This window comes from Pan paniscus, chromosome 10, assembly GCF_029289425.2.
Source record: "Pan paniscus chromosome 10, NHGRI_mPanPan1-v2.0_pri, whole genome shotgun sequence".
In the NCBI taxonomy this organism is placed as follows: Eukaryota; Metazoa; Chordata; class Mammalia; order Primates; family Hominidae; genus Pan; species Pan paniscus.
This window is the reverse complement of record NC_073259.2, coordinates 31,149,880-31,220,975: the sequence shown is the minus strand read 5'-3', so window position 1 is coordinate 31,220,975 and position 71,096 is coordinate 31,149,880. Positions and strand designations below refer to the sequence as shown.

The window sequence follows — 71,096 nt, the reverse complement described above, 5'->3', positions numbered from 1 at the left end:
CTGTGGATCTTGTTAAAATGTAGATTTTGCATATCTAACAGGTGTCTAAGTGGTGCCCATGCTGCCCACAGAGAGAATGCTGCATAGCAATGCACTTGCATAAGTATCTGTAAAGATCATTACAAGCCTAAAATGGACCATCATGGGGATTGTGGTAAAAAGGAGACCAGTTAGAAAGCCACTTGTGAGTTAGGAATGCAAACAAGGTTGAGAAATGGCAGGAGGTACTGGAATAAACTGACGTCCAGATATAGAAGCTGTATGATAAAGATCTTGTTATTTTCCACATCAATTGAGTCTTTAATGGGCTTTTTTTTCAAGCATCTTGCTTTTTAATGTATTATGTTTCTTGTTATGAAATCTATTGCATATAATGTGTGTGACAGACATAGAAAGTATACAGAAGAAAACAACAAATGTGGCCTGATTTAAAAAATTACTTTCACCTAGAATTTAAAAGGTCTTAAAAACAGGTGAAAATGTCATCATGTTTTAGTAGTTGAGAAGCTTCACTAGCAGAAAACTATTCCTAACACACTCAAAACTTGCTCTGATGCCCAGGATGCCATTAAAGATCCATTTCTTTGGGTTGAGAAATGTTAACATCAAGATCCTCTGGAAAGGTCATTGCTATTACTTGATTTGTGCTCTGAAGCAGAGGGCAGGCCAGAAGAAGATTTTTGGAAAATATACATGTCTTGGCCCTATCCTTAGAGATTCAGATATAATCGATTTGATAGGCCTTTAATTTATATTTTATAATCTCCCAGTGATTCTCATGTATCCCCTCAGTTGAGATCCATTGCCTTGTGGGACTTAGGTGATCAGATTCTTTCTGCTGAGAATAGCATGAAACAGAATGAGGCCAGGTGGAGCAGGAGGCAGAGGAAAGCACGACATGCAGTATTAAAAGGTTTTGGATTGAGCCTTGGTTTTGCTCCTAATGTACGATCTAGGGTTGTCTCTATTTCTATAAAATGGGTATTATAAATAAATGCCTTATAATGTTATTCTCAGGGCTGAGCTATCATGTGAAAACATCTTGTAAATTTCTAAAGCATTACACAATTATCATTATTGTATAATTGAACTGTACAAAAATTAGGTACTAATGGGGGAGAGAGGACAGGTATGCTGTTAATTTTTTTTTCCATGAGCTATTCAAACATATATTTAAGAACAGATTTAAGGAAAATAGGTATTAGCCTCTAGAAATAGGGTTTCTTAACCTCAGCACTACTGACCTTTTGTGCTGGCTAATTCTTTCTTATGGGAGAGAGGAGGTACTGGCTGGTGCATTGTAGGATATTTTGCAGCATCCTTGGCCACTACTCACTAGATGCCAGAAGAACCCTCTCCCACTCCCTGGTTATGATAACCAAAAATCTTTCTGGAAGTACTAAAAGTCTCTTGGGAGGGGCAAAACTGCACTCCCCATTGAAAATTACTGCTGTAAAGCCAGTTAACAGTCTTCAATTATGTGATTGAAAAAACAAATTATTTACATCACGAATACCTGTTTTTCAACCCTACTCCCTGAAACAATAGAAAACGCTATTCAGGATATTAGGAAGGAGATAACAGCCACATATTGAATACTTGGGATAGTTTATCAAATGTAGCCCTTTGAACAATGTGTCCTGGTTTGCCAGGATGTTAGCATTGAAAGTTTTACAACCTGAGAAACCCCTTCCTACTCTTTATTCTCATTCTCTATGGAACTCAGAGGAGGGGGATCATTCCACATTTGTTGGCAATGAAGGCAACTAACATCGGTTGGGGGCCTGTTATATATCAGATGTCTTACCTGTTTACATCACTTCATCCTCACAGTAGCCATCTAGGTAGGTGCTTCCATATTACAAATGAAGAAGCTGAAACTCTAATGCAGAACCTTGCCCCGTACACATAGCTGGCAAGAGGTAGAGCAAGGTTCTGCTCCAAGTGTTTCTCAATCTCAAGTCTGTGTTCATTCTGCCACATCACTCCGCTAGTAGGCTTGATAATTTCTGAAACCTTAAGTCACTATTTGATTTTCTAGGGTCTTTGAAAAGTGTTTTTAAAAAAGAGACATGGGAAAGTAACTTCTAGTCCAACATTCTTTTGCATTTGAGCTCTGGTTAGTGAGTGTCGAAGATTAGAGTCATTTGGAGTAAACTCTCTTTACCCTCTTGCTTGTCTCCCTGTACAGGATGAGAACCTACCAAACACTAGAGCATCTTATCCTGTAACTAGAATCAAACTCAGTGCTACCATGAGAATCTATGTTCACTGGGGACCAAAGGACTACAGCTGGAATGCCATTAGATTCCATTAAATTCAAATAACCTCCTGCAATTCCATCTAACTCTCCAGGTAAGAGAGTAATATTTATGCTTTTCAATGTGTCTTGGTTAATTATATTGCACAGTGGTCCATCTGTTGTAAAAGATACATTGATGAACAGCAAAATTATATTAGGCATGTCTCATTAGGTTAGGAATGCTATTATCTGTCTCAGTTCAGTGTAATAGAACAGAACACAGTAGCTTAAAATTGTTCTTCAGTCATAGGAGAACCTCAGGGGAGAGAAGTTCAGAAGAATAACATAAATGGGGAAGTAAATCACTGAATGTAGCTATAGGGTCTGGAATGCTACTAAAAATAGGTTGAATGTTTCCAAAGACTGGGTCTGAAATCAAGGCAATCACAGGGTTATATAATGCTTTTTTCAGAAATGGCACTTGTACATATAAATGCCAATGAGAAAATGAAAGGTATACTAAATTTGATGGTTGTCACTTATTAATTGGACAAAGAAACAAATTTTCTTAATAAACAAACTTGTTAAAGTAGCACATTTGCTTTAAAAAATTTAGTTATTGGCTGGGCATGGTGGCTCACACCTGTAATCCCAGCACTTTGGGAGGCTGAGGCAGGTGGATCACCTGAGGTTGGGAGTTCGAGACCAGCCTGACCAACATGGAGAAACCCCATCTCTACTAAAAATACAAAAATCAGCCGGACATGGTGGCACATGCCTGTAATCCCAGCTACTCGGGAGGCTGAGGAAGGAGAATCGCTTGAACCCGCGAGGCGGAGTGGGTGGTGAGCCGAGATGGTGCCATTACACTCCAGGCTAAGCAACAAGAGTGAAACTCCATCTCAAAAAAATAAATAAATACATAAATAAAATAAAAATTTAGTTATTTGAGAATAACTTTATATCTCTCCAAAGTTTAGAGAGACCTATCCAGTATAAAAATAATAAAAGTGAGATTAATAGAACTTAATAATGTGTGGCGTACTCTTCATATAATGAGAATACTTTTCAGCATGTGGAACTCATTTCATTTATTGGTCTTTTAAAGAAGAATAATTCTCAATGTTGCCATATGTGTTCCAATGACAAAGTAGCATGTTGGCAGATTCCTGCTGCACTAACCTTTTGTTCCTAGTCTCATAGCTAGGTTTTTAAAAACAAACAAGCGATTTGTGGATTATTAATCTTCAGTAGAGGCCATCGATGTTCTAAGGAACTCAAAAACCACATCATGGGAAGGAGAGTTACAAGACACTCTTTAGTGGATTTGGTCTAAAGGGATGATTCTCATGTTCCCTGAGAATGTCAAGGAATGGCAATTGAGGGAACATGAGAATCATCTTCAAACACTTGAAGAAGTTGCAGGTGGAAGACGGATTGGATTTTTATAAGTAGCAAAGAAGTACATAACAGATCTTGGGTGGAAATTACAGGAAGACACATTTCAACTTCTATAAGGCACAATATTTTGTTAGACTGTTCCAAAATGTAATGGGCTGCATGGTGCGATAGTAAGTTTTCAGGCACAGCAAGTTTATATGTGTTCATTCATTCATCGTTCATTCACTCAATAAATAATTACTAGTGCCTACTGTATGCCAGGCATTGTTCTAAATTCTGGGAAGATAGCTATAGATAAGAAAGACAAGGTCCCTGATCTTATATCACTTATATTCTAGAGTAGGAGTTGATAAACTTTATCTGTAAAGGACCAGATAGCAAATATTTCAGGCTTTGCAAGCCATGTGGCCTCTGTTGTGACTACTAAACCCTGCCATTGCAGTACAAAAGCAGCCATGACCAAGGGCTGGCAAACTATGGCCTGCAGGCCAAACCCTGCTTACTATCTTCTTTTCTAAATTAAACTCTGTTGGAACACACTCACAATCAATTGGTTCCCTATTGCCTGTGGCTAACTTTGTGCTTTACAAGCAGAGTTGAATAGTTGTGACAGAGATGGTATGCCCTGTAAAGCCTAAACTATTTACTTTTATTCTTTACAGAAAAAAAGTTTGCTGATCCTTCCCATAGTAAGTACATGAACAAAGAATTGTGACTGTTTTCCAATACAACTTTAATTATAGATACTGAAATCTGAATTTTATCTAATGTTCATGTGTCAGAAATATTCATTTTGATTTTTCTCAATTATTTAAAAATGTAAAAACTATTCTTAGCTCATAGGACAAACTAAAACATGGATGAGCTAGATTTGGCTTGTGCATCATAGTTTGCCAATTCCTGTTCTAAAGTATGTTAACAAATCCACATATCTTGAATATTACTATTTTTCATAATAGGTGAGAGGCTATTTTTAACTCCCGTTATGCTGATAAATAAGCTACTGATTTCACCATTATGTTAATTAACAAAATATCTATTGTCAATCAGAAGAAAAGGTCACCAATATTCTTATAGTAGTCATCTCTGGTGGGTGGGGCTTTTCTGATAAAATTCTAGCTGCTTCCCCATTCCCTTCTACCACTCTGGGTGAAGTCCTAATTAGAACATTGAAATGCACCAGGCTTGTATTTTAGCCTAACTTATACATAATATCACACTATCTATGTGGACATATTATGGATTACAGACATCATAACACTTTAATACGCGGAGACATTCAACTCTTCTTTGCTCAGCAATCCCTTCTTACCCTTTGAGGCATACTTTGCATAATTAAAAGGGCCTATGAATTTCCCAAACAAAAACGCCATCCATCTGGGATACTATATTTAGAGGCTGGCTGTAATTCCCGACCCCACATAGCAATTTTTCTATCATAGTGCACATCAAAACAAACTACTCATGGTCAAATAGAAAAAACAGTAAAAGTATTCAACTAGGTGTTTGACTGAAGTGATTAAGAAGTTTAATTTTAAATAATCGATCTAATAACTACTTCTAGGTACCATCTGAATTTTTTTGTGAAATAATTTCTTTTCTTAGCATAAATTTTTGTTTTAGGCAGATGTGCTACCTCTATATGAAATTTTATCAGTTAAAGTTTATTTGTATAGTTACACACATAAAGATGACACACAAGTTCAGAGCTCAATGCTAACACTAATGATTCTTCTTCTCCACTTCCTACCAAAAGGGGTATTTAATTTTGAAACTAGAAGGTTGAATTCTGTTTAGAGGGTATAGACATAAATCTGACATTGGTTGATTCTGGGGCATGGACAAATGCAAGGTCAGTGATGTCATAATTTGTAAATAATGATTATAATTATTACATTCATTATAATCTGTTATGTACAGCCTCAATTCCTTTGACCCACTATTGCAAGGCTATAAATTTGGGCAATATCCAAACCCCTGTTAAATCCAACTCTCTTCTAACTCTGCCTGCCCTCAAGCAGTGGACTGTGGGTAGGAAAAAGCACATAACCATGAGAATTGGTGTTACTTTTCTTTCACTGCACTAGCTTCAAGTCAGCCCTTAGTACTGTCAGGCAGTACTCCCTCCCTCTCTCCCTCCCTCCCTCCCTCCCTCCTTCCCTCCTTCCTTCCTTCCTTCCTTTCTCTCTTCCTTCCTTCTTTTCTTTTCTTTCTTTTTTTTCTGGCACTACAAGATGCTCAAGGATCAACTTCTATATTTTTGTGCCCCAGTCTTTGGAATCAGACATTTCTCCAAGGAGCCTTAGTTAATTTTGTTTTGCGTTTTGGAGAATGGTCTGGATGCCAGGCATGCTTGTTGCCTCTGAGGTGTCTTTGCTTCTAGGCCCTCTCAACTGACAGACCAAGAAAATATTGTACATATATGTATACCAGCACATGTATACTCACGTATCTAGAAATATTTCCATATGTAAATATCTCTATCTATATTATACTGAACATGAGTTCATACTGATGTCTCCAACTCTAATCCATTGCCACACAGATCATCCTAACCACCTTTACTTGCTTTTCTGTAAATTCCAACTCCAATAGTGAAATACTTGGCTCCCACCATCCATTTACTTAGCCGTTCAATCTCAGAATACATGTATAGCAGTATCAGAATTGTTAAACCTTACTCCTATGGTAAACAGCTTCATCAACTAAAGCACACTGCTTCTGTGTACTTTCTTTTGCTTTCAGTATTACAGACTTCATTAATCTCTAAAGTTACTTAGGTTGGCACCTTTTTCCCCAACCCCCTCAGGGAAGTTGTTTCATACATTTATAATATGATTAGATTGCTTTGTCACATTCTGCATTCCATACTGGGATTCCCAGATGGAATCCTGCGAAATAATTTTTTAAGTTGAAAACTAAGGTTCGATTTTTATGTTATTATGCTACAGGTTTTGACAAATGTATAATTTCACACATCCAATGTTATAATATTATACAGAATAGTTTACTCCCCTAAAAAAAAAATCCCATGTGCTTCACCTATCAAGCCTTCTCCTTTCCCCTAAATCCCTGGCAACTCCTGATCTTTTTACCATTGCTACAGTTTCGCCTTTTCTAGAATGTCATATAATTTGAATTATATAGTATGCCCCTTTTCCAATTGACTTTTTTCATGTCGCAATGTGCATTTCAGATTTATCCATACATTTCTGATACTTGTGGGTTTGTTAATTAGTGTTGAAAGATTGTAAATAATTTTCCATTGATGAAATGAGTGCTCTACAAGATATGTGGCTGTCTAGAAAACTTATATGCATTCCCCCCTCACCCTTTACCTATGAGCCTGCATAAGGAGAGGACTGGGAAAAGGAGAGGAGAATATAATAACTTTTTAGCCTTATAGAAAGAATACTTCGTTAGGATTTTATCAGTTGTGTTCATTATTATATTCACAGTGTTTAGAACGATGCCTACCATATAGTCGAACTCAATATTTGTTTGTTGAATGAGTATTAAAACCCCACTGACTTGAGATGTTAGAAGAATAAATAAATGTGATGTTATTTTTATTGGTTCCTGCTTCTTTTCATTCCAATCAAATGCTGGACTGAGAGAGTGAATTTGCAGGATATTCACCAATTGGATAGACTTGATAAATATTCTTGATAATATTGAGCTTTCTGTGGCCATGCACAGCTTTAAACATTTTTTCTCTGATATTGTCTTCCCCCTCATTACTAAACTATGTCAACATTCTCTGAAAAATTTAGGTTTCTCAATCATATAAATTTGAGAATTGCTATGTAGCTGGATAATGTTTGGAAGTGCATATTAATTTATGTTGTTGTCCTTCCTATCTTTCTCCCTTCCCTTGTTTCTTCCACAAACTAAAACAATATTGAGATGTGTCCCATCAATACCTAATTTATTGAGAGGTTTTAGCATGAAGGATTGTTGAATTTTGTCAGGAGGCCTTTTCTGCATCTATTGAGATAATCATGTTGTTTTTGTCGTTGGTTCTGTTTATATGCTGGATTACATTTATTGATTTGCGTATATTGAACCAGCCTTGCATCCCAGGGATGAAACCCACTTGATCACGGTGGATAGGCATGGACAAGGACTTCATGTCTAAAACACCAAAAGCAATGGCAACAGAATTCAAAATTGACAAATGAGACCTAATTAAACAAAAGAGCTTCTGCACAGCAAAAGAAACTACCATCACCGTGAACAGGCAACCTACAGAATGGGAGAAAATTTTTGCAATCTACTCATCTGACAAAGGGCTAATATCCAGAATCTACAATGAACTCAAACAAATTTACAAGAAAAAAACAAACAACCCCATCAAAAAGTGGGCAAAGCATATGAACAGACACTTCTCGAAGACATTTATGCAGCCAAAAGACACAAGAAAAAATGCTCATCATCACTGGCCATCAGAGAAATGCAAATCAAAACCACAATGAGATACCATCTCACACCAGTTAGAATGGCGATCATTAAAAAGTCAGGAAACAACAGGTGCTGAGAAGATGTGGAGTAATAGGAACACTTTTACACTGTTGGTGGGACTGTAAACTAGTTCAACCATTGTGGAAGTCAGTATGGCGATTCCTCAGGGATGTAGAACTGGAAATACCATTTGACCCAGCCATCCCATTACTGAGTATATACCCAAAGGATTATAAAACATGCTGCTATAAAGACACATGCACACGTATGTTTATTGCAGCACTATTCACAATAGCAAAGACTTGGAACCAACCCAATTGTCCAACAATGATAGACTGGATTAAGAAAATGTGGCACATATACACCATGGAATACTATGCAGCCATAAAAAATGATGAGTTCATGTCCTTTGTAGGGACATGGATGAAATTGGAAACCATCATTCTCAGCAAACTATCGCAAGGACAAAAAACCAAACACCTCATGTTCTCACTCATAGGTGGGAATTGAACAATGAGAACACATGGACACAGGGAGGGGAACATCACACACCGGGGCCTATTGTGGGGTGGGGGGAAGGGGGAGGGATAGCATTGGGAGATATACCTAATGTTAAATGATGAGTTAATGGGTGCAGCACACCAACATGGCACATGTATACATATGTAACAAACCTGCACGTTGTGCACATGTAACCTAAAACTTAAAGTATAATAAAAAAAAAAAATCTAAGGATAGGCACAGGATTTGCACACTGAATGAGATGAGGCTAAAACTACTTTACTTGAAAATTAAAGGAAAGAGTGAGCACAGAGAGGTACAGTTTAGGGACATTCTTCCAGGCTGTAGCTACTTACGTGACACAAACTTATGGGATGGGGATGCGGTAAAAACATGGATACTTTGGTGAACCATAAAAGCTGGATTTTTTGGCAGGGGTTGGGGGGTTATAGACATATACTTTAAGTTCTGCTGAAGTCCCACTGTGTCGTGCCTAAGGACTAGCGTCCATTACTCTGGTGGTGACAAAGCCTTTCTACTAGAATTATTTTAAGTTTGGGCTTGAATCTCTAAATCCTTTTTTTTTTCAACCAAGATGTTTTTTTTTTTTTTTTTTCCTGAGATGGAGTCTTGCCCTGTCACCCAGGCTGGAGTGTAGTGGTGTGATCTCGGCTCACTGCAACCTCTGCCTCCTGGGTTCAAGCAATTCTCCTGCCTCAGCCTCCCAAGTAGCTGAGACTACAGGCGCCGGCCACCACACCCGGCTAATTCTTGTATTTTTAGTAGAGACGGTGTTTCACCATGTTGGCCAGGCTGGTCTCGAACTCCTGACCTCATGGTCTGCCCGCCTCGGCCTACCAAAGTGCCCAGATGCATTAAAGTGAACTTCCTACTATCATTTGCCTATAGATGGTGGAAATACCAGAGCTCCTGATTCTCTCCTGTAGTACTTTTGTCACCGTACATTACTGCTTCTTGTAATTAAAGCTTTTTATTGTAAACATTCACAATATTTTATAATACCACATATGGATTACTATATACATATGTGTATATATATATGGATTTAGAATATCTATATTAATTCCATTAATTGAACATTTTTTATATGACTGGCACTAAAAACGTTCCTTTATGAATTTCTTTATGAGTCTCTTCTGGTGTACAATGAAACCATTATTTTAGTTTTACCTGATCCACAGGACTTTGTGAAAATGTCTTTGGTACAAATATTGTTTATTTTTAGGCACTTATAAATCTTTTGAAATACCAGTGGTATTTTAAAATAGATACTTCAAATTCTCTTTCTTCCATTCTGGGCATTCCCTGCATCTATGGTTTAAGCCAAACCCAAAATAAATATTTTAATTTGTTCTATTAAGATTCGACTTGTAAAAGAAAAAAAAAGTTAGACAATATAAATTATACAGTTAATATAATTTAAACTTATTAGTCTACTGGGAAAAAATTCTAATTTTGAAGACTATTAAATGGGAACATTTTTAATCTTTAGGCCCCAGAAGTCAGTCTTACCGACATTAAGAAATAAATGCACATAGATGATGTTTTTTAGGGCTGAATGACAAACATGACGTCAGCTAACCTCGATCATTTTGGTTGTCTAAATACAGACTATAACAAAATTGATTTGATTCCTTAATTATAACTTATTGAAAGGGCAGTTACAAATTTCACTTATTCTTGCTATGGTCACTAAAGCACAAACATTTTTGTGCTCAAATATCAACCTATCAATAGCTACCAACTGTAAAACCAGTCTTTAGTTTTTCAAAGTCAAAATAATTAACTTGAAATATATTTCATTGTCAAATAAGTTGTAAAAGAATTATTTCAAACAAATCCAAAACTTATTTTTGTTTATAGAAACAAGACAACACACAGTAAAATTGAGGAAATACAATAGTTTTTTCAATATAGTACGACAAGCCATTTTTTCTGTAAAGGACCAAATATTAGATACTATCACAAAACATTTTATCACTCATTCAAAAAAAGAATCATTCAGTTGCCCCAGGAAAAAACACACTGAAATTATTTTAGATAGCATAATAAGCTAGAGGATATAGAACATTTGAAAAACAGTTCCAAAAAATGGAATACTAAAGATGCAACATTAATTCTTAGTACATTTGTTATGGTAATGAATTAAAGCATTATAGAATATATTCAAGTCAGAAATCCTGTAGTATGAAGACATACCTTCATATGTGAACATATTATTTTATATTAATAATAATTATTCTGGTATTTATATCAGATTTATCATCAGATTTTCTTTCCTGAATTTACTAATAATTTGACCATGGAACACAAAAATATTTCATTCATTCTATAGTACTTTGTTTTAATTATTATTTAGAACATAAATCAATGTAAAAATGTGGGTATATACATACAAAAATACATAAAACTAAAAAGCAAAAAAATGGCATTTAACATTTAGCCATAATAATATATGACATACTACAGGTCACATGTACATTTTCATTCATGATAACTTAGTATGCCTAATAATTATGTTAAAACAATATTCTTAAAATGCTTATTTATACAATGGAATCTTAAAATGTGTGTGATTTGAACCATTTACACTGTCTTAAGCACTCAAAAGAAAGAAACTTTCTTCTGAATAGTTCCTAAATTTTGGCTCAAATCGGCTGAGGTCCAATTCTAACGGAGAATCATTCTCTAATACTTACTGTCCTATGTTACTTATGATTCCAAATGTTGTCAACAATACTGAGTAGTACCAAAAGGGCTGGATGGAGGGGGTGGGCAGGGATACAGCAGCTGCTTCTGCATTTCCAGAACTAGCATCCCAGACGGCCCTGTCCTGGGCTTACTCTAAATAAAGCTATTGCCTCCAATATGAATATCCATAAGGCTCCAATTAACATGGGTTTGTCTAACCTCTGATATTTGGGGTGAAGGATTAGGTTTAATTTCTCCCTGGTTGGCATCTAACTAAATTTTAGGTAGAGTCAAACTCTGAAGCCATAATTTAACACTCCGAAAGTCCAATTAAGTTACAAAAACATAGGCTTTAGAGTCTGAAAACATCAAACTTTAACCTAATTGGGTTTCTTGTGTAATAACAGCTGAAAGTTGTTTCTTAATCATTAGTAGTTGTCCATTCTAGAAACTGTAATAAGCTTGGCAGGGTCCTGTGTATTATTAAGACTGCTTAGTATTTTTTCTCTAAAACCATACCCTTCCCGAAATCATGGCATAAGACTTCTTTGATGATGATAGAAATTCTATATGTAAAACAAGTATATAATTAACCCAAGAATTTCACTGATTTCCTTCACAATTGTGTTCCAAATGAAATTTCAAAATAAAAGCCAAGTAGTTTTACACTTTAGAATACATGCTCCAAAGTTAACCCATTAAGCACTTAATAATGCACTCTAAATTGTTTCTTTACCATTATCAGTTAATATTCATCAAATGCCCAACTGATTAGTTTCTCCCTATTGGACATTTTTTATATATCACATTCCTAATACCCACATAGAGGCATTAAAATTGTGTACTTGCCGGATCTTCCCACTGTTAACGATGAAAAATAAAATAAGGTGCTGCAACACATTTTTTTCTTGACTGTAAGCTGTTATTTGGCATAATATCTCAGGTCTTCTCTTTAGTCAAGAAAAGGAAAACTTCCCTTCCTGGAATACTTTTTCAGTTTTTCTTCTTCTGAAACAGACAGGCAGGTAGATTCCTTCCAATCTGATATATTGTTTTGAGATATGTAACTTCCATTTCTGGGTACATAACATTGAGAAAATTTAGCAACCAGACAGATGAAACTTCTCAGCCTAAACCGCAGAGAATAAGACCATGTATTTGCCTAGTGCAGAACTAGCACCCAGATCTCATGTTTCCCCAGCCCATTTTCTACTGTCTCATCTCCCAATACATTTAAAAGGAGAAAATACGACTGGGTAGGGTGATATGCACTTTTTTTGTGAGCTGTTCTCAGAAATAACATTCAAATTGAATTGTTTTGCTTAGGGGTACATATCAACATTTTGAAGCAAGATCTATAGGTTCTGAGGTTCTTACTTTGGAAATGGATTTAGAAAAAAATGGGTTCATCTTAGTTCCAAACCAAAAAGCTTTAGTTTTTGAACTATCAAAGAGTTGTTAAAAGGACTGACAGTCTTCGAGTGCCGGGTTACTGAGATGCTACTCTAACTCAAATAATGAATTAATTAATTTAGTTATGGCTTATATTGGACAGTACCCTTTAAGAGACATATTTGTTATTTTTAGAAAGAAGAATTTGAAAACCTAGGGAGCCCCTAGGTTTATAATCTCTATAAAGCATTTGGAAACATGTTTTTAGGCCTATCAATACAAGGAGCCTAAGGGCTGAGAATTTCAAAAGGCAGAAGAATGAAGAGGAGTGAAGTTATCGCTTCCGGGTTCTCACAGTGCTATCCAGTTCTCATTTTCTTATCTACAAAGGTAAAAAAAGAAACTCAATAATACTATTAAAACCATGCTGGCCAACATGGTGAAACCCCGTCTCTACTAAAAATATAAAAATTAGCTGGGTGTGGTGGCACATGCATATAGTCCCAGCTACTTGGGAGGCTGAGGCAGGAGAATCGCTTGAACCCGAGAGGCGGAGGTTGGAGTGAGCCGAGATCACGCCACTGCACTCCAGCCTGGCAAAAGAGCAAGACTCTGTTTCAAAAAAAAAAAAAAAAAAAAGCAACTATTACTTCCTCTTAAGGATGCAAAATATTTATGATGTATCCTCAAATCATTGCATGATCTCTAAGAAGAAGAAGCAGCCAGACAAAATAGCTAGGAAAAAAATCACTGAGTTCCATTAATGAAAAATGTAATAACAACAGCAAAGTAGTGTAATTGGTCTCCGTTTGAAAATGGAAAAAACTGATGCTTGTGGGTGGCTTTGATCTACCTGCATTCAAAGAAAAGCAAGTTCTGTCTTTAAATTGGAAAACTTTAGTCAGGCAGGAGAAGTCAAGCTGAGCGGTCACTGGAAATGTTGTCCAATGAATCAGCGATCTATATTTAAATTTTTGGATTTTATATCCCAGCCATGAAATGAACCAATTCTAGTTAATGAAAAATAAACTGGAAAACATCTGTGCAATTTTGGAGATCCCAAGGCTATAATAAAAGCAACTGCTAGCATGTGTATAGTACTTTACTATTTCTGAAGCTCTTTTAACATATTTGATTTCATTTAGTCCTTACAACAACTCTGTGAGGTAAGTGTTATCAACCCCACGGTAAGTCAAGGAAACAGAGGCTTTATACGTGTTTAAGAAACTTGCCTAAAGTTGTGGATTTAATAATGAAGGAAGCCAGTCTGGGCACAGAGCAGTTCTCTTTCCATCTGTCACCCATGTCCCAACCCTGTCTCATCTCTGCTTTGCAATTGTTAGATGAGTGAGAGATTGGAAAGACAAAGCTATTTTTAATTAAACATGTTGGGACACTTTATATCCTGAGTCACTCTTTAGGATACTCATATTATGAATCTGAATTCCCCAAACATGAAGATAATGATCTTGTTAATATCCAGCATAGCACAGGATACCCTTGTAACACTGATCAAAATACGTTTACAATGTCCAAGAGAAAGTCCAGAGTACCTTAAGCAATCCTTTTCTACTCTTTTAATAAAATTTGGCTTTCCTTATACAAATCTGACTTTAAAACAACCTCGCAGTGGGGGAAAAAAGATATTTTTGGCCAGTCAACATTTCCTCTCACCTTCAGCATCTCAGTTTTCATGCTTTTCTTGACCAATAATATGTGAGGAACCAAAAGGAGGCCACTGCCAGTTGTAAAGTTACCGTTTTGAAATGCAAGGTGATTGATAGCTTCTAATAGAACTCTAAACTGGCCACAATGAGCAGGAGCTCATTACACCCCAGGCACTTGTACTCCTAGGAGGTACCATCCCATCTCCTGGACACTGTTTAAGGCTGCATTTTCTGATGCACAAATTAATTTTAATGGATGAAAACATAATTTCTCTGAAGTTTTCTCTGAATATTAAGACTGATGATGAGCTCTCTTTGTTCAGAAATAGTGCCACATTTTATGTGACTTTTAAACCAATCAAGTCTTACTTATGTTAGAAATGAAAATAAAAGAAACCAACAACAAAATATAAAGCTAGGGTGGTTATGATTTTTCCTTTAAAAATATAACTTCTGTTGTATTTCTGGGAATCAGACCTGCATATTTTAGTACAGCATGTTTCCATTAATATTCCATACAAAATAATGTCTAGTTTTTGGTAGCAATATGAAAATGCAACTAGAAACACAGTCTCATACCCAATGAATTGATTTATGGTTATATTAATAAAGTGTATTTGTTCTTGTGATTTCTAGCTCAATTCAGCTAATGAGCCAAAAAGTCAATCACAAGAATCAAGTTGCATGAACGCAAGGCTCAAGTTGAAACAGGAATGAATTTGATGGACTTGGAAGATTTAGGCGAGTCCTTCCACATACCCGTGCTGTTTGTTGGGCTTCGATTGTTAGAATAAAAAGTCTGTCTTCTGCTCATACTGTCAGTATCTTCTTTGTTGAATTTTTCCTTCATGTTTTGGCAGCATGGGAAGCTTTGAACACAGTCCTGAAGGAGATGGCCACTAAAAAACATGTATATCCAGGGATTACAGCAGCTGTTCAAGGAACCCAGTAATGCAGTGATGGTGATGGTAGGGTTTTCCGATTCTGCATGAAAAATATAAAGGGAAATCATGTAATGTAAGTGAACCATGGATAAACTCATTTTTCTATTAACTAATTAAGAAGGCATAACCTTCTGGATTATCATAGAAAATGAACTATTTTGTTTATCAATCAGGGAAATGGGGAGTGTTTGAAAATTGCTTGACTATAAAATATTTTTGTAAGCAAGATGTCTTAAAATTAATTCAAGTATTTTTAAAACACTATCAAAATATTTAAATAGAATTGAGTGGGAATTTTATGAGGTTAAGACTATTAAATAATTGATTTAAAAAATCTCTATCTTCTATACTCGAACTAGCATGTGCTAATGACACAGCAGTTACAGAATGGCTACAATTGTAATGAAATTTTAAGATAATTTTAAATAACCATGTATACCAAATTGTATTTATCCTAATAACTCAGGAAAAAATATTGCATTAGGGATCAAGTTTAGTAGTTTTAAATGTTCTTATAATATGAAAACCGTACAGAAGAAGTCCCTGGATGATATAAGCTTTAGTTGTTTTCCTTTGGTTAGAAATTTGGTTCGATTTTAAAAGAAAACCATCTGTGGTTGTGGTTCAAACAAATTATATTAAGAAGAACAGCAGAATTAGGAAATTCCAACAGGATTCTAAAATATTTTATGATAATTAGCACTGGTAAACTGCATAAATATTATAACCTTTCACAGTGGAGCTACCGTGCTGATAATATACCTTTTCTAAAAATAAGAATAATCAATAAACACTGACTTTTCCTTGATTATTAAATATAAACTTGGATCTTCTCACTCTTGTTATGCCAGAAAACAATTACAGGTTATTATTTAATCATACTTAGTGCTAAGATGCTGCTATCAAAGGTGATCAGGAGCCATGGGTAAGATGGTATTCACAAAGAATGAAAATCACCAACATATCTATGCACAATTGAAGTTTTTATTACTTGAGTGTAAATTCTGCTAAAGCAATAATTAGACTGAATTTCTTTATTTGATGGACAATATGAAGAGGCTTCAAAGATCAAGCAAGATAAGAAATAGTAAACCAAAAATAAAGTGTTTATATTGTATTTTTCATTATCGCTAGTATTATAGTCAGTAAGAATAACTAAGTTAAATTCATACTGAAATGTTTTATTTGCAAATATAACTTCCAAAGCATATTACATACCTCCTCTACTCCAATTCCAAAAAGCAAAAGGAGAACAGCTACTCCCAGATACCTATTTCCTGTTACCAGAAACATTCTGGTAACAACTGTACCATTGAATTTATTTGGTTTGAGTTCCGACAAGCATTGGAATTTATTTAGTTTGAGTTTTTGTCTTTACTAGAAGAAAATATTTTCAAGATGCAAAATTAAATAATTTTTTTTGTAAGTCACTGTGAAGTTAGTTTTTCTAGTTTGGGAAGGAATTAAAATCAAACACAATAGTAGGTGTAGAGAACATTTCCAGTAAACTACTGTAAGAGTTGGGTGGAGAGATGTAGAGCCGTGTGGTCAAATGAGTGGTGAAAGACTAATGAATTAGTGTAATGAATTTAGTTTATCAATAATTCTGCTTTGAAATACCAAGAAAAAACTATTAATCATTGTTAGAAAAAAAATAGATTATAACGAGAAAGGAACATTATTAGCTAAATGCCAAATTGGAATTACTCACCTTCTAAAGAATTTTTCTCCAGCTTTCTTTAGAAATACATATCTGTTTCTATCCTTGCCCCTGAGGCATTTCTACACATTTTTAAAATTAATTGTAATACTTTTCATAATCCAACAAAAAGCAGTTGTGACAGTAAAAATATTTCCCTGAATCCAATAGACCTGAAATGGTGTTAATACAGTAGCTAGTGATTTAGCAAAAGTCATTCTTCGGCTTTGTAGTTGCTTGGCTGACTCTAGGACACAGTTTCTGGAATTGTGGTCTTAGGATCATTGCACACTACAAATGCAGAGTCCTGAGCCCCATTCCAGACATTCTTAATTAGAATGTCTGCATGGGGAATCCAGGAATATGCTTTTTTTTTTTTAAACAGTGTTCCTCCAAGGTGCGACTCTTATGTACACATAGAAGTTTAAAAACTACTGCCCTAGAAGATACTATGAAGAAAATTGCTAGATTCTCATTTTCTCTCTCTCTCTCTCTCTCTCTCTCTCTCTCACACACACACACACACACACACACACACACACACTCCTATCCCTGCACTTTCCTCTATTTTCCCGGCACGTACCGGTCCAGACGGACTTGGGATCCCAGACAGACCACATCTGGATGATGAAGAAAGGCGCCCAGCAGACGATGTAAGCCGTCACGATCACAAAAGTCATCTTCACCGTGCGGATCTTGGCCCGGGAAATGGACTTCACGCTGCTGACACAGGGTGCGAGCAGGAACCCCTTTTGGAAGGCCACACCCGCTTGCTCTGCACCCTTGCTCTGGCGCGACGCCGTCTTCCCGCGGACGTTGCGCCAGATGTTGTAGCAGATGAAGCCGTAGCAGGTACCCAAGATGACCACGGGCGCCACAAAGATGCCGCCCGTCATCCAGGTCACGTAGGCACGAGAACCCCAGGGCTGGATGAAGGTGGCCCAGCAGTCGCGGGCCTTGGTGACATTGTTCACCTCGATCATGGAGAAGACGAAGTACTGCGGCGTGCTCAGCACGAAGCTCAGCACCCAGGCGGCCGCGATCATGAGGCGCGAGCGGCGCGCGGGCTGTTGCAGAGTCTTGAGCGGGTGGCACACGGCGATGTAGCGGTCGGCTGTCATGACTACCAGCATGTAGGCCGACGCGAACATGCCGAACACCTGCAGGTGCTTCACCACGCGGCACAGCCAGTCGGGGCCGCGGAAGCGGTAGGTGATGTCCCAGCACATTTGCGGCAGCACCTGGAAGAATGCCACGGCCAGGTCGGCCAGGCTGAGGTGTCGGATGAAGAGATGCATGCGGGACGTCTTGCGCGGCGTCCGGTGCAGAGCCAGCAGTACGCTGCTGTTGCCCAGCACGGCCACCGCGAAAGTCACCGCCAGCACGGCGATCTCCAGTTTGGCCAGCTCCTCGTTGCGCACGTCCCTCGGTGGGCCGTTGCCTTCCCCGAGGGCTTCGGCCTCCCGGCTTGTGTTGCTAGCGCCGGTGGCCAGGGGCCACCATGGGCTGGAGTTGCCCGAGGGCCCCGCGTCGGGACCGGCGGAGAGACGCATGCTGTCCATGCAGTTCCTACTTGGCCCTCTTCGGAGCTCCAGCCCTCGCGGGCCGCTCCCTCCCCGTCTCGGAGGACTTGGGCTCCTCGTCCGAAGCGCAGGGTCTTTGGCGCGCTCGCAGCTTGCCGGGCTCTGCGATCCCTCCAGTGGGCGTCTCCCGGAGCAGCGTCCCGCCTGCCCACTGAGCAGCTCTCAGCAGGGTGAGCTGGCCCCTCTCCCTGCTCTGCCTTTTTTCAACTTCGGCGAGGTCGGGAAGGTGAGCTCCGAGCTTCCGGAAGCACTGGGTTCCCAACTCAAGTATTTATGCGGTGATTGTTTCCTTGGGACGCGCTCCCTCCCGCCCTATTGCCGGAAGACTGCTGGTTGCCTACTCCCCGCTCCCTGGAGTTTTATTTTTTTTATTTTTTCCTCTCCCTACGTCGGTGTTTGTCCTCTGCATCACTGTTGAGGGGGTGGAGCTGGGAGACTCGCAGATTCCTCCGCACAGTAGGTGGGATCGTGGCGCTTTCCCGCTTTTCCTTTCCAAAAACTTGGACAACTGGACGCGTCATGCCTTTTCTGGGCTCGTAGCCGTTTCCACAAGTTTCCCTCACTAGCCTTCCTCGCTAGCCTCCTTAACCATGCATTTGACTTCAACAGGCACGCTAAGCGCGATACCTGGAAACCTCCAGTCCACGCACCGGCGTCCACGCATCTAGCTCCTGCACCTGAACCTGGCTCTCGACCTCACCTCCTCCAGTCCGGGTTTCTTCCTTCTCACCGAGCTCACCCGTGCAGCAGTCTGGCAAATTTTATTCCCCAGGCAAATTTTCCCGGGGCAAACATTTCTCCCCGCTCGTGACTTAAAGAGCTATCTCTTCCTAGTAACGTCTTTGATGCATGCTATTTATTACCCTATGTTTGCGACGGGAAGAACGCACTCATCACTTTGCAGCCCGCATGGCTGCTGTGCCTGTATTCACAGCGGGGTTTGGGGGGAGTGTCTCCTGGTTTTCTCTATGGAGACTAGGGACTTAAGGAGTTTTCTCTAGATTCCTGGGGTTTTCTGCGGGAAAAGCCTGATTCCCACAGCGGGGATGGCGGAAATTTGGCCGCAGTGGTCCGTGGGGACCGTCTGGTTACTACTGAGTCGTGGGGACATCTTTTTGGGTGGACAAAGAGCAGCTGCCGGACAGCGGCCACCCAGGCAGTGCTGTCCAGGGCAAGGGACAGAAAACCCGCCCGGCTCCTGTGCTCAGGAGTAAGAAAGAGGAAATCTCAAGAGAGGAAAGAGGCCCTGGGAAGGAGGGGAAACAACCACCTACCTAGTAATCCGTTACTGTGAACAGCTGGAGCCCCTCTGCAGGGCGGGAGGGAGGCAGAAATGCGATCTCCCTCAGCTCTGTTTTAACGTTGGTGAAGATATGCCTCGACGGACAGCAAGGGGGAGCTGTTTTCAGGCAATTTTACAAAGAAGGAAGAAAGGAAGCCGTTTCTGCAGTTATCTGCTATGTAGATGCAGGAGCATGACTTTGTTGGTCAGAACGTTTCTGTATTGTGGCCGTGGTATAAATTTGATTGCCTCAGAAAAATATCACCCTCTGTGAAACGTAGGCAAAAAATGCAAAAGATTTTATTCATTGCAGTTCTCAGTAATAATTCCACTTCACTATCCAGTTCGTTCATGCAGAGTTACCAAGGTTGTCACGTTGAGATGCTGGACTTGAAATCTGGAGTCCTGCTTCCTGTGGCTAGATAATCCTGGGTCTGTGCGTCTTATAAATGGAAATGAAAGGACCTGCCTTTCCTGTTGTTGAGGTCATCGGGAAGATCAAGTAAGACAATGTTCTGTATGGGGGAAATGCTCTAAAAACTGAAAGCTGTGTTGTGTTGGTTCATTTTCTCCAAGATATCCAGGAGGCAGAAGATTGAAATGGTTCAGGGATGGAAGGTAATAGGTAAAAGGTTTCCAGACCACCTGTCTGGAAAAAATCCTCCAAGCAATTAGGTAATAGTCACTGACTCAGAGAATTCACTTTCTTTTAAGTCACAAATTACACTATTAGTGCTCCTGATGAGAAAGAATGTTGACTGAACCTAGTGTCTGGGTATTGCAAAAGTGGTCTGTTGGCCACAGCCTAGTAATTTTGTATCTCTTGGCCCTACACACTTGAGCTTTTAGGTTTTTTTCAGGAGAGGAAATCTGCAATACAGGCTCACCAATATCTCTGTGGAGGTTCTTATTCCAGGAGATAGGGTGGTGGCCTCTCAGGAAATCATCTGTGTCAGACAATCTAATCCAATTATAAAACTATATCCAATTATCCAAATTATAAAAATAATCTCTCAAGTTATGTTGGTGGATACAGTTGGAAGATATTATTGTTCAGTGACAACAGTACCAATTATCCATATATATCAAATATATATGCTTGATACATAGATGTATGTTTATATGTATGCATCTGGCCATTCTATGTATCATGTATCAATCAATCATCTATCTGTCTATCTATCTATCTATCTATCTATCATCCATCTATCTGTCTCTCGCTGGTTGTGCTGGATGCCATGGGGCCTGGAAAGCAGGAAAAAAAATGTTCATCGCAGATTGTAGAACCAGTCCCTTTTTTTAACCCATAGAGTTTTAAACATGTTTTAACTGGTTTTATATACAAAGGAAAGCAGGACTATTACATATGAGGCACTACTCATATGCCTCACTGGACCTGCTATTAAAGTTACCCCATAGAGAGTAAAATAATTGTGGTCTCAAAATATGAAAAAGAAAACACCACAGACAATATTTTATGTGGCACCTTGTGCTTTTTCTTAGAGCAATTTACATTTTCTCTGTACTTTTTGTATTATTAAGACTTACCTTTTCCCTCTTACTCTTTGTAGACTTCAGTTAACAAATTTTAGTGGTGAAATAATGAAAAAAATAAGGAAGCTGTGCATACATATCCTGGAATAATCATTCTCTTTCATTTACCAATCTTCTTTCCTCTCACTTCATAATTCCAGATATTTGAGAAGTACTTCAGTTCATGGAAGCAGCTATCTCCTTCACTTACTAGCAGTAAGACTTTGTTTTCATCTTCGAGTTTCAAATTCTTCACTGTAAAATCTTGGTGATTAAACACAATGCAGTTGCTGCAAGGATTATATAAATGGTTGTTTAAATTTCTGGCATTTTATCGGTGTTCAAAACATTTTCTTTTTTTCATACATGTAAATCCTCCAAATTACCATCTATTTTACCATTAACATTTTCCCTTCCAATTAAAGCAACATATTCCCAATTTACATATGTGCAATGAGAAGAGTTTTGTGGTTAAATATGTTGGAGAAGTGCTGTGTATGCATCCCACCCTCTCCTGGTGATTTATACATAAAAAGGACCTGAGAAACTTCAGAAAAGAAACTTACTTAACCTTGTTCATCAATGTTTTCCAAGGTTATTTTACCATGGAAACCCCCCATTTTTTTACTTTCCCCATGGAATGGTGATGAACATGTCACAAGACAAGGTAACAGAGCAGGAGCATCACCATCCTGCCATTTTAAAGTTCACCTTGATCAAAAACCACCTAAATCCAAAAGGCATCAGCCTAATGGCTAAGGCCAGAATGACCATGAGCCACAAATAACATCTCTTACCAGAAACATTCCAAACCCCTCCCTGACCAGAGACATGTCAGCCCCAAGATAACCTCCCCTCCAACCAGATACATTCCAACCCTGCAACTGACTTCTCCGTTATACAGAAACATTCCACGCCGGTGATAAGTTCTGTTACCCTTAAACCAATAAATACTCTTAATCTGTAACAGAGAATGCTCCTGACTGAAATTGGCCAGAAGCCCCTCTCAGGTTTATTCTCCAAAATAAACCTGTCTTTGAATGTTGAGCCACTTTTTGTGTTTCTTTGCATATTTGATTGCTTCTTCTGCCCTATTGTTCAAGCAAAAATGCAGATTCACTGAGCCAGACTAAGGCATAAGTGACTATTCCTCTACCCTCTTCACATGTAAGTTATCTATTCAGTGAAAGACTAAAGACTCAAAAGAACACAACCATTTGTCTCTTATCTATCTATGACCTGAAACCTCCCACTTTGAGTTGTCCCACATTTCCAGATTGAACCAATGTACATCTTACTTATATTAATTGATGTCTTATGTCTCCCTAAAATGTATAAAACCAAGCTGTACCCTGACCACCTTGGGGACATGTCATCAGGACTTTGTTAGGTTGTGTCATGGGACTGTCCTTAACCTTGGCAAAAATAAACTTTCTAAATTGATTGAGACCTGTCTCAGATACTTTGGGTTCACAAAGACTAGGAAATCCTGTAGGATCTGCACTGGTTATTACATATTTTTGGTTTCCTCTTTGGTAAACCAAGTACAGGGCAATCATAGTAGTAATAGTAATAACAATGACACTAGTGACAATAATAATAGATAATATGAACATTTACTGACATTTGTTACCTATACAATAGGTAAAGTCAATGGCATAGTGCATGATAGTCCAATGATCACAACACCAAGAAGGATTTAACAAGATTTTATGCAACAAGTAAGGAGGACACCAGGGATAGTTCCCAAAGCAGTGTCTCCCCTAACAATGGTGAAAACAGGGCTTTTATTGGGCTGGTTAGCTCAGTCACTGTATGTAGAGGTGGAATAAAGGCAGCACAGATGCAGATCATGCTTCCAAATACTGGCATGTTTAGAAAATGACCAATAAGCTCCTCCTCGGGTGGGGTTTTTAGTATGATAATGAGGAGAGTTTGCCAAAGTTCATCTCCAGTCAGGCATCTCTGCATATGGCCAGTTTTTTGTTTTGCTGGGGCTGAGCTTCTTCCTGGAACTTTTTGAGACAACATGAACTCAAGTTGTTGTTATGAATGGGTACTTTTTCACAATGCATACCCAAAAACCCAGGAGCCCTGGGTTACACATTGACTAAGTTCTTACTTCATGAGCAAAGTGTTTTATATTCATTATTTCATATAATCTTTAAAATAATATTTACTATAAACTGTATAACAACACAGTTATTATCCCATTTACAGATGAATAAAACAAGGATTACAGAGGTTAAGCAACTTAACCGCAAGGCTGAGCCGGGATTCACACACAGCTCCATTTGAAGACAAGGCCTGGGCTCTCCCCTCCATACCCTGATGCCTCCCATACACATGGAAAGCACCTAACACATCTTTGTGGAATGAGTTAACAAATGTTGTAGTAGAAACTTATTTTCGAGTACTGAATGAATATAAAATTCAGAAAATGCTTAGTGACTGGATAAATTAGAGAACAGTTCTTGAAGAGCTGCCTTTGAGCAGCACTTAAATCTCTACAGTATCCCCCTGAGAAAAGGGGGGTCAGTGTTTATATTTGGAAGAGACTTAGATGGTTCTAGTCTTTCTTCTGTCTTGGGAATCTGGTCAGGTAAGTGTAATATGTGGCTTTAAAAGTTATCCAGGGAATGAGATTCTTTAACTACACACACACACACACACACACAGAGAGAGAGAGAGAGAAAGAAAGTGAGAGTGTGCTGGATTCTAAAAAGTGCTGCAAGTCAAGCATGAAAAAACATCAAGTCTTCATTATACTATTTACTCTATAGGGTAAAATTAAAAGCGAGAACAGTGTGCCTTTGAGCAGCACTTACATCTCTACAGGATCCCTCTGAAAAAGCGGGTCAGCGTTTATATGTGGAAGGTGGAAGGGACTTAAATGGTTTTAGTCTTTCTTCTCCCTTGGGAATCCTGGTCAGGTAACTGCATATGTGGCTTTAAAAGTTATCCAGGGAATGAACTTCCTTAACTACACACACACACACACACACACACACACACACACACACAAAGAGGAGAGTGAGAGTGAGAGTGTATTGGATTCTAAAAAGTGCTGCAAGTCAAGCATGAAAAAACACCAGGTCTTCATTATACTATTTACTCTATAGGGTAAAATTAAAAAGTGAGAACAGCGTTTTGTCTGACATGGAGTTTTATTTTCTTATCTGCTAATGCGGGCTTACATGTATGAGTGCAGAGCTAGGACATTAAAGAGAGGCTACCATGCTCAACAAAATCTTAAAGTATTCCGATCTTTGTTGATGATATATTAGAATCTCATCACTTCTTAAAACAAACAAACTCATTCCTAAGTCAGCCATTACAGTATTAGTAGAAAAATCACTGCAGAGAAAACCATTTCTAAAATCAGTATTATTTATATGTTCAGAAAATCAGTTTGCTTTTAAAATTACATGGTTGATTTAATTTAAATGGCTTTTTAAAATTTAAAATCATTTAAATGGTTGAGTTTAAGACTTTTGCTCCTAATGAATTCATATTCATTTGGGTGTTCTGCATCTTCATGGTCAGCAGTTTTGCTATCCTATCTAAATTTGATCATCAAGACTCATTCTTCCAGCATGCTGGCAACATTGAGACTACCTCTGTGTATTCATTAATTTGTTTTTCACGAGTGAAAAGGTTTGCATTGTTTGAAGGGTGCTGAACAAAGTTGTGATACTATAATTTTTTGTTTATCTGCTGTGAATACTATTTATTAGAATTTTTAAATACTTATTTGCCTCTATTTTTCTTTAGGTTTGACAGGGGTTAGTTTTTAAAAAATATATTCTTTTTTGTTTCGTTTTTAGGCATATTGAATTTAATTTCAGTAATCAAATGATTTTTGACACAAGGTCTCACTCTGTCACCCATGCTGGAGTGCAGTGGCGTGATCACAGCACTGCAGTCTCAACCTCTCCAGGCTCAGGTGATCCTCTCACCTCAGCCTCCCAAGCAGCTTGGACTACAGGCACATGACACTGTGCCTGGCTAATTTTTGTATTTTTTGTAGAGACAGGGTTTCACCATGTTGCCCAGGCTGGTGTCAAACTCCTGGGCTAAAGTGATCCATCCACCTTGGCCTCTCAAAGTACTGGGATTACAGGTATGAGCCACTGTGCCTGGCTAGGCATATTTTAATGATGTGTAAACTTGCATTAAGAACACTATCACATAATCAGATTATGCATTTGTTAACATAAACTTTATCAGGAAAATGCAAAATATAAGAGTAAAACCACAAACTGCCAAGTTTGAAGCAACATATTCTGTTTCTATTCTTTACTCCACTCCTATGCCACACCATCTGTCACCTTACATACTTGCAAGGTGCTTCAAAGTTTTTCAAAAGCCTTTTTACCTATCTCCAGTAATATGGAATATGTTGCATTTTATTTTCTGTTAGGATTCTATGGTGAAGATTATATATTTATAACTAACTTATACTTGAAAAAGCAGACGTGTTACCTGAGAAGAGGTTTGATCCATTGGATTGCAACCTCAATGTACATGAGAAAGTTTCTAAGATTAAATTTCTCTGAATATATTTAAAGTATGGACATGAAATGGAATAGGCTTGAAATATTTAGGGCTTTACCTCAGTGTTCCTGAACAGACTTTTACCTGGAAATGTTCTTTGATTACCGGGTAAGTCAACAGGAAGAAATAACAAGAGAGACGTCATCATTGCAGTTTCCTAAGTACTTGCTTAGGAAACTTGGCCGGTGCTCCTTATTCATGTCTACATTGAAGACGCTATTAAAAGGGAAGAATTAATATGTAACTGATGTTCAGAGAAGGCTTCTACACTTTCCAGAATCTCTGTTTAACCTTGTATTTGAATAGCTAGCCCATCTGCTCAACAATTTAACTATTCCTTCAATGATGATCTCTCACTGCCAGGCAAGCATTTTAGAAAAATGCTTTACACAATTAAATTCTGTATGGATTTATTTTATCATAATGGAATGATAACTTCATGTACTCAGCCGTAGAAGATTTGGCAGAAAAATCTAGAATACGTTTCAACATTACTTTTACTACAGTTATGAATAAGGCAAGGAAAAAAATGAATCTATATGCATTCATTTATGATAAAAATAACTATATATTTTACTACTTAGAACAATATTATTTTAATTTTAAAATGTTTCATTCTAAGGCCAGGCACAGTGGCTCATGCCTGTTATCCCAGCACTTTGGGAGGCCGAGGTGGGCAGATCACCTCAGATTAGGAGTTCAAGGCCAGCCTGGTCAACATGGTGAAACCCCATCTCTAGGAAAAATACAAAAATTATCCGGGTGTGGTAGTGGGCACCTGTAATCGCAGCTACGCGGGAGGCTGAGGTGCAAGAATTGCTTGAACCCGGGAGGTGGAGGTTGCAGTGAACCGAGATTGTGCCACTGCACTCTAGCCAGGGTGACAGAGCAAGACTCCGTCTCTAAATAAATAAATAAAATATTTCATTCTAGTCCTAGTATCCACAGGTAATCACATTTATGATATGCTTAAGTTTATAATCCTTTTTCACTGTGTGTATGTATGTGTATCTTTTATAAAACTAAAATTAGACCATATTTTTTATTTTTCAATTTAGTAACATCATGTAAACATCTCTCCATGTCTTTAAATATTCTTTTACATCATTACTTTCATGGATTCATAGTTCTTTATCCTATTAATGTGCCTACTTTATTTTCTATTTTCTCCCCACCCCTTATTTTTGGAAAAATGTTGGCCTCCCAGCTTTTCCCCTTGTTTTTATACACATGCTGCCTATAGATACCTCTTTATTCATATTCATGTTTATTTCCTAAGGTTAAATTTCTGGAAGTGGAACTACTAGGTCAAAGATTATGTAAAATTTTGATTTGGTTATCAAATCACTTATACACACACACACACATTTTGAAAAATAGAGTCAGAGGCTTACTGTCTTGCTCAGGCTGGAGTGCACTGCCACGATCATGGCTCACTGCAACCTTAAACTCCTAGACTCAGGTGGTCCTCCCACCTTGGCCTCCCGAGTAGCTGAGACTACAGGTGTGTGACATAATTCATGGCTGTTATTTTAAAAATGTTTTTAGAGAAAGCGTCTTGCTATGTTGCCAGGATGATCTGGAACTCCTGGCCTCAAGCGATCCATCTTCCTGGGCCTCCCAAAGTGCTGGGATTACAGGTTTGAGCCACTGTGCCCAGCCTATATATCCACACTAATGCCTAATCAGCAATAAATGAGATTGCTCATTTTCCACAGCTTTGTGAACACAGAATAGTCCCATTGAAAAGAAAATCTTTCCAAATTTGATAAATGAATAAGTATCTGATTGTTTTAATGTATTTCGTTAGAAATATTTCATCGTTTTTGTCTCATTATTTACTTAATAATGAGTTAAACATTTTCATAAATGTCTTATAACTTACAAACAGAATCTGGGAGTGCTGAATTGTGATAAAGGAAGTGCTCAAGTTAGAAATATTACTTTTACTTTTCTTTGAGCTGTTATAAATTATACAGAAAAAATAATACATGGTATATATGCACCATAAGTAGCAGGAGCTGTAATCCAGGTTTTGCATACATTATCTTATTTAATCCTCACAAATCTAATGAGATGGATTAACCACTATTTTACACGTAAGGATGCGGACCTCCGAGAGGTTAAATAAATTGCCCGAGAACACACAGCCAGTAGTGACTCTGCTCAGATGGCATATTTGGGTTTTCTTACTTCCAAGACTGTGCTCTTCCCTTCTACTAACTTGTTTCTGATAGAGTAACTCTTTCCACATTTGCTGTCTAGCTTGATCTAGATAGAAAACATTTTTTTCTACTGCCATAATTCTTGCCATGGCTGTTACAGAGTTCATTTGTCCTCATAATTGGACAGGGCTAAGGGGGCAAGAGGCTTTTGAATTTCAATGGTAACTCTTGACCATCTGAGGATCTCTTGAGATTCTGTTTCCTGGGTTTAAAAGAGCTTCCCTTTTCATCTCTTAACAATGTTGACAAATTAAAACCTGTTTTATCTGCTTCATGTGGACCAATTCAAGCTTCACCTTGCCTCCTGAGTTGACTGAGACTTTCAGTGGGAGAAACAACATTAGCCAGCTTGGTGTGGCAACTCTACCCCGACAAAACCTTATGAAATTGAAATCTTATTGTAAGCCTCATATTGCCTTCACAAAACTCCAGAATAAGGCCTCACTGGAGGATATCCTGGGTTTAGCAATTAGTTTTGGCAATAGAGTATACTCTAGGGCACAGTAATCCCATAGAAAATAAAACTAGGAGTTTTTGGCTTTTTAAATGTTTTGTTGTATGACTTTGTTTTAATCAAACAAATATTTTATATCAGTTAAAATGTAATTTGCAAGATCAATGATGTGGCTTAGAAAAAAATAGAACTTCAGGTAACAGAGGCATCTTAATTATTGAAAGGAATCTGACTAAAACTACAATTAGACAGTTAAAAATAACAAATATTTTGAAATATAATTGTTTACAAACAAGTAAAAGAACAAACGGGATATATTTAACCCCAAAATGGCTTGAGATATCATAATTTACCTTTCAGATTTGGTAATTGAATCAATACACACATATAAGAATAATTATGTTTTCATCACGTAAATGTAAAAAATGTTATTAATTATGATTTTGTGAGTTAGCTTGAAGTGCTATACTTATCAGTAGTAGCTTAAAATTAATTAATTGTAATATCATTTGAAAATATACCAATTTTTTGTAACCTCTTAACACTTTTTACCTTCTATCATAAAACATTTAAAATACATTATTTGATGTGAGTCTCAGAACACTGTATATTGCAATATAAGTTGCAGAATACCATTTGCATCTTATATTGCAATGAATTTTCTCTCATGATGCTTCTGCCATTTTTTTTTTGTGCTAAGTGTTTCATTTCTTTATTCTAAATTTTTAATTGACACATAATTATTTTAAGCCCTGTTTTATATTATGTGCATTTTTTTTCTGGAAAAGGTTTTGATAGTAAAATATCAAAACTAAGTCATTACAAGAAAGATAACTTATAGAAAACTTAAAAAAGCAATAACAAAGTTAGCCTTCTTTTATTACTCTTTTTATTATATAATAAACTCTTTTTATTATATAATTTATTATATAATTATACAATTTATTATACAAAATAGTATATTTTGTATAATTTTATTATACAAAATAGTATAATTGTTTCTGTATAATTTTATTATACAAAATAGTATAATTGTTTCTGTATAATCTTATTATACAAAATAGTATAATTGTTTCTGTATAATCTTATTATACAAAATAGTATAATTGTTTCTGTATAATCTTATTATACAAAATAGTATAATTGTTTCTGTATAATCTTGTTATACAAAATAGTATAATTGTTTCTGTATAATCTTGTTATACAAAATAGTATAATTGTTTTTGTATAATCTTATTATACAAAATAGTATAATTGTTTTTGTATAATCTTATTATACAAAATAGTATAATTGTTTTTGTATAATCTTATTATACAAAATAGTATAATTGTTTTTGTATAATTTTATTATACAAAATAGTATAATTGTATTTGTATAATTTTATTATACAAAATAGTATAATTGTATTTGTATAATTTTATTATACAAAATAGTATAATTGTATTTATACAATTTGCTATACAATTATACAATTTATTATCATTATACAATTATACAATTTATTATACAAAAACTTTTTATTATACAATTTTTATTATATATTTGATTTCTAAGTCATCTTGTAGAAGATGAAAATATGAAGATGGGGTCTATCTCTTAGTCATCTTTGTTTTCCTGAGTTCTGACTAAGTTCTATCAAAAAAATTTTATGATTTCTTTTTTTTTTTTCATGCCAAAGAAACTGAAGGAGGAGGGACTTTCTAAAAAGATGGTAATTGTAATTATCAAGTGCCAGAGAAAACAAAAATTAAAAAAATATTTTAGGGGCTTTGACATTGAGGATAATAGAAAATTTTGTTTTTTTATTTTCTGTGAGTCTTCTGTCTTTCAGTTATCAACTAAATACTGGAATTCTTATATCAAAATCTTTTCCTTTGAGTTTCTCAGTCCCAAATTGACTATATAAAAATGTAATTGTTGATGTTTGAGGAGGCCAATAAATAATACTTCTCTGTCTTCCTTGTCTTCAGAAATAATTGAGAAATAAGTACAAGAGTCAGATCTATGGAAAACACAATATTAGTTTAATAATTGGTAAGTCTTATAGATTAGAGGATGTGGCACAGAGGTACAGCCCCAGTGGGGACTGTCTTACATTTTACTCTTGAATGAGACCTACTTATCCAGCCACCATTCTCTGCCTCATGGGCAGACAGCTTTCTGCATGGCACAGAGCAGTATGACACTACCCTGTCTCAGGGGAATGATGAGCTTCAGGGCACACTACCCCCAAAATACGGCACTGTGGGATATTGAATATTTTAAGATAAGGAAATTTGAGAGACAGCATGTGCCGGAAGGATTTTCTGCCCTTACCCTGAAGCAGGTCATGATACCCTCATGTCAGAGATGACCTCCCTATGTCTAGAGGAAAGGAGCCCCATTGTCTCTGAAGACACAGGGAGCCAGCAAATAGCAGGCCTTATTAGATCTCCCTCAGTTTATTACCATGAGATCACACCCTTTTGCTCTATCACATTTCTCCAGACTATTCACTCTTCATCAAACCTACTTTAAAAAACACTCTGATTTTACCATTTCTCTAGGTCTTTATTTCCTCATAGAGGCTCCCATAAACCTTAGGTTAAATACATTTGTATGCTTTTCTCTTGTTAATCCATCTTTTGTTATAGGAGCCTTAGTCATGAACCTAAGATAGGATATTTTTCCTCCCCTACAGAAGGTATATGCAAAACAGACAGATCCCAGAAGGGGAGAGCTCACCAGTTTATAACTCTCCTCTCTTCAGAAAGGATGTGAATCCAAGGTGTGGGGAATAGCCAAGGGAACCGTCACCACACGGAAACACAAAACCAGAGGTATGTGATAGTCTTTATCCTAATATAACCAGATGTTATGCAGCTCTAAAAAATCATGTATCTGCTGAAAGTGAGAAACTTAATCTGACAAATCCCAAGTGACACAGTCAATTCTAGTGCAAAATGTAGTTTCTTAGCCCAATGCCTCTCCATCCCTACTCATGCTCCACTTCTTTTCCCTACTTCTGCTTGGGGTCATCTAACATCTGTGGAGGCTTGTGTACTTTTGTGGTTTCAGTGGAAGGCCATCTGCCAGGAGTTCCTGCTGGCTCCAACTGAGGAGTGGCAAAAACTGTCAGAAAAAATTGTCCAAGACTTGCAAGTAGGTAAAAGAGATTCCTGGGTGTTCTTTCCGCAGAGTAGGTGCATTGTCATTGTCATGATGTGTAACTGTTTTACTTTTTACTGAGTAGTCTATTTTACAACTCTGAAAAGGTAACTTGCAGGAAACTGAAAGTAATGCAACTGATTGCTGTCCATAACAACATAAATGAATTTTTTTCCAATAGAAATGTAATTGATTTCTGCCCCGTAGAAAACTCCAAGCATTATGTTTTATGAACCAATAGAAAAATAATAATCAATCTTACATCTTTTAGCAAAATCATTTCAGAATTCTTGACTGCCTGTGTGTTACTCTTCTTCAGATTCTCCCCTGAACAGGTCTTAACATCTCATTGGTTCCATCCTTAATTAATAAGCTGAATAAAACTGTAGCATGTTTTCATTTTACATTTGCAGGAGAGTCATGACTTTATCTTTATAAAATTTATACATAGCAGCCCTGCGTGGTCTCAGAGGTCTGCCTCTATCTTTGCCACATCCCATGCTGAGGTCCATAGCTATTCTAGCTGGTCCTTGCTAGTCCTCTGTTCTATCACAGGTGAGGCATGGTACTGGCTCTGGGGTTGCGGTGAGGGAGGAACACTCAGTATTTTCCCTTGCTTTTGTTCCTCTCCTCTCTTACTGGCATTTTTCATCCACTTAGACCTATTCACATCCACTGTCTGCCCCCAGCTTGACTGTCCTAAGTCTTTGCTTTGGGTTCTTTCTCCTTCGTCTTGAAGACTGATGGCCTGGCCTCCTTCTATAAATACATAGCTACTTGTTTGCCCCGTGAGTATACAAGAACTTCTAAAATCTAATCTACATTCACAGGGATTACAAGGAGTCAAGCTGTCACAGGCATGGCTATTTCAGGTCCTCTCTGCCTAAATATACTCCAATAACATTGTCTGAGTCTATTTTGTGTTATTACAAAAGAATACCTGAGAGTGGGTAATTTACAAAGAAAAGAGGTTTGTTTAGCTCACAGTTTTGCAGGCTGAGAAGTTCAGGGACACAGTCCTGGCTTCTGTGCTGCCTCACAACACGGTGGAGAAGGTCAAAGGAGAGGCAGACATGGGTGAAGAGGGGAAAACCTGAGGAGCATCCTGGCTTTATAACAACTCACTCTTGCGAGAACTAGTCCACTCCTGCAAGAAGCAGTTTCATCTCACTAGAGCAAGAACTGACTTACTACATGAAAACAGCAGCAAGACATTCATGAGAGATCTGCTTCCATAACTCAAACACCTCCCACTAAGCTCCACCTGCCAACAGTACCACATCGGGGATCAAATTTCAACATGAGTTTGGGTGGGACAAACCAACCATATCCAAACCATAGCAACCATATATATGCTATTGCTTCCACCCTGGGTATGCCTAGGAAAACTCTGTAAAGCCTTTTCTTTGTAGAATTCTAAGCTGGAAGTGGGACACAATCCTCTTCTACTTTTAGATTTTAAAATCTATCTAGGAGTTTCTAGCACCTCCTCCCTGTGCTTTCAAACTTAAAACAAGGTGGGCAGAAAGAAGGGACTCATGCTTAGATTTAAACCTTAATTTTTTATCCTAAACCTCTCCAGATCTTCCCCCACTGTGTAGGAAGGATCTTTATTAGGTGGGAAAACCCTTCTTCAGTCTTATAGTACAGAATCCTTTTCACTTTGTTATGTAGCCAGTAGTCATTCAAGAGCAGGTTGTTCACTTTCCATGTAGTTGAGTGGTTTTCAGTGAGTTTCTTAATCCTGAGTTCTAGTTTGATTGCCCTGTGGTCTGAGAGACAGTTTGTTATAATTTCTGTTCTTTTGCATTTGCTGAGGAGTGCTTTACTTCCAACTATGTGGTCAATTTTGGAATAGGTGTGGTGTGGTGCTAAAAAGAATGTATATTCTGTTGATTTGGGGTGGAAAGTTCTGTAGATGTCTATTAGGTCTGCTTGGTGCAGAGCTGAGTTCAGTTCCTGGATATCCTTGTTAACTTTCTGTCACGTTGATCTTTCTAATGTTGACAGTGGGGTGTTAAAGTCTCCCATTATTATTGTGTGGGAGTCTAAGTCTCTTTGTAGGTCTCTAAGGACTTGCTTTATGAATCTGGGTGCTCCTGTATTGGGTGCATATATATTTAGGATAGTTAGCTCTTCTTGTTGAATTGATCCCTTTACCATTATGTAATAGCCTTCTTTGTCTCCTTTGATCTTTGTTGATTTAAAGTCTGTTTTATCAGAGACTAGGATTGCAACCCCTGCCTTTTTTTGTTTTCCATTTGCTTGGTAGATCTTCCTCCATCCCTTTATTTTGAGCCTATGTGTGTCTCTGCATGTGAGATGGGTTTCCTGAATACAGCACACTGATGGGTCGTGACTCTTTATCCAACTTGCCAGTCTGTGTCTTTTAATTGGAGCATTTAGCCCATTTACATTTAAGGTTAATATTGTTATGTGTGAATTTGATCCTGTCATTATGATGTTAGCTGGTTATTTTGCTCGTTAGTTGATGCATTTTCTTCCTAGCCTCGATGGTCTTTACAACTTGGCATGTTTTTGCAGTGGCTGGTACCAGTTGTTCCTTTCCATGTTTAGTGCTTCCTTCAGGAGCTGTTTTAGGGCAGGCCTGGTGGTGACAAAATCTCTCAGCATTTGCTTGTCTGTAAAGGATTTTATTTCTCCTTCACTTATGAAGCTTAGTTTGGCTGGATATGAAATTCTGGGTTGAAAATTCTTTTCTTTAAGAATGTTGAATATTGGCCCCCACTCTCTTCTGGCTTGTAGAGTTTCTGCTGAGAGATCTGCTGTTAGTCTGATGGGCTTCCCTTTGAGGGTAACCCGACCTTTCTCTCTGGCTGCCCTTAACATTTTTTCCTTCATTTCAACTTTGGTGAATCTGACAATTATGTGTCTTGGAGTTGCTCTTCTCGAGGAGTATCTTTGTGGCATTCTCTGTATTTCCTGAATTTGAATGTTGGCCTGCCTTGCTAGGTTGGGGGAAGTTCTCCTGAATAATATCCTGCAGAGTGTTTTCCAACTTGGTTCCATTCTCCCCATCACTTTCAGGTACACCAATCAGATGTAGATTTGGTCTTTCCACATAGTCCCATATTTCTTGGAGGCCTTGTTCATTTCTTTTTACTTATTTTTCTCTAAACTTCTCTTCTTCCTTCATTTCATTCATTTGATCTTCCATCACTGATACCCTTTCTTCCAGTTGATCGAATCGGCTACTGAAGTTTGTGCATTCGTCACATAGTTCTCGTGCCATGGTTTTCAGCTCCATCAGGTCACTTCAGATCTTCTCTAATCTGTTTATTCTGGTTAGCCTTTTGTCTAATCTTTTTTCAAGGTTTTTAGCTTCTTTGCGATGGGTTCGAACATCCTCCTTTAGCTGGGAGAAGTTTGTTATTACCAATTGTCTGAAGCCTTCTTTTCTCAACTCGTCAAAGTCATTCTCCATCCAGCTTTGTTCCATTGCTGGCGAGGAGCTGTGTTCCTTTGGAGAAGAGGCGCTCTGATTTTTAGAATTTTCAACTTTTCTGCTCTGGTTTCTCCCATCTTTGTGGTTTTATCTACCTTTGGTCTTTGATGATGGCGATGTACAGATGGGGTTTTGGTATGGATGTCCTTTCTGTTCATTAGTTTTCCTTCTAACAGTCAGGATTCTCAGCTGCAGGTCTGTTGGAGTTTGCTGGAGGTCCACTCTAGACCCTGTTTGCCTGGGTATCACCAGCAGAGGCTGCAGAACAGCAATATTGCAGAATGACAAATGTTGCTGTCTGATCATTCCTCTGGAAGCTTTGTCTCAGAGGGGCACCCAGCCGTATGAGATGTCATTCAGCCCCTTCTGGGAGATGCCTCCCAGTTAGGCTACACGGGGGTCAGGGACCCACTTGAGGAGGCAGTCTGTCCGTTCTCAGATCTCAAACTCCATGCTGGGAGAACCACTGCTCTCTTCAAAGCTGTCAGACAGGGACATTTAAGTCTGCAGAAGTTTCTGCTGCCTTTTGTTCAGCTATGCCCTGCCCCCAGAGGTGGAGTCTACAGAGGCAGGCAGGCCTCCTTGATCTGCAGTGGCCTCCACCCTGTTCGAGCTTCCTGGCTGCTTTGTTTACCTACTCAAGCCTCAGCAATGGAGTGTGCTCCTCCCTCAGCCTCTCTTCTACCTTGCAGTTCGATCTCAGACCTCATTGCTGTGCTAGCAATGAGGGAGGTTCCGTGGGCATGGGACCCTCTGAGCCAGGTGCGGGATGTAATCTCCTGGTGTGCTGTTTGCTAAGACCATTAGAAAAGTGCAGTATTAGGGTGGGAGTGACCCGATTTTCCAGGTGCCATCTGTCACGGCTTCCCTTGTCTAGGAAAGAGAATTCCCCGACCCCTTGCTCTTCCCAGGTGAGGTGATGCCTCGCCCTGCTTCAACTCATGCTCTGTGGGCTGCACCCACTGTACTGCACCCACTGTCTGATAAGCCCCAATGAGATGAACCTGGTACCTCAGTTGGAAATGCAGAAATCACCCATCTTCTGTGTCAGTCATGCTGGGTACTGTAGACTGGAGCTGTTCCTAGTCGGCCATCTTGGAACCTAACTCCAGAATCCTTTTCACTGTGTGATTGGAGGCGTGATAAGCTCTATTCTCTACATCAGCCAGGATTTGCTTATAATGCAAACAGAGGAATACCTAAAAACCTGTTCTTTTTCAAGATCCTGGCTTTTGCCAATCAAACATTCTTTGGATTTTATATTATTTCTTTGCTGTGGACTTAGCTCTCTTTTAAAGCTGAACAATGGTGTTTCTTTCAGGATAAATTTGCATCTACTTTCTCTACTCCTCCCCTCCTTATTGTCTTCCCATACACTCACAGAGCAACAAATGATGCTTTTTACAACCGGAGGAGAGTGACTGTGTGACTTGAAAGTTTTAGAAATTACTGACAATAAAAAAAAACATCAATTGCTATTTTCAAGTTCTTCTGCATACGCCATTACTTTTCAAAAGAGAAGATAGTATCAGTGCACTTTCTACTGAATGTTGCCTTAAATGAATCTCAAAAAACATCCTTTTGAACTTTATGTGAAGAGTTGTACAAAAGCTGTGTTAATATTGTGTCAGATTTTAAAAATGGACTATTAATCCTCTATCATTCTTTTTATTTTGATCTAGATGTCTGAGAGTATGAATGTTCTTAGTGCAAATAATAAATTGAATGCTCTCGAGGATAAAATTTGAAAATAATTCTATCTTAAGATGTCTAACAAAATGAATAAAAATTATAAACTCTTATGAATGAGGTTGTACTCTCCAAGTGTTTCTTGTTAAGAACCATAGAAGGACTTCCCTTTTAGAAGTGCTTTGGATATTCTAATACATTTAATTCCAGGGCATAAGCCAGTGGTTGTTGAGCTTTTCTCTCCCTCCCACAGCACCAAGAGACCTAACATTCACCCATTTGTAGCAGTTGTTTTAGAACAGTGATTGCCAAGGAGGGGAAAAATGAGGAAGCATAGCAGAATTTCTGGGGAACTGTAGAAAGAGGGAGCATATTGGGAAGGTCTTGTGATATTTGAAAATTACTCTGAAATGTTTCTGAAACTCCTTCCACTGATTCTCATGGAAGAAGTCTAACCTCTTAGGATGTGCAAGTTCGATGGAATAAATTTAACACTTCACCTTGTGCATGAAGTGCTATATTCAGAAGCAAAATATTAAAAGCTACAGGTTTTTAAAAAATTAACTTTTAATTAAAAGCAACTCAACATTTAAAAAACATTCTACATTCTCCCTTTCCCCCAACATTTGAAATTCCCAATGATGTCTTTCCTGAGACATTTAAATAGACATTCAACATTATGAGAGTTCCTTCTTTTGTGGGGTTTTATAAGTATGAAGCACAGAACGCATCAAAGTAAAGACATACTTGTTCATCTATTGCTATTCATTTTTCTTTCCCTTTTTCCTCTTCCTCTATTCCAGCCCACCCTGTCCCACCCACCCCATAGCGAGTGTCTTAGGAGGTCTCATTCTGACTTAAGACTCTGTCTTAATGTCTTGTTAATTTTTTCCTAAAACAGGGAAATATCTTCAGGGGCCAGATAGGTAATATACATGTGAGTTATAGAACAGGAGGAAGTGGGAGAAATAGAATTTAGCTAAGTAAGTTCACATCTTCCTCAAGAACATTCAGATTAAAATTTAAAAGCCACACTGTTCTGATGAGATGAAACAAGTGTACAAGAGCACCAATTTCATCCCCATTTTAGCATGCACTCATAAAAGAAAATCCTAATGCTTTTGCATTTTGCCATTGCCAGAACAGCTCTTATTTCTTTTATATCCCTCTCTCCTAGTGGTTCCAGGGCAATTTCTTAAAATTCAGTGGTGTGCTTATTCAGTGTTGTAATGATCCCCTGAGCTTTGTACTGTGAATATTTTTTCATTTAATTTCTTGCACCTGTGGAATAGAGGACTAATCTGTACAACTAAACTTTCTTATATCATGTCTCTATGTAGTCCATCTGGTTATTTACAAACACTGGCAGGTCTCATTTCCTACTGTAATATTGTTTTTAATTTTTTCCTCCCTTCTCTGTTTAGCCAGCTTTGTCTTTTAATGTCAGTCCTCATTGCATAGTAGCATTTAGTGAACTTTCAGTTCATCTGTAATGATTGCTCTGTAAGTGAATTGATCTGCTGCTGCAGGTTTTCAACAAAAGATCAGCATGACTGAATGTCCTTGTCAACTGCTCCTCATTCTTGCCTCCTTGTTTTCAAGCTTGCTGGTCTTGTTAGAGTGCTGCCTTAACCTGGAAAAGAATTTCAAGTGGCTTTTATGAAGGAAGAAGAAGACTAGAAGACTATTTTAAATTACTTATTGAAACTCTGCTTTTTTTTTTTTTTTACATTTTCCATTTGGAAAATTTCCTTTGCTGTGTTGCTTTCTGATTGGCTTCAATTCTAGATGTCTCCTTGCATCAATGGATAAATTTCCTTCTTAAGAAATTGAATTTTAGCTCAATCTGAATAGCCTTCCCTTCTAGAACTATCAGATATCTTACAAATTTGAACTTTTTTATAACTCCTTTCTTGGCATGACCAATGATTTAGCTAATAAGCACTGGCTTTTTATTCAGAGAAATCTTGTTTGAATTATGTTTCTGGTTAAATGATTTTTAACAAGACGTTAATCTCTTTGTACAATAAGAGTGCTTATACCCTTTTCATAATAATTGTGTAAAGACTTATGATTACACTAGGCACAGGAAGGTGTTTTCAATAAAACAAAGTGTCCTTCCAGTTCCCTGCTTTGAAGTAGGGTCTTCAATCTTCCCATCTCCATTGTTCAGTGTATATATCACTTAGGATAAGCTAAGTTATGCTAAAGTAACAAGCAAACACCAAATCTCAGTGGCTTAGAGCAATCAAGATTTATTTCTTATTCATGCTACTATTCATCGTGCATAGCTGGGGCTTTACTCCGTGTGCTTCTCATTCAGGAACCTAGGTGAGGGGGCTTGATCATCTGGAATGTCACCAGTCACTGTAGCAGGGAGAAGGGAAGAGAGAGAATCATGCACCAGATCTTTAATAATTCTGCCCAAAAGTGACACATATCACTTTCACTGATGTTTTATTAACTGTAGCCAGTTAGCCACACCTAATCCAAGAAGGCAGATTTCTGTGTGCCCAGAGAAGGGAAGAGGACTACATGTATTGAGGAAAGGCATGAATATCGATCATTAAATATTTCCTGGTTGTCCTTTCTGAGCCCAAATAAGATCTCTTTTTACTTGCACTCGTGTACCCTTGATATTATAGTTATTTTGAATTGTAAATGACACAAAATGGAGCCAGAGTGGCTGACTCTGCTTTTTATATTCTTCCTTGAGACTACCTGAAAGGATACAAGGTGGGTACTTAGCCCTTGTCCAAACAGCCTTCTAGATATTTGGGTTGCTTACTCAAATATCTCTTCTTTCAGAGCACTCTCTTCTTTCAGAGGGAAAGAGGGGTTGGAGAGTAAGAAAATTAAAATAGCCAATGTTCTCCTATTAAGTGCTATTTTAAATACCTATTTTTTCCCTTAATCACATAAGTAATACATTGAAGACACATATGCAAATACCTCAGTATGTGTAAGCTGGCACCTTACATGCTACTTTTAATGTATAGGATTATTTTCAAGGAAGCTCATCAATCTATCAGTCAAAATTTATTAGATAGAAATTCTAACTTTGCCTTTATAACTCAATGAACAATTAAAGGGTCTAATTCAAACTTTTTGAGAATATTTTCTTTTTATCCAAATTATTACATACTCAGATATACTCTTGAATCTCTCATTCAACAAGTCCCCAAACTTTGTCCATGAAACCTTTCTTCTCTTTCTTTTCTCTATACCCCATCATTCTAATTTACATCACGTTAATCTTTTTGGATTATATTTACATATTTAGTTTCTCTTCCACTTTGCTCCAGTTCAAATTCTTTATAACAACCACAAGAACAGGAAACTCCTGTAACTAGCCAATGTATTAATTAGGGTAGGATAGGCTATGTCCTGCAGTAACAGAGCAATTCTGACACCTCAGTGGCTTAACAAAAAAATTATTTCTCACTCATGCAAAGTCTAATGCAAGTTGAGCAGCCTTCCCCCAAGCAGTGACTCTGAGGTCCACGTTTCTTCCATCAAGGAGTTCCTTGGAATCTTACACTTCCAAATTCATCCTTAGATGGGTGGACATTGAGAAGGCAGGAAAGAGAGCCAAGGCGTTCAAGAGAAATTTTAGGGGCCTGATCCACAGCAGCATACATAACTTCTTTCCACATTCTAGTGGCCAGAATGATCTCATGGTTCCAACCTAATTGCAAAAGAGGCTGGGAACTGTGGTCTCCTGTGTGCCAAGAAAGGGAGAGATAAGTAAGGATCTATCCAGTGTAGCTCACAGCAAGAAGGTAAAAGTCTTCCTTTCCCCCAAAATAGTTATTGACAATTAATATGGTTTCTAAGTTTCTTTCTAATTTTTCACATTTCATGATTCTAAGACATTATATATGTTTTTTCTTGGAGTCTTATTACAAGATAAATCATCAGTAAGGTTTTGTGTTTTGGTTAAGTGTAAAGAGGGTTTATACTAAGTCTAAAGCTCATTAGTCAAATTCCAATTCAACTATAGATTATTTTGGAGGTCCCATTGCATTAATAAGTACGTTTTTGTCCATGGGCAGAAACTCAACACTAACTTTGCTTTAGCAAAAAAAGAAAAGTGCAGAGGCACAAAGCTTTAGGCAAGGCTGGATCCTGGGGCATATATAAGATCATTAAGCCCCTATCTCTATTTTCATTTCTTACAGTGTCTCCATGGTTTGGTCCCTAGTGGCCCAAGATTTAGATTCTACCATCTTGGCAACCACAGTGACAAGAGAGTATGTTTCTTATTAGACATAACAGAAAATTCCTGGGGAGAATTCTCTTCAGGTTGGATCATAGGTTCATCCTTGAGCCAACCACAATAGACAACAAGATGGAATTCTGTGATTGGCTTGGCCTGGTTTACATGTCCATCCCTGTGGGCAGGAAAAGAGTGAAAACAGCCTTATGTGGATCGCATGAAATGGATTCCTCATAGGAAAGAATGCTCCTGTTGCTAGAAAAGGAGGGTATGCTAAGCTGGCAAAAATAACAGATATTTACTTCACATATGAAAACCAACCTGTTGATCTCAGACTTGCAATGGATGGCTGAATTTCATCCAAGCCTTTCTTTGCATAAGTGACTGGGGAAGAAGTACTGACTTTACTTTTATCATTTACAGTGATTTTTTTTCTGTATATGCTAGTTAATTAAACAGAATAAAAGGAATTCCTATATTATGATAATTTAGTCTCAGTAATAGCCAATAAATATTTCTGGAAAGAAGTACCCAGCCCCTGTGTGGGTGCTATTATTGAATGTTATTTATTTATTTATTTATTTATTATACTTTAAGTTCTAGGGTACATGTGCACAATGTGCAGGTTTGTTACATATGTATACATGTGCCATGTTGGTGTGCTGCACCCATTAACTCATCATTTACATTAGGTATATCCCCTAATGCTATCCCTCCCCACCTCCCACCCCACAACAGGTCCCGGTGTGTGATGTTCCCCACCCTGTGTCCAAGTGTTCTCATTGTTCAATTCCCACCTATGAGTGAGAACATGCAGTGTTTGGTTTTCTGTCTTTGCAATAGTTTGCTCAGAATGATGGTTTCCAGCTTCATCCATGTCCCTAAAAAGGACATGAACTCATCCTTTTTTATGGCTGCATAGTATTCCATAGTGTATATGTGCAACATTTTCTTAATCCAGTCTATCATTGATGGACATTTGGGTTGGTTCCAAGTCTTCGCTATTGTGAATAGTGCCATAATAAACATACGTGTGCATGTGTCTTTATAGCAGCATGATTTATAATCCTTTGAGTATATATCCAGTAATGGGATGGCTTGGTCAAATGGTATTTCTAGTTCTAGATCCTTGAGGAATCACCACACTGTCTTCCACAATGGTTGAACTACTTTACAGTCCTACCAATAATGTAAAAACATTCCTATTTCTCCACATCCTCTCCAGAATCTGTTGTTTCATGACTTTTTAATGATTGCCATTCTAACTGATGTGAGATGGTATCTCATTGTGGTTTTGATTTGCATTTCTCTGATGACCAGTGATGATGAGCATTTTTAATGTGTCTGTTGGCTGCATAAATGTCTTCTTTTGAGAAGTATCTGTTCATATCCTTCACCCACTTTTAGATGGGGTTGTTTGATTTTTTCTTGTAAATTTGTTTAAGTTCTTTGTAGATTCTGGATATTAGCCCTTTGTCAGATGGGTAGATTGCAAAAATTTTCTCCCATTCTGTAGTTTGCCTGTTCACTGTGATGGTAGTTTCTTTTGCTGTGCAGAAGCTCTTTAGTTTAAGTAGACCCCATTTGTCAATTTTGGCTTTTGTTGCCATTTCTTTTGGTGTTTTAGTCATGAAGTCCTTGCCCATGCCTATGTCCTGAAATGTTTTGTTTAAAGTTTTGGCAATCTGAGGGTAAGACTGTCACAAGTGGCCATTAGTAAGCCATATTCTATTCATATTCTACACCAGTAACACTCAGCTTCACTATAACCATAGAGAGCTGGCCTTACTAGTGAAATATAACACAACCTGTCTTCTTCAATTGAAAATGAATACATTTCAAAACAAAATGTTAATGACATGGTTTGCCTGTGTTCCCACACAAATTTTATCTTGAACTGTAGTTCCTATAATCCACACATGTTGTGGGAGGGACACGGTGGCAGGTAATTGAATCCTGGGGGCAGTTACCTCCATACTGTTATCTTGGTAGTGAGTGAATTCTCATGAGATCTGGTGGTTTTATAAAGGGCTTTCCTCCCCACTTTGCTCTTCTCTTTTCCATGCTGCTGCCATGTGAAGAAGGATGTGTTTGCTTCCCCTTCCACCATGATTGTAAGTTTCTTGAGGCCTCCCCTGCCATGGTGAACTGTGAGTCAATTAAACCTCTTTACTTTATAAATTACCCAGTCTTGGGTACGTTTTTATTAGCAGTGTAAGAATGGAATAATACAGTAAATTGGTACTGCAGAGATTGGGATGCTGCTATAGAGATACCCAAAAAATGCAGAAGCTGCTTTGGAACTGGGTAACAGGCAGAGGTTGGAACCATTTGGAGGTCTCAGAAGAAGACAGAAAATTGTGGAAAAGTTTGGAATTTCCTAGAGGCTTGGAGGCTCAGAAGACAGGAAGATGTGGGAAGGTTCGGAACTTCCTAGAGACTTGTCGAATGGCTTTGACCAAAGTGCTGATAGTGGTATGGACAATGAAGGCCAGGTTGAGGTGGTCTCAGATGGAGATGAGGAACTTGTTGGGAACTGGAGCAAAGGTGACTCTTGCTATGCTTTAGCAAAGAGACAGGTGACATTTTGCACCTGCCCTAGAGATCTGTGGAACTTTGAACTTGAGAGAGATGATTTAGGGTATTTGGCAGAATAAATTTTTAAGTGGCAAAGTGTTCAAGAGGAAGCAGATCATAAAAGTTTGGAAAATTTGCAGCCTGATGATGCAATAGAAAAGAAAATCTTGGCCAGGTGTGGTGGCTTACACCTGTAATCCCAGCACTTTGGGAGGCTGAGGCAGGTGGATCACCTGAGTTCAGGAGTTCCAGACCACCTTGACCAACATGGTGAAACCCTGTCTCTACTAAAAATACAAAAAATTAGCTGGGAATGGTGGTGGGCACCTGTAATCACAGCTACTCAGGGGGCTGAGGCAGGAGAATCGCTTGAAACCTGGAGGCAGAGGTTGCAGTGAGCTGAGATCATGCCATTGCACTCCAGCCTGGGCGACAGAGAAAGACTACATCTTAAAAAAAAAAAGAAAGAAAAAAAAAGAAAAGAACATCTCACTTTCTGGGGAGATATTCAAGCCTGCTGCAGAAATTTGCATGAGTAACAAGGAGTAGAATGTTAATCTCCAAGACAATGGGAAAATGTCTCTGGAGCATGTCAGAGACCTTTTTGGCAGGCCCTCCCATCACAGGCCAGGAGGCTTAGGAGGAAAAAATGGTGTTGTGGGCTGGGCCCAGGTCCCCCCTACTGCTCCAGCCATGGCTAAAAGGGCTGAAGCTCAGGCCAAGGCTTCAGAAGGTGCAAGCCCCAATGCTTGGCAGCTTCTATGTGGTTTTGAGGCCACAGGTGCACAGAAGTCAAGAATTGAGGTTTGAGAACCTCCACCTAGATTTCAGAGGATGTATGGAAATGCCTGGATGTCCAGGCCAAAGTTGGCTGCAGGGGTGGAGCCCTCATGGAGAACCTCTGCTAGGGCAGTGAGGAAGGGAAATGTGGGGTTGGAGCCCTCACACAGTGTCCCCACTGGGGCACTGCCTAGTGCAGCTGTGAGAAGAGGGCCATCATCCTCCAGACTCCAGAATGGTAGATCCACCAACAGCTTGCACTGTTCACCTGGAAAAGCCATAGATACTCAATGCCAGCTCATGAAAGCAGCCAGAAAGGGGGGCTGTGCCCTGCAAAGCCACAGGGACCGAGCTGTCCAAGGCCATGGGAACCCACCTCTTGCATTAGTGCTCCCTGGATGTGGGCCAATTTCTCCCATTCAGAACAGGTGTATTTACCCAATACCTGTACCCTGCCCCCTCCCCATTGTATCTAGGAAGTAACTAACTTGCTTTCAATTTTATGGGCTCATAGGCAGAAGAGACTTGTCTTGTCTCAGATGAGATTTTGGACTTGGACTTTTGAGTTAATGCTGGAATGAGTTAACTATTTAGGGGACTGTTGGAAGGGCATGATTGCATTTCAAATTGTGAGGACATGAGATTCAGGAGGGGCCAGGGACAGAATGATATGGTTTCGCTGTGTCCCCATGCAAATATCAATTTGAACTGTAGCTCCTATAATCCATATGTATCATGGAAGGGAACCCCTGGGAGATGATTGAATCATGGGGGCAGTTACCTCCATACTTTTCTCATGGTAATGAGTTCTCGTGAGATCTGATGGTTTTATAGGGGCTTTTCCCCTGTTTCACTCTGCATTTCTCCTTGCTGCCACCATGTGAAGAACAATGTGTTTGCTTCCCCTTCCACCATGATTGTAAGTTTCCCGAGGCCTCCCCAGCCATTGTGAACTGTGAGTCATTTAAACCTATTTCCTTTATACATTACCAAGTCTTGGCTATATCTTTATTAGCACCATGAGAACAGACTAATACAGTTAAGGAGGGGAAAATGAGCATAGATCCCTCTGGTAGAGTTACTTTTAACTCTTTTAGGGAAATAAAAATTGTTCCAAAGAGTTGATGAAACTAATAGGACTTTTCTTTGAAAAATGCATATACACAGAGGTTAGTTACAACTTTGAAGGATTCTAGACCCCAATGTCATTCCTGAACCCAGGAAATTTAAGTTTAATATGAGTGTTTATTTGGGCAGAAGCTCCAAAGACCATGTGTGAACCAAGGTGACACTTTCTACACAGAAGCTTCATTTAATAGAAAGATAGCAAACCCATATGACAGATTTTAATAGAGTATAACTCCCTGGATTTCCTTCTACTGAGAGGAGAGGTCTATGTCCTTTTGAATCTAGACAGACTCCATGACTATTTTGACTGAAGGCTACAGCAAAAATGATGTTGTTCAAATTTCAGGCCCGGGCCTGAAGAGATTGATGGTTTCTACTTCCTTTTTCTTGGAACACTCTTGGAAGCCAGCTGCTCTGTAAGATATCTTACTACCTTAAGACAACCATGTTATGAGAAGCCCAAGGCATCTGGGGAACCCCTATAGGATTAGATGCCATGTGGAGAGGGAGAGGCTGAAAAGCACCAACACACCAAATATGTGAGTGAAGAAGCCATCTTCTATGTTGGGATCCTCCTGCTGCTCCAGTTGACAACATGGGGATATGAGACAAGCTACCCCACTGAACAGTTTCATTATTCCTGACCCACAAGATTATGAGCAAAATAAAATTGCTGTGTAAGGCTACTATGTTTCATGCAATAATAGTGATATAGTTTGGCTGTGTCCCCACCCAAATCTCATCTTGAATTGTAGCTCCTCTAATTCCCATGCGTTGTGGGAGGAACCTGGTGGTAGATAATTGAATCATGGGGGTGATTTCTCCCATACTGTTCCTGTGATAGTAAGTCTCATGAGATCTGATGGTTTTATAAAAGTTTTCCCCTTTTGCTCTCATGAGATCTGATGGTTTTGTAAGAGGTTTCCTCTTTTGCTTGGATCTCATCATTCTCTCTCTTTCCTGCCACCATGTAAGACATATCTTTTGCCTTCTGCCATGATTGTGAGGCCTTCCCAGCCACATGGAATTGTGAGTCCATTAAACTTCTTTTTCTTTATAAATTACCCAGTCTCAGGTATGTCTTTATCAGCAGTGAAAATGGACTAATACAGTCAATTGGTACTGAGAGTGGGGTGCTGCTGTAAAGATACCCAAAAATGTGGAAGCGACTTTGGAACGAGGTAGCAGGCAGAGGTTGGAACAGTTTGGAGGGCTCAGAAGAAGACAAGAATATGTGGGAAAGTTTGGAACTTCCTACAGACTTGTTGAATGGCTTTGACCAAATGCTTCTCATCTCAGATAGAGATGAGAAACTTGATGGGAACTAGAGTAAAGATGACTCTTGCTATGTTTTAGCAAAGGGACTGGTGGCATTTTGCCTTTTTCCTAGAGATTTGTGGAACTTTGAAAATGAGGGAGATGACATACGGTATCTGGCAGAAGAAATTTCTAAGTAGCAAAGCATTCAAGATGTGACTTTGGTACTGTTAAAAACATTCAGTTTTAAAAGGGAAATAAAGCATAAAAGTTCAGAAAATTTGCAACCTGATGATGCAATAGAAAAGAAAAACCCATTTTCTGAGGGGAAATTCAAGCCAGCTGCAGAAATTTGCATAAGTAACGAGGAGCCAAATGTTAATCAAGACAATGGGGAAATTGTCTCTGAAGCATGTCAGAGACCTTCATGGCAGCCCTTCCCATCACAGGCCGGAAGGCTTAGGAGGAAAAAATGGTCTTGTGGGCTGGGCCCAGTGTCCCCCTGCTATGTGCAGCCAGGGGACTTGGTGCCCTGCATCCCAGCTGCTCTAGCCATGACTAAATGAGGTCAAGGTACAGCTTGGGCTGTGGCTTCAGAGGATTCAAGCCCCAAACCTTGGCAGCTTCCACATGGTGTTGAGCCTGGGGGTGCACAGAAGTCAATAATTGAGGTTTGGGAACCTCTGCCTAGATTTCAGTGGATGTTTGGAAATGCCTGGATGTCCAGGCAGAAATTTGCTTCAAGGACAGAGCCTTCATGCAGAACCTCTGCTAGGGCAGTGCATAAGGGAAATGTGAGGTTGAAGCCCCCACACAGAATCCCCACTGGGGCACTGCCTAGTGGAGCTGTGAGAAGAGAGCTACTGTCCTCCACACCCCAGAATGGTAGACCCACTAACAGCTTGCACTGTGCACCTGGAAAAGCCACAGACACTCAACACCAGCCCATGAAAGCAGCTAGGAGGGAAGGCTATACCCTGCAAAGCCACAGGGGCAGAGCTGCCTAAGGCTGTGGGAGCCCACCTCTTGCATCAATGTGCCCTGGATGTGAGACATGGAGTCAAAGGAGATCATTTTGGAATTTTAAGATTTGACTGCCCTGCTAGAATTTGGACTTGCATGGTGCTTTTAGCCCCTTCATTTTGGCCAATTTCTCCCATTTGGAATGGGTGCATTTATCCAATGCCTGTACTCCCATTGTATCGAGGAAGTAACTAACTTCCTTTTGATTTTACAGGCTCATAGGCAGAAGGGACTTGCCTTACCTCAGATGAGACTTTGGACTGTGCACTTTTGAGTTAATGCTGAAATTAGTTAAGACTTTAGGGGACTTTTGGGAAAGCATGATTGGTTTTGAAATGTGAGGACATGAAATTTGGGAGGGGACCAGGGTGGAATTATATGGTTTGGTTGTGTCCCCAGCCAAATCTCATCTTGAATTGTAGCTCTCATAATTCCTATGTGTTATGTGAGGGACCTGGTGGGAGATAATTGAATCATGGGGTTGGTTTCCCCCATACTGTTCTTGTGGTAGTGAATAAATCTCACAAGATCTGATGGTTTTGTAAGAGGTTTCCTCTTTCACTTGGCTCTCATCATTCTCTCTCTTGCCTGCCTCCATGTAAGATGTGCTTTTCACCTTTCACCATGATTGTGAGGTCTCCCCAGCCACATGGAACTGTGAGTCCATTAAACCTCTTTTTTTTTTTTTAATAAATTACCCAGTCTCAGGTATGTCTTTATCAGCAACATGAAAATGGACTACTACAAATAAATAACTAAAACAACTCAAATCACAATGGTATGCCTATAAATAAATTTATGCATATTCATATTTTATTCTAGTATAAATGTAAAGAAGAAAGTTTGGAACTGTTTTGGTCACTAAACATTTTGGTTTTGCATAATAAAAGAACTAAGTCATTGTTTCTTGGAAACATATTAATCTAAGCATCTAAACTCTGGTCATGTCAGTGAGTGGCCATTAGTCTCAACACTTCCCTCTCTAAAATGATTCCAGCTGTGTCATCCCCACATAAAGAGCATGGCACTCCCTGCTATGTTGTCATTTGTTCAATTGGATTCATCAATCTTTATTTAGAGCCCACTGTGCTTGACATTGTGATGAATATAAAACCCAGTGAACTGTTCTGTTTTCAAAGGATTTCTCTAATATAGTTAAAACAAAAGATATAAACCTAACACAATTAAGGAGTAATACTTCACAAAACAAACAACTTTTAAAATGTGTAAGATGAATAATAAGCACTTTGTGTCCAGAAAAGGGAGACAATGGGTGGCATAGCAATAATAAAATTAATGATTATTATATTTTATATAAAGTATATACTATACTTTATACATGAATTATATAATTTAAGTGGGGAACAGATGTGAGATGAGATTTGAAGAAAGTTAGGATTGAAGTAGGCATGGTGAGCTTTCCAGTTAGAACACTATGCAAGCATATTGACTTTGGCAGACATTTTCATACTTATTTAGAGATAAAGTTGATTATCTTTTTAAAGTTATATTTCTTCTAAAACAGTTTCTATTTGGCATGAAAAGTGTAGCTAATTTATCTTAAGGGTCAACAAAAGTGGAGGAAAAAGTCCTTTAAATTTCATGTTAAAATGATCAGCAACAGTAATTCCCCTCTTGAAATATCTAATAACTTGTCTATTTTATTTCCATCAGTCTTAGCATATTCTACTTAGGCTTACCCGACTTATAGAAACTTCAGAATATTCTGCAAATTAATGCTTTGTTTTCAGCTGTCAACTATCACCTCCTTTTTTCATTCCTTAACTCAACAAGTGTTTAATGAGCATGTATTCAGTACTGGCTGGTTATATGCACCCCTTTTGTTGTGCTTGTTTATATCAACTCTAAGCTAAATTACTTTTAAATGAATATTTATGGATTAAGCATACTCATTAAATACAGCATCTCTAAAGTTTTTTCTAAATACAATGTTGCCTTTTCTTAGTAGGTTGTCTACTGGCCCAGGGCAATCTCAGGCAAACCATAAGCCTCGAAACCTCTCTGGGCATTGGTTCCTTCATTTGACAATGGAGAACATGGATAAGTCCTAAGATTGCTTCTTGATTAAGCACGCAATGATTTGTTTTCAAAGAATATAATGTAAATTGAATTTGGGGAAATCAAATAATAATTTAAATCAAGTACATAAATTATTCTAGGAGAACTCTGTTGTAAATTTTATTGTGAAGTAAATATTCTATATAGTAAAAAATAGTTCTTTATTTTTATCTTTTTCTTTTTGGTAAGGGCAGAAAATTGTGATGGTGAATCTAACTGGTGAAGTAGGAAAGTTGTTGACAGAAAGTAAGTCACAGGCAGAACAGTCATCAGAATTTGGCCACAAAGTTCTAACTAGATAATAGCCAAGGTGACTTTGTTAATAATTTATCCAAAAGTGTTTTACCCGTACTTACCATGTTCAAAACATTGAATAAAGAGCCAAAGAAAATAGGAGCTCAGGAAGCTTATATTCCAGGCAGAAACAAAGATATTAAGGAGGGGGGATGTGGCAATTTTTGAGGAATGAGTAAGGATTATCTTGTGGGAACAAAAAGAACGTGTGATTGGAGCACTGTAGCAGGATGAAACCGAAAGCGTAAGCAGGAGCAAATTATGCAGTCTGGTAGGTCACGTTAAAGATATTGGGCTTGATCTACAAGAAAGGGAAAATGTTGAAGGAATTTTAACAAGGGAAGGGCATAATCATTTTTGTATCTTTTAATAGAGAATACTTTGGCTTTATGTGCAAATGAATGGAGGAGGGTGAGAACAGATAGAGACTCAGTTAGGAGACCATAGCAGAGGACCCGGTAAGCTAGAGTATGGTAGGGAAGAAGACATGCAGAGTCATGGTCTTGAGGATGAGTTTGGGAGTATTGGAATAATGAAGTTTACATCTCTATTGCCGAAATGAGGATTAGTCATGACCACTCAAGGCAGGAGCCAGCCCCACTTATGAGGGAGAGAAGGCAGCAGAGTCTGGGGACAGGCTCCTAGACACCTTCTGGATCAGATACTTCCTCTAGAAATGAGGGAGTTCAAGTCTAGGCAGGATGTGACTTTTCCAAGTCTCACAAATGATAAGAGGTAAAATTAGGTCCAAAACCTGAATCCAAAAAAACTGTTCTGCCCACCATAGGCTATTAGTGCTTTTGGAACACTTCCCACCTTACCAGATCCTCCTCCTACATAAAATTGAGATTATAGTATATATCCTGGATACACATGGCCAACCCAACTTATTCCTCCTTCTGTTATATAACTTTTAAGTCAAAAACTTTTCAGATCTACAGCTAATTTAGGAGAATTACCCCAGCAAATAATTCTATTAAGCCATGTTTGGAGTCAGCAGGTTGCTATGTAAAGCCAAAACAAATTGTTTTTCTACGTGAGACGATGACATTTCTCCCCACTCTAATAAGGTACTTTTTATTGCATTATTAGGCCATACATTGCTGTGAGTAGGCAGACTCACAGTATAAAGAAAAAATGATTTCTATTGATTGTTCAGAAATAAAGCAATAACTCTCCCTATTTTAACTGAAGCAAAGAACAGAACATAATGAAACAAAGAATATGCTGGGAGATAATGTAAAATGAAAAGGGAGACCTTTTCCCCCCAAGTTTTATTTTAAGTAAAGAGGATCCATGTGCATATTTGTTACACGTGTGTTGTTGGGGCTTGGTGTACAAATTATTTCATCACACAGGTAATGGTGATGAAATGGTGATCAGGTACCAACTTTTTTGGTACCCAATAGGTAGTGTTTCAATCCTCACCCTTCTCTCAACCTCCACCCTAAAGTAGGTGTCTATTGTTCCCTTCTTTGTGTCCATGTGTACTCAATGTTTAGCTTCCACTTATAAGTGAGAATGTGGGGTATTTGGTTTTATGTTCCTGCGTTAATTCACTTAGGATAATGTCCTCCAGCTGCATCCATGTTGCTGCAAAGGACATGATCTCATTTTTAATGGCTGCATAATATTTCATGTTGTATAGGTATCATACTTTCTTTTTCCAATCCACTGTTAATGGGCATCAGGTCATCGAGGTTGATTCCATGTCTTTGCTACTGTGAATAGTGCTGCAACGAACATACACATGCATGTGTCCTTACGGTAGAATGATTTATATTCCTTTGAGTATGTACCCAGTAATGGGATTTCTGGGTTGATTGGTAGTTCTGTTTTAAGTTCTTTGAGAAATCTCCAAACTGCTTTCCACAGTGGCTGAACTATTTACATTCCCACTAGCAGTGCATAAGTGTTCCCTTTTCTCTACAACCTCACCAGCATCTGTTATTTTTGGACGTTTTTGATAACAGCCATTCTGACTGGTGGGAGTTGGATCTCATTGTGGTTTTGATTTGCATTTCTCTAATTATTTGTGATGTTGAACATTTTTTTGCATGCTTGTTGGTCATGTGCATGTCTTCTTTTGAAAAGCATCTGTTCATGTCCTTTGCCCACTTTTTAATGGGGTTGTTTGCTTTTTGCCTGTAAATGTGTTTAAGTTCCTTATAAATTCTTGATGTTAGACCTCTGCTGGATACATAGTATGCAAATATTTTCTCCCATTCTATAGGTTGTCTGCTTACTTTGTTGATAGTTTCTTTCGCTATGCAAAGCTCTTTAGTTTAATTAGGTCTCACTTGTCAATTTTGGTTTTTGTTGCAATTTTTTTTGGAGTTTTTGTCATGAAATCTTTGCCAGAGCCTATGTCCAGAGTTGTATTTCCTCTGTTTTCCTCTAGGATATTTTTTTTTTAGAGTTTTAGGCTTTACATTTAAGACTTTAATCCATCTTGAGTTGATTTTTGCATATGGTGAAAGGAAGGGGTCCAGTTTCAATCTTCTGCATAAGCCTAGCCAGTTATCCCAGCACCATTTATTGAATAGAGAGTCCTTTCCCCATTGCTTGTTATTGTCAGTTTTGTCAAAGATCAGATGGTTTATAGGTGTGTGGCTTTATTTCTGGGTTCTCTGTTTTGTTCTATTGATCTATGTGTCTGCTTTTGTACCAGTATCATGCTGTTTGGGTTATTATAGCCTTGTAGTACATTTAGAAGTAAGGTAGTGTGATGCCTCCAGCTTTGTTCCTTTTGTTTAGGATTGCCTTGACTACTCGGCCTGCCTCTTTATTGGTTCTATGTGAATTTTACAATAGTTTTTTCTAATTCTGTGAAAAGCGTCCTTGGTAATTTGATATGAATAGCATTGAATCTATAAATTTCTTCAGAGAGTATAGCCATTTTAACAATATTGACCTTCCTCTCCATTATCATAGAATGTTTTACCCTATGTGTCATCTCTGATTTCTGAAAAGGAAGATTTAACTCTGGTATAATTTCTTACCAAAAGAGGTACATTAAATTACACACAATACAGCTCTGAAATAAATAGGCGAATTTTTAAAAAATATAGAAGTCATTACGGAAGAGCTCATTTATTCCTTTTAAAGTTAATTATCATAGGTGGTATTTATATACAGGGGATAGTTACATGTTTACACTAGTGCAATTTTATGCCTTCTCATTGTCAGATAATCACTCCAGGCATCATATGCCTCTTTTTTATTTCAGAATTCCTAAATACATTGAGTGCATTGGTTGAGATAATATATCATAACTAAAATGATTCTATTGACCAACTTAGGCCATTTGCCCTTAGAATTGAATTCCAAGTAAAGATATACAAAGTATTTATTTCACTAATTAACTAAGGATACTGTTCCAATGTCCTGAAAATTTTATTTAAAGGTTTGCTTCTGTTTATTTTACATGACAATTATAGTAATGCAATATAAATATGTAAAGACATCCAGGTGAAATGGAAGCATTGGGCAATGGATGTGGATTGGATGAGGAGCCAAGAGCTAGGCTCTAGTTCCATCTCTGACTTATGAGCTCTGAGACCTTGGCAAATTTCCTTAATCAGGCTGAATTTCAGTTCCCTCTTTTAAAAATCTTAAAATCTATTTAAAAGAAACTCTTTTAAAAACTCAAAAAAATGTTTCTTGCCTGGCCAATTCAGAGTGTGGTGAGGGGCACTCAAGAGGAAATACTATTAAAATAATAAGTGGTATAGAAGCATAGATATCAATGCTAAGGGTAAAGGTAACAGGTGTTTTTGAGGGTCAAAATATTTTATTTGTAAAGCGCTTTGAAATGATCAGAGATGCTATAAACACAAACTATAGTTATGGATCTGGTAAATATAAATGCTGAGCTAAAAAGTCCCCAAATGGTTTGAAATCCATGTGTGGCACTGGAAAGGAGATGGAGGATGGAGGCAATTAGGAAAACAGTGGTGAAATATGTAGAGACATCCTGCCTATGGAGGACTTCCGGGAGCAAAACAAGAAAAGATTGCCCCAAATGGTCCAGCACCACTGCTGATCTAATGCTGTTCAGTTATCAGTTACTAAGTGGCAGTTACCCTAATATTATGACATGTAATTTTTTAATAGACAAATAATAATTGTATATATTTAAGAGGTATAATGTGATGTTTTGATATATATATATAGTGGAATGATTAACTCAAGCTAATTAATATATCCATCACCTCATATACTCACATATACTCTTTTTTTTGTGGTGAGAGCATTTAAAATACACTCTTTTAACAATTTTGAAATATATAATACATTATTATTAACTGTAGTCATCATGCTATTCAATAGACCAGTAAAACTTATTCTTCTTATCTAACTGAAATTTTATATCCTTTGAACAACATCTTCCCTTTTCCCCACAGCCAAGCCCTGGCAAACACCATTCTACTCTCTGCATCTATAGATTTGGCTTTTTTTTTTTTTTTTTTTTTGGATTCTACACGAGTGATATTATGCAGCAATTGTGTGGCTGTACCTAGCTTACTTCACTTACCATAATGTCCTTCAGGTTCATCCACATTGTTGCTAATGACAGGATTTCCTTATTCATTAAGGCTAAATAATATATATAAACACACACTACATTTTCCTATTTCATTCATCCATTGATAGTCACTTAGAGTGATTTCATATCTTGGCTATTGGGATAATCCTTCAGTGAATATTGGGGTGGAGATACCTCTTTGACATACTGATTTCAGTTCCTTTGGATATACAACCAGAAATGGGATTGCTGGATCATATGGTAGATCTATTTTTACTTTATTAAGGAAACTCCATACTGTTTTCTATAATGACTATACTAATTTTTCATTTCCACCAACAGTGTGAAAGGATTCCCTTTTGTTCATGTCCATGCTAACGCTTGTTATATCTTGTCTTTTTGTAATAGCTATTCTAACAGGAGTGAGGTAATATCTCACTGTAGTTTTGATTTGCATTTCCTTGATAATTAATGATGTTGACCATTTTTTCATATACCTGTTGGCCATTTGTATATCTTCTTTTGAGAAATATCTATTCTGGTACTTTGCCCATTTTTTAATCAGGTTATTTGTTTTCTTGCTATTGAGTTGCTTGAGTTTAATATATATTTCTGCCCAGTTCGATATATATAACTGCCCCGATCAATGTCATGGAGCTTTTTGCCTATGTTTTCTTGTAGTATGTGTGGATTTGCTTCTGGGTGCTCTATTTGGTTCCATTGGTTGATATTTCTGTTTTTAAGGCCAATATCATGATATTTTGATTACTATAGCTTTATAATATATGTTGAGATGAGGTAATGCCATGCCTTCCCTTGTTCTTTTGGCTCAAATTTGTTGCAGCTATTTGGGGTCTTTTATGGTTTTACATGAGTTTTGGAGTTTTAAAAAATTTCTGTGAAAAATGGCATTGGAATTTGGATAGGGCTTGCATTGAATATGTAGATAGCTTTGGGTAGTATGGATATTTTAACAATATTAATTTTTCCAACCCACAAACATGGGATATCTTCTCATTTATTTATGTCATCTTAGATTTCATCAATATTTTAGACTTTTCAGTGTACAAATCTTTGACTGTCTTAGTTAAATTTACTCCTAAGTATTGTCCACGTAATTTTTGTATGTTGATTTTGTATCTTGAAACTTTACTAAATTTATTTATTAGTTCTAACAGTTTTTGGTGGAATCTTTAGGGTTTTCTATGTATAAGATTATTTGGTCAGCAAATAGGGACAATTTCACTTCTTCCTTTCTGATTGGATGCCTTTTATTTTTTTCTTTTTCTTTTTCCTTTTCTTTTTCTTTCTTTCTCTCTTTTGCCCAATTGCTCTGGCAATTAGAACTTCCAGTACTATATTGAATAGAATTGTGAGAGTGGACATCCTTGTCTTGGTCCCTATCTTAGAAGAAAAGTTTTCAACTTTTTACCATTAAGTATGATGTTAGCTATTAGGCTAGTGATCTATGGCCTTTACTGTGTTGAGGTACATTCCTTCTATACCTAATTTGTTGAGAATTTTTATCATGAAAGTGTGTTGAATTTTGTCAACTTCTTTTTCTGCATCTATCAAGATGATCGATCATATGGCTTTTATTTTTCATTCTGATAATATGGTGAATCACTTTATCGGTTTCTGTATGTGGAACCATCCTAGGCAAGTCAGATTTTGGATTTCCCCCTTTATGTTCCATTCTGTAACATGTTAATGGGAACCGGAATTCAGATCAGAATAACAGCTTAGGAACCAAAGCAGGTATATATATGTATGTGTGTGTGTGTGTGTGTGTGTGCGCGCGCACGCGTGTGTGTGTATATTCTAATATATATGTTAGAAAAAGTTTTGTTGCTGATTTTAATAAACATCTATTGAATCCAAAGAAGTATCCTGGGTGTAGGAAAGATAAACTTTTAGGCATATCAACAGCAAAATTGCTTTATAATTTTTCTTAGATTTAGTGGAAAGTTTTCATTACATTTTATTTAATTTAAAAATTCATAAAATTTTATAAGATTTTTCTTAAAATGTGAAAGGGAAGAGAGAACTTCCTCACCCTCATTTACTGAAAGTTTTCCTAAAATATATTTCATAGAACAATAGTTCTTTTAAAAAAAACTTCTGCAAAATAAAATATCCATGGTGAAATAAGTTTAAAATATTCAGAGACTCTGATGGCATTTTAAATGCTCTGAGAAATGCTGTAATATATTATTATAAGTATATCTGGTATCAGGATGATGCTGGCCTCATAAAATGAGTTAGGGAGGATTCCCTCTTTTTCTATTGATAGGAATAGTTTCAGAAGGAATGGTACCAGTTCCTCCTTGTACCTCTGGTAGAATTCAGCTGTGAATCCACCTGGTCCTGGACTCTTTTTGGTTGGTAAGCTATTGATTATTGCCACAATTTCAGATCCTGTTATTGGTCTATTCAGAGATTCAACTTCTTCCTGGTTTAGTCTTGGGAGGGTGTATGTGTCGAGGAATTTATCCATTTCTTCTAGATTTTCTAGTTGATTTGCGTAGAGGTGTTTATAGTATTCTCTGATGGTAGTTTGTGTTTCTGTGGGATCGGTGGTGATATCCCCTTTATCATTTTTTATTGCATCTATTTGACTCTTCTCTCTTTTTTTCTTTATTAGTCTTGCTAGCGGTCTATCAATTTTGTTGATCCTTTCAAAAACCAGCTCCTGGATTCATTAATTTTTTGAAGGGTTTTTTGTGTCTCTATTTCCTTCAGTTCTGCTCCGATTTTAGTTACTTCTTGCCTTCTGCTAGCTTTTGAATGTGTTTGCTCTTGCTTTTCTAGTTCTTTTAATTGTGATGTTAGGGTGTCAATTTTGGATCTTTCCTGCTTTCTCTTGTGGGCATTTAGTGCTATAAATTTCCCTCTACACACTGCTTTGAATGTGTCCCAGAGATTCTGGTATGTTGTGTCTTTGTTCTCACTGGTTTCAAAGAACATCTTTATTTCTGCCTTCATTTCGTTATGTACCCAGTAGTCATTCAGGAGCAGGTTGTTCAGTTTCCATGTAGTTGAGCAGTTTACCAAAGCCAGGCAGAGACACAACCAAAAAAGAGAATTTTAGACCAATATCCTTGATGAACACTGATGCAAAAATCCTCAATAAAATACTGGCAAACCGAATCCAGCAGCACATCAAAAAGCTTATCCACCATGATCAAGTGGGCTTCATTCCTGGGATGCAAGGCTGGTTCAATATACACAAATCAATAAATGTAATCCAGCATATAAACAGAACCAAAGACAAAAACCACATGATTATCTCAATAGATGCAGAAAAGGCCTTTGACAAAATTCAACAACCCTTCATGCTAAAAACTCTCAATAAATTAGGTATTCATGGGACATATCTCAAAATAATAAGAGCTATCTATGACAAACCCACAGCCAATATCATACTGAATGGGCAAAAACTGGAAGCATTCTCTTTGAAAACTGGCACAACACAGGGATGCCCTCTCTCACCACTCCTACTCAACATAGTGTTGGAAGTTCTGGCCAGGGCAATTAGGCAGGAGAAGGAAATAAAGGGTATTCAATTAGGAAAAGAGGAAGTCAAATTGTCCCTGTTTGCAGATGACATGATTGTATATCTAGAAAACCCCATCGTCTCAGCCCAAAATCTCCTTAAGCTGATAGGCAACTTCAGCAAAGTCTCAGGATACAAAATCAATGTACAAAAATCACAAGCATTCTTATACACCAATAACAGACAAACAGAGAGCCAAATCATGAGTGAACTCCCATTCACAATTGCTTCAAAGAGAATAAAATACTTGGGAATCCAACTTACAAGGGAAGTGAAGGACCTCTTCAAGGAGAACTACAAACCACTGCTCAATGAAATAAAAGAGGATACAAACAAATGGAAGAACATTCCATGCTCATGGGTAGGAAGAATCAATATCGTGAAAATGGCCATACTTCCCAAGGTAATTTATAGATTCAATTCCATCCCCATCAAGCTACCAATGACTTTCTTCACAGAATTGGAAAAAACTACTTTAAAGTTCATATGGAACCAAAAAAGAGCCCGCATCGCCAAGTCAATCCTAAGCATAAAGAGCAAAGCTGGAGGCATCACAATACCTGACTTCAAACTATACTACAAGGGTACAGTAACCAAAACAGCATGGTACTGGTACCAAAACAGAGATATAGATCAATGGAACAGAACAGAGCCCTCAGAAAAAACGCCACATATCTACAACTATCTGATCCTTGACAAACCTAGGAAAAACAAGCAATGGGGAAAGGATTTCCTATTTAATTAATGGTGCTGGGAAAACTGGCTAGCCATATGTAGAAAGCTGAAACTGGATCCCTTCCTTACACCTTATACAAAAATTAATTCAAGATGGATTAAAGACTTAAACATTAGACTTAAAACCATAAAAACCCTAGAAGAAAACCTAGGCATTACCATTCAGGAAATAAGGATGGGCAAGGACTTCATGTCTAAAACACCAAAAGCAATGGCAACAAAAGCCAAAATTGACAAATGGGATCTAATTAAACTACACAGCTTCTGCACAGCAAAAGAAACTACCATCAGAGTGAACAGGCAACCTACAAAATGGGAGAAAATTTTTGCAACCTACTCATCTGACAAAGGGCTAATATCCAGAATCTACAATGAACTCAAACAAATTTACAAGAAAAAAACAAACAACCCCATCAAAAAGTGGGCAAAGGATATGAACAGACTCTTCTCAAAAGAAGACATTTATGCAGCCGACAGACATATGAAAAAATGCTCACCATCACTGGCCATCAGAGAAATGCAAATCAAAACCACAATGAGATACCATCTCACATCAGTTAGAATGGCAATCATTAAAAAGTCAGAAAACAACAGGTGCTGGAGAGGATGTGGAGAAATAGGAACACTTTTACACTGTTGGTGGGACTGTAAACTAGTTCAACCATTGTGGAAGTCAGTGTGGCTATTCCTCAGGGATCTAGAACTAGAAATACCATTTGACCCAGCCATCCCATTACTGGGGATATACCCAAAGGATTATAAATCATGCTGCTATAAAGACACATGCACACGTATGTTTATTGCGGCATTATTCACAATAGCAAAGACTTAGAACCAACCCAAATGTCCAACAATGATAGACTGGATTAAGAAAATGTGGCACATATACACCATGGAATACTATGCAGCCATAAAAAATGATGAGTTCATGTCCTTTGTAGGGACATGGATGAAATTGGAAATCATCATTCTCAGTAAACTATCACAAGGACAAAAAACCAAACACCACATGTTCTCACTCACAGATGGGAATTGAACAATGAGAACACATGGACACAGGAAGGGGAACATCACACTCTGGGGACTGTTGTGGGTGCGAGGAGGGGGGAGGGATAGCATTAGGAGATATACCTAATGCTAAATGACGAGTTAACGGGTGCAGCATACCAGCATGGCACATGTATACATATGTAACTAACGGGCACATTGTGCACATGTACCCTAAAACTTAAAGTATTAAAAAAAAAGTGTATCTGTATTTTTGTGTTCATGAAGGGGGTATTCATATCTACATATTCATGTAGATATGTGAAGATACAATTTTCTGACTGTGATTTTATCACATCCTTCGATTTTTCCACTGTTCCATCCTTCTGTCACTCATCTGTTTCTCAGTCTTTAACTGCAGAACAAGAAGCTGAGGCAGAGACATAATGAACACTTATTAAACTGCTTGTATGGTATAAAAACAAAAAAGACGGTCAACAAAAAGCTGGTTGGGAAAATATAAAAATCGGTCTTTATACAAACTGGCTTTTAGTAAATTGGTGTGCTGCCAGAAATAGGACGGAAAAATGCTCCTGTGTAGCATGAGCAGGAGCCAGCAGCTCCAGTATGCACCAGTGACTGACAGTTCAGGTTACTCCATGGCAGAGTCTAGGGACATGGGCAGCCTAAGCCAGGGGACAGATGGAGGACAAGCTTGAGACTTGAACCATCTTAGCATCAATGAAAGCTATGATGGAAGCAAAGCAAGTCAGGAAGGAGGCTGGAATTCCCTGCCATGCAGTGAGGACACACCCCAAATTCCACCAGCTGCAGAACTTTAGCAGGAGAATTATCAAGGCTTCACATAGAGAAGCCAGGAAATACAAGTTAAACCTCAACCAGAGGCCAATGGGAACCAGTAGAGGCAAGGGTCCCCTTTCCCAAAGTCTCATGGTGTGCGGTGCAGAGGCATCCCTTTGAACTAGGCCTCATGATGGGAAGGAGGAGGGGGAGTGTGACTCTTTGAAAGGATAGAAGCATCCTTGATAGGAAATTTGAATTTTGAATTTTCAGACTATTTCCCCAAAAGACTGAGTTAATCCAATAAAATCAAAATGTCTGACAGCACACTTATAATGATATTTTAGGAAATAATAAGGAGTTTAAGCTGCTTGACGCCTGACCTGTAGTCCCCAGCACAGAGCCTCATACGACACAAGCCTAAAATAAATATTTGCCGAAACTCTGATAACATAGTTCAAAATGAATATCTAGATCTAGAGAAAGCCAATTTTGTTCGGCTCAATTCTTTCTCAGCCACAGAGATGTATTTTGAGAAACTTTAGTGTTGCTTTCACACATCACATTCTTTTAGGTCATGTCAGGTGATCCACTTCACATTAGGTAAAGAGCATTTCCTCGTAGCAAGACCCTCACATTACAGACCAAACTGCCACATGAGTTATCTGTAGGGCCCAGACATCCCTCATGTACAAATACTTTAAACACCTCATAAAATGAATAGGGTAATTTTATAAGTATGAAAATTATGGAACCAAAGAGATTCACATTTTTGTTCTTGACTAAAAAAGATGCATTTATTGCAATCTTGTGTTTTTACTTGACATAAAGAGTAAATACTTTGCCTTCCAATTTGGCTTTCTAGTGTCGTTCCACATCCCAATGGCAGTTTTTAAGTGCTACTCGACTGATATCAAGGATGTTGTCTTATATCAGAGCAGCTTGGATTTTCTACATTCTTATAAACTTTCCTACTGTAAACTTGTTACCATGTTGTGTGATTCCAGAAATGATTTTGGGAAATATCTGTCTCTTGATGTTTGTATTAGTGATTCCTTACCTGTGTGTCTTGCCTTATCTGATTTCTCCCACACTTTCAAATCTGCAAAGTTGAAGCCAGTTTGGAATATCTAGTGTTCCTTTCTGTCCAGAACAGCAAAGGTTAAGGTAGGGTACACCTGGTTGCTGTATGTCAGGTGATTCTCAGTCCTGACTGCACATTAGAATCACCTAGAAAGCTTTTGAAATTACAGATGATTATAATGTGTAGCTGAGGTTGAGAACCATATTCAAAATGAAGTTCCTCTAAGTAGAAATCCACAAAATAGAAGTCACTGAGCTGCAGAGGAACACAACCCATTTATCTTTGCTCTTTTATGTATATCTTCTTCATTCTACTCCTTCCCACTGCCCCACCAGGTTTTTGGATGAAGAGCACTATCCTCTTTTTTTTTTTTTGGTGGGGGGACGGAGTCTCGCTTAGTTGCTCAAGCTGGAGTAGTGCATTGGCATGATCAGATCGCAGCTCACTGCAACCTCCTCCTCCTGGGTTAAAGCTATTCTCCTGCCTCAGCCTCTACAGTAGCTGGGATTACAGGCACCTGCCATTACGCCTGGCTAAGTTTTGCATTTTTAGTAGAGACGGGGTTTCACCATGTTGGTGGTGGGCCAGGATGGTCTCAAACTCCTGACCTCAAGCGATTCACCCACCTTGGTTTCCCAAAGTGCTGGGATTACAGGCGTGAGCCACTGTGCCTGGTCGGATGAAGAGCACTATCCTAATGTGTGCCTCTGTATGTTTTCTTTGAAGGCAGAGGAGGGGAGCAATGGGAGAAGAATGAGGATGGAAAGAGTGCTAGGGATGAGTAGACACAATGTTACAATGGCCAACTAGCACGAGCTGAAGGTTCCATCTTCCTACCCAATACTGAGGGATGATTTCAAAGCGAGAGGAAAGTGTGTAAATCTGAAGGACCAAGGATAAAGTAGGGAGACAGAAGGTAGTTGTGTCCTAGGGAGGAAAGGCAGCCTAGAGGAGATCATAAGGGCATTAATGTTTTGGAAAAGAGCAATGAGTGGGTAAAAAATAGGAAGGTTCTCTGAGGGGAAAATCATCTCCCCTCCCTGGCCACTTAAAGTCACAGGAGTGAATAAGCTGGGGCCTGTGCTTTTCCACCCCTACCCCATTGCTAGCCTAAGCAACCCATACCCCCAGGGGAAAATGAGTTCTCAGGAATAATAACCAAACATACGAGGAATATAACCACTTTCTAAAGGACATAGCAGATGAATAATTTGTTCTAGATGAGGCAGAATTGTTGAACCAGACCAAACAAAACTTCAAAATAAACATAATACATTTCTCCCAAGAGATAAAAAAGAAACAGGAATATTCAGTTATAAAGAAAAGCCAATTGAGGGCCACGTGTGGTGGCTCACGCCTGTAATTCCGGCACTTTGGGAGGCTGAGGTGGGTGGATTGCCTGAGGTCAGGAGTTCCAGGCCAGCCTGGCCAACATGGTGAAACCCCATCTCTACTAAAAATACAAAACTTAGCCAGGCATGGTGGTGCATGCCTGTAGTCCCAGCTCTCGGGAGGCTGAGGCAGGAGAATTCCTTGAACTTGGGAGGTGGAAGTTGCAGTGAGCCAAGATTGTGCCACTACACTCCAGCATGCATGATACAGTGAGACTGAGTCTCAAAAAAATAAAATAAAATAAAGAAAAATGAAGAGCCAATTGGAAACCATGAATATGAAAAATATTACAGTAGAGGTAAAATATTAGAAAGCTGGGCTAAATATTGGAAAGAATATAGTTCAAATATGCTAATGAGCTGGTCAAAGAATTCTCCCAAATGGTGTTAGAAGGAGGAATTTCCTTAAAGTAAGGTTAACGAACATGGTGGTGAAAGAGAAACTCTGAAGATCTGTGTGTTACAATATAGGAAATATGGAAAAAATTAAGAGCCAAACTATCTCAATATCAAAACAGGTAGAAAAAGAAGTACCTCGTGCAAACATAATATTATGAAATTTGAAAACATCAAAGAGAACATTTTTTAAGTTTCCAGAGAGAAAGAGAAAAACACATTAAGAAAACAGAATAAGATTGCTATAAAACTTTAGAACAGAGACACAGGAAAGAGAAAGATAATGTAGCAATATTTTCTAGGTGATGAAAAACAAAAACTTTGAACTCCGAATTTTTTATCCAGTTAAGCAGTAATTTAAATGTGAATTGCTATAAAGATGTTCTCAGACAAAGAATGACCCTCAGAAGTTCTTGCAAGTAAAAACAAAAGCAGTTTTGCTGGAAGTCTAACAGCAGAGAGATTCCAGGAGGAATTTGTACATTATATGGGAAGGAAAGGTTGCGTAAATAATTTAGTGAAGATTAGCAGAAGCCACAAACAACGTATATTCATGACATTCCAGAACTATCGATAAGACAGACATTCTTGAATGTGGAGGCTGGGGAGGGAGAGAATAAGCAAGCTAAAGTACATGTCTTCCTTGAGGGGAAGATGAAGGCATTAAGTTTAAGAAATTGATCTTCGGCGCCCGACTGGCAAGGTGGCCAAATAGGAACAGCTCAGGTCTGCAGCTCCCAGTGAGATCAATGCAGAAGGCGCTGCATTTCCAACTGAGGTACCCAGCTTATCTCATTGGGATTGGTTAGACAGTGGGTGCAGCCCACAAAGGGTGAACCGAAGCAGGGTGGGGCATCAACTCACCCAGAACCCGGGAAGCACAAAGGTCAGGGAACTCCCTCCCCTAGCCAAGGGAAGTCATGAAGGACTGTGCCTTGAGGAAGTGTACACTCCAGCCCAGATGCTATGCTTTTCCCACGGTCTTCACAACCTGTAGACCAGGAGATTACCTTGGGTGCCTATGCCACCAGGGCCCTGGGTTTCAAGCACAAAAGTTGGCAGCTGTTTGGGCAGACACCAAGCTAGCTGCAGGAGTTTCTTTTCATACCCCAGTGGCACCTGGAACACCAGTGAGAGAGAACTGTTCACTCCCCTGGAAAGGGGGCTGAAGCCAGGGAGCCAAGTGGTCTAGCTCAGCAGGTCCCACCCCCACAAAGCCCAGCAAGCTGAGATCCACTAGCTTGAAACTCTCACTGCCAGCACAGCAGTCTGAAGTTGACCTGGGATGCTTGAGCTTGGTGGGAAGAGGGGCGTCCACCATTACTGAGGCTTGAGTAGGTGGCTTTCACCTCACAGTGTAAACAAAGCTGCCAGGGAGTTTGAACTGGGTGGAGCCCACCATAGCTCAGCAAAGCTTCTGTAGCCAGACTGCCTCTCTAGATTCCTCCTCTCTGGGCAGGGCATCTCTGAAAGAGAGGCAGCAGCTTCCAGACAAAGAAACAGACAGAAATCTTTGCTGTTCTGCAGCCTCCACTGGTGATACCCAGGCAAACAGGGTTTGGAGTAGACCTCTAGTAAACTCCAGCAGACCTGCAGCAGAGGGGCCTGACTGTTAGAAGGAAAACTAACAAACAGAAAGGAATAGCATCAACATCAGCAAAAAGGATGTCCACACAGAAACCCCCACCAAAAGGTCACCAACATCAAAGACCGAAGATAGATAAATATACAAAGATAAGGAAAAACCACCTAAAAAAGGCTAAAAATTCCAAAAATCAGAATGCTTCTTCTCCTCCAAAGGATCACAACTCCTTGTCAGCAAGGGAACAAAACTGGATGGAGAAAGAGTTTGCTGAATAGACAAAAGTAGGCTTCAGAAGGTGGGTAATAACAAACTCCTTTGAGCTAAAGGAGCATGCAAGGAAGCTAAGAACCTTGAAAAAAGGTTGGATGAATAGCTAACTAGAATAACCAGTTTAGAGAAGAACATAAATGACCTGATGGAGCTGAAAAACACAGCATGAGAACTTCATGAAGCATACACAAGTATCAATAGTCAAATCGATCAAGTGGGAGAAAGGATATCAGAGATTGAAGATCACCTTAATGAAATAAGGTATGAAGACAAGATTAGAGAAAAAAGAATGAAAAGAAATGAACAAAGTCTCCAAGAAATATGGGACTATGTTAAAAGACCAAACCTATGTTTGACTGGCATACCTGAAAGTGACAGGGAAAATACAACCAAGCTGGAAAACACTCTTCAGGATATTATCCAGGAGAACTTCCCCGACCTAGCAAGGCAGGCCAACATTCAAATTCTGGAAATACAGAGAACACCACAAAGATACTCCTCAAGAAGAGCAACCCCAAGACGTATAATCATCAGATTCACCAAGGTTGAAATGAAGGAAAAAATGTTAAGGGCAGCCAGAGAGAAAGGTCAGGTTACCCACAAAGGGAAGCCAATCAGACTAACAGCAGATCTCTCTGCAGAAACCCTGCAAGCCAGAAGAGAGTGAGGACCAATATTCAACATTCTTAAAGAAAAGAATTTTCAACCCAGAATTTCATATCCAGCCAAACTAAGCTTCATAAGTGAAGGAGAAGTAAAATCCTTTACAGACAAGCAAATGCTAAGAGATTTTGTCACCACCAGGCCTGCCTTACAAGAGCTCCTGAGGGAAGCACTAACCATGGAAAGGAAGAACTGGTACCAGCCACTGCAAAAACATACCAAATTGTAAAGACCATTGACACTACAAAGAAACTGCATCAACTAATGGGCAAAATAACCAGCTAGCATCATAATGACAGGATCAAATTCACACATAACAATATCAACCTTAAATATAAATGGGCTAAATGCCCCAATTAAAAGACACAGACTGGCAAATTGGATAAAGAGTCAAGACTCATCAGTTTGCTGTATTCAGGAGACTCATCTCACATGCAAAGACAAATATAGGTTCAAAATAAAGAGATGGAGGAATATTTATGAAGCAAATGGACAGCAAAAAAAAGCAGGAGTTATAATCCTAGTCTCTATTAAAACAGACTTTAAATCAACAAAGATCAAAAAAGACAAAGAGGGGCATTACATAATGGTAAAGGGATCAATGCAAAAAGAAGAGCTAACTATCCTAAATATATATGCAGCCAATACAGAAGCATTCAGATTCATAAAGCAAGTTCTTAGAGACCTACAAAGAGATGTAGACTCCCACACAATAACCATGGGAGACTTTAACACCCCATTGTCAATATTCGACAGATCAAGACAGAAAATTAACAAGGATATTCAGGACTGGAACTCAGCTCTGGACCAAGTGAACCTAACAGACATCTACAGAACTCTCCACCACAAATCAACAGAATATACTTTCTTCTCAGCACCACATTGCACTTATTCTAAAATTAACCATATAATTGGAAGTAAAACATTCCTCAGCAAATGCAAAAGAACAGAAATCATAACAAACAGTCTCTCAGACCACAGTGTAATCAAATTAGAACTCAGGATTAAGAAACTCACTCAAAACCACACAACTACCTGGAAACTGAACAACCTGCTCCTGAGTGACTACTGGGTAAATAACGAAATTAAAGCAGAAATAAATAAGTTCTTTGAAACCAATGAGAACAAAGACACAACGTACCAGAATCTCTGGGACACAGCTAAAGCAGAGTTTAAGGGGAAATTTACAGCAATAAATGCCCACAGGAGAAAAGTGGAAGAATCTAAATTTGACACACTAACATCACAATTAAAAGAATTAGAGAAGCAAGAGAAAACAAATTCAAAAGCTAGAAGAAGACAAGAAATAACTAAGATCAGAACAGAACTGAAGGAGATAGAGACACAAAAAACCCTTCAAAAAATCAATGAATCCAGGAGCTGGTTTTTTAAAAAGATCAACAAAACAGACAGACTGCTAGCTAGACTAATAAAGAAGAAAAGAGAAAAGAATCAAACAGACAACATAAAAATTGATAAAGAGGATATCACCACTGATTGCACAGAAATACAAACTACCATCAGAGAATACTATAAACACCTCTATGCAAATAAACTAGAAAATCTAGAAGAAATGGATACATTCCTAGACACATAGACACCCTCAGGAAGAAGTTGAATCCCTGAATAGACCAATAACAAGTTCTGAAATTGAGGAAGAATTTAATAGCCTACCAACCAGAAAAAGTCCAGGACCAGATGATTCACAGCCGAATTCTACCAGAGGTACAAAGAGGAGCTGGTACCATTCCTTCCGAAACTATTCCAAACATTAGAAAAAAGGGACGCCTCCCTAACTCATTTCATGAGGCCAGCATCATCCTGATACCAAAACCTGGCAGCAACACAATAAAAAAAAAAAAAATTCAGGCCAAAATCCTTGATGAACATCAATGTGAAAATCCTCAATAAAATAGTGGCAAACCGAATTCAGCAGCACATCAAAAAGTTTATCCACCACGATCAAGTCGACTTCATCCCTGGGATGCAAGGCTGGGTCAAAACATCCACAAATCAATAAATGTAATCCAGCATGTAAACAGAACCAAAGACAAAAACCACATGATTATCTCAATAGATGTAGAAAGGGCCTTTGATAAAATTCAACACCCCTTCATGCTAAAAACTCTCAATAAACTAGACATTGATGGAATGTATCTCAATAAGAGCTATTTATGACAAACCCACATCCAATATCATACTGAACGGGCAAAAACTGGAAACATTCCTTTTGAAAACTGGAACAAGACAAGGATGCCCTCACTCACCACTCCTATTCAACATAGTATTGGAAGTTCTGGCCAGGGCAATCAGGCAAGAGAAAGAAAGAAAGATATTTAAATAGGAATATAGGAAGTCAAATTGTCTCTGATTGCAGATGACATGACTGTATATTTAGAAAACCCCATCGTCTCAGCCGAAAATCTCCTTAAGCTGATAAGCAACTTAATCAAAGTCTCAGGATGCAAAATCAATGTGCAAAAATTACAAGTATTCCTATACACCAATCATAGGCAGAGAGCCAAATCATGAGTGAACTCCCATTCACAGTTGCTAAAAAGAGAATAAAATACTTAGGAATGCAACTTACAAGGGATGTGAAGGACCTCTTCAAGGAGAACTACAAACCACTGCTCGAGGAAATAAGAGGGGACACAAACAAATGTAAAAAGATTCCATGCTCATTTATAGGAAGAATCAATATCATGAAAATGGCCATATGACCAAAGTCATTTATAGATTCAATGCTACTCCCATCAAGCTGCCATTGACTTTCTTCATAGAATTAAAAAAAACTACTTTAAATTTTATATGGAACCAAAAAAGAGCCCGTATAGCCAAGACAATTCTAAGCAAAAAGAACAAAGCTGGAGGCATCATGCTACCTAACTTTAAACTATACTACAAGGCTACAGTAACAAAAACAACATGAGACTGGTACAGAAACAGAGATATTGACCAATGGAACAGAAAAGAGGCCTCAGAAATAGCACCACACATCTACAACCATCTGATCTTTGACAAACCTGACAAAAACAAGAAATAGGGAATGGATTCTCTATGTAATAAATGCTGCTGGGAAAACTGGCTAGCCATATGTAGAAAGCTGAAACTGGATCCCTTCCTTACACCTTGTACAAAAATTAACTCAGGATGGATTAAAGATTTAAATGTTAGACCTAAAACCATAAAAACTCTAGAAGAAAACCTAGGCAATACCATTCAGCTCATAGGCATGGGAAAGGACTTCATGTCTAAAACACCAAAAGAAATGGCAACAAAAGCCAAAATTGACAAATGGGATCTAATTAAACTAAAGAGCTTCTGCACAGCAAAAGAAACTACCATCAGAGTGAACAGGCAACCTACAGAATAGGAGAAAATTTTTGCAATCTACCCATCTGACAAAGGGCTAATATCCAGAATCTACAAAGAACTTAAACAAATTTACAAGAAAAAATCAAACAACCCCATCAAAAAGTGGGCAAAGGATATGAACAGACATTTCTCAAAAGAAGACATTTATGCAGCCAACAGACACATGAAAAAATGCTCATCATCACTGGTCATCAGAGAAATGCAAATCAAAACCACAAGAAGATGCCATCTCACACCAGTTAGAATGGCGATCATTAAAAAGTCATGAAACAACAGATGCTGGAGATGATGTGGAGAAATAGGAATGCTTTTATACTGTTGGTGGGACTGTAAACTAGTTCAACCATTGTGGAAGACAGTGTGGTGATTCCTCAAGGATGTAGAACTAGAAATAACATTTGACCCAGTAATCCCATTACTGGGTATATACCCAAAAGTTTATAAATCATGCTACTATAAAGTCACATGCACACATATGTTTATTGTGGCACTATTCACAGTAGCAAAGACTTGGAACCAACCTAAATGTCCATCAGTGATAGACTGGATTAAGAAAATGTGGCACATATACACCATAGAATACTATGTAGCCATAAAAATGATGAGTTCATGTCCTTTGCAGGGACATGAATGAAGTTGGAAACCATCATTCTCAGCAAACTATCACAAGGATAGAACACCAAATACCGCATATTCTCACTCATAGGTGGGAACTGAACAATGAGACCACTTGAACACAAGGTGGGGAACATCACACACCGGGGCCTGTCATGGGGTCGGGGGCAGGGGGAGGCATAGCATTAGGAGAAATACCTAATGTAAATGACGAGTTAATGGGTGCAGTAAACCAACATGGCACATGTATACCTATGTAACAAACCTGCACATTTTGCACATGTACCCTAGAATTTAAGGTATATATATATATAAAAAAAAAGAAAATGTGGCACATATACACCATGGAATACTATGCAGCCATAAAAAAGGATGAGGTCATGTCCTTTGCAGTGTCATGCATAAAGGTGGAAACCATCATTCTCAGTAAACTAACACAGGAACAGAAAACCAAACACTGCATGTTCTCACTCATAAGTGGGAGTTGAGCAATAAGAACACATGGACACAGGGAGGGGAACATCACACACCAGGGCCTGTCAGGAGGTGGGGGCTAGGGGAGGGATGGCATTAGGAGAAATACCTAATGTAGATGACGAGTTGATGGGTGTAGCAAATCACCATGGCACATGTATGCCTATGTAACAAACCAGCATGTTCTGTACATGTATCCCAGAACTTAAAGTATAATTAAAAAAAAGAAGAAGTTGATCTACAAGTAAGTAGAAGAAAATGTTATCTCTCCAAAGGAAGGTAAGAAAGGAGAAAACATCATAAATAGAAAATTAAAATCA

General features: G+C 38.3%; 1 protein-coding gene across 1 annotated transcript; it reads right to left on the bottom strand.

Moving 5' to 3' along the window:
* Positions 1 to 10,465: 10,465 nt before the first annotated feature.
* Positions 10,466 to 21,841, bottom strand: AVPR1A (arginine vasopressin receptor 1A). Its single transcript, XM_003824811.5, has 2 exons — positions 17,603 to 21,841; positions 10,466 to 15,360 (listed from the first exon to the last, which is right to left on the bottom strand). The coding sequence occupies exons 1-2, from the start codon at positions 18,579 to 18,581 to the stop codon at positions 15,074 to 15,076; spliced, it is 1,266 nt and encodes a 421-aa protein (XP_003824859.1). The 5' UTR covers positions 18,582 to 21,841; the 3' UTR covers positions 10,466 to 15,073.
* Between the last annotated feature and the right edge of the window lie 49,255 nt (positions 21,842 to 71,096).

What these genes read in the sequence shown, in the direction of transcription:
- AVPR1A (XM_003824811.5), bottom strand. Translation starts at nt 18,581, where the DNA reads ATGGACAGCATGCGTCTCTCCGCCGGTCCCGACGCGGGGCCCTCGGGC. An exon ending in TCCCAAGTCCGTCTGGACCG is followed by an intron (nt 15,361 to 17,602) that starts GTACGTGCCGGG and finishes TTTTTCATGCAG; the next exon opens with AATCGGAAAACCCTACCATC.